This window comes from Diabrotica virgifera, chromosome 1 (assembly GCF_917563875.1).
Source record: "Diabrotica virgifera virgifera chromosome 1, PGI_DIABVI_V3a".
NCBI lineage: Eukaryota > Metazoa > Arthropoda > Insecta > Coleoptera > Chrysomelidae > Diabrotica > Diabrotica virgifera.
Genome location: NC_065443.1, coordinates 96,215,812 through 96,287,900, shown reverse-complemented (window position 1 = coordinate 96,287,900; position 72,089 = coordinate 96,215,812). Strand labels below are relative to the sequence as shown.

General features: G+C 34.1%; 1 protein-coding gene across 1 annotated transcript; it reads left to right on the top strand.

Moving 5' to 3' along the window:
- Positions 1-33,734: 33,734 nt before the first annotated feature.
- On the top strand, positions 33,735-35,848 carry LOC114333932 (protein distal antenna). Its single transcript, XM_028283931.2, has one exon. The coding sequence runs from the start codon at positions 34,058-34,060 to the stop codon at positions 35,444-35,446; it is 1,389 nt and encodes a 462-aa protein (XP_028139732.2). The 5' UTR covers positions 33,735-34,057; the 3' UTR covers positions 35,447-35,848.
- The last annotated feature ends 36,241 nt before the right edge of the window (positions 35,849-72,089 follow it).

The window sequence follows — 72,089 nt, the reverse complement described above, 5'->3', positions numbered from 1 at the left end:
ACTTTTTTTGTGTGCACTATTGTATATAGGTAAGTGAGGTTCAATCAACCTATTTTTGACCCCAGAATCTGTGGTATAATTTATGACCAATCTTTTCGGGACACCCTGTATATTATATGCGGATATAGTTGGAATAAAGGTAAATGGAGTTCCTATTAACATTAGATATGCGGATGACACTGTCATCTTAGCCGAAAATATTGGGGATCTTCAGAGGATAATGACCAGAATAGCGGAGTTTGGACAATAATACGGTCTAACAATGAACGCCAAGAAGACAAAATTTATGAGAATATCGAAAACTCAAAGAAATAACGAGAATCTCTTCATAAACGGAATCAACGTCGAACGAGTAGACAATATGCTTATCTTGGAACATTAACTCCACAGGTGATTACTTTCAGGAAATCAGAATAGAAAAGGCATTTTTAACAAAATGAGAAAAGTGCTCCGCACAAGAGATTTGAAGTTGAAACTAAGAGTTAGGTTGGCTAGGTGCTACGTTTTCTTGACTTTGTTTTATGGAATGGAAGCTTGGACCTTGAATGCGGCATCAATGAAAATATTAGAATCATTCGAGCTGTGGATGTACAGAAGAATTCTGACAATATCGTGGACAGAACACGTCACAAACAAAGAGGTTCCGAGAAAGATGAATAAAGAAATGGAAATCTTAAATGCCATCAAAACAAGAAAATTATCTCGGGCACATTACATGTGGAGAGAGATACAACTTGCTCCAATTGATTATGCGGTGAAATATTCAAGGAAAAAGAAGCATAGGGAGACACAGAATATCGTGGCTGCGCAACCTAAGAGAATGGTACGGATGTACATTAAATGAACTTTTCAGAGCAGCCGTCTTTAAAGTCCGAATAGCTATGATGATTGCCGACCTCCGTCGAGGAGATGGCACTTAACCCTTTAACGGGCAGAACTATTGTTTTTGTAAAACTATACTTTTGAATAGTAAAAGTAGTTGATTATGCATCGTTAATAAGACCAAAAATGTTTAAAAATTTTTTTTCTGTGGCAGAAGGGCTGGAAAGGGTGGTAGATATATCTACCAGTGTGCATTTTGACAAACAACTAATACTTAGTGGGCAATGGTATATATAACGACCAGTAAAAACAATTACAAAAATTTATAAAAAAAATACTTTATTTTGAAAATGTAAAAAAACTAAATACGGTAATATTTTAAATTTATTATCTAAAAACTTCCTATCTACTATGGTAGGGTGCAAAACAGTATTTGCATAGAGCAACGTTACAAACTTGACAAATCAAATTGCTGCGCGTTTGTTTCTTTTTAGGTGAAGCACAAAGGGCACAGCGCCTATAAGTTCCTTTGGTGGGTAAGTGTGAACCAGCATTCAAATTTGAGTTTGATGGTGGTCCAGACTTTTTTCTGAAAGTAAAAGTGCTAATTAAATTATCAGCTAGTTCACTGCGGAACTGTAATGCAGTCATAGGTTTAGCACTTGAGTTATTTTTTTTTCAAAGTCTCCTTATATAAAATATAGCTGTTTACTATTGCTGCGTCTAAAAGGTAGTAAAATATTTTTACCGACGACGTCTTGATTTTCATACGATGGAGTAGTTAGCATGATATTGATCGAATAGATCTACTCCACCCATGTATTTGTTATAATTGGCTATTGCCTGAGGACATGGTACATACATTATCTCTATTTCCGGTTTTATTTGTTCTCAAAACCTGAGTTTTTTCTTGAAAATTATGTAGATTGCTGACAACACTACCACATTTTACGACTCTAACTTTCCACTTATAAACAGATATTTCCCCAGAACCATCGGATGGAGTTGTTCATCCTCGTCGACTCGTCGTCTTCATCAAAAAAAAAAAATGTTTTTAGGAAATAACCTAGCCAGCTTGTTGGGCTTGAAACCAAATCCATCATCTGGATCAAAGTCAGGATCTTGATCCGAATCATCAAAATCTTTGTTTCCGCTAGAATTATTTGTCTTTCTTGTAAGAGTACATTGGCGCACCCTTTTCAAGTGCTGTACTGAAGTACTGGAACATGTCGGCTGGCTGTCGATACTAGTAGTCGAGGATTGTGACGAAGTTCTGGAAATTGAGTTTGTCTCATGGAAATTGTCATCCGCATCTTCATCGCCATCAAATTCGGAAAGACAATACTCTTCATAACTTAGATGGTCTACTATATACTGGAGTTCAGCTTCTTTAAGCGGTCTGTTTCTAGACATCTAAAAAAACGTAGGAGTAATGTACTGGAAAAATCTAACCAAACCTAAATACCTAATGTACTGGAAAAAGTGTAATGACAAATAGGTCTAATAAATAATTTAAAGTCTTATAGAACCTTGTCTAGCAAATAAATACAACTTTGCTTTAATGTATCCGTAAAAATTTTAGTATTGTGCGTAAACTACGATCTCGAGTTTTTTTTGGTTTAGTATGTGAAAAAATAACCTCTTATTTGGTACAATCCTCAAAATGATTAAAAATATTTTCCTATCGCTAATGTCAAACAACAAAATTTTTATAGAAATTGGTTGCCACAATATTGTTTAATCACTGGCATAAGTTTCAAAACGAAAAAATAAAAATTGTTTGTATGCCGGGATAAATAAAAACAATGAATTTTTGGGTTAGAATTCTCATAAAATATATTATTTATTCTTACAATAACTATGCCAGTGCTTTTAAAGAATTATCTGCTAGTTAAAAATAATGAAAAAAGTATACTTGACACTTACCTTCAATTTTTGTCCAAGTAGTTTATTCCAAATGACACTTGTGCAAAAAACAAAAATAAAATTGAACGATTTTTTTACATAGACTTTTGCAGAAAGGCGCATTGGTAGCTTATCATACCAGTTTTGTGAAAAGCACGTGGTTGCCAGGCCGCATACAGGTTTTCGGTATTCACACGTACCATCAAGCATTCAGTGTATCGACTTCGCCTATAAAAATTGTCTTGACCGCAACTCTGATGACAAATTAAGCCGTAATAGCTTATGGTATTGTTGTGGAATTGTTTTTTTTTAAGGAAATTCAAAAAAATTAAATTTATATCAACGACCATGAAATGATAGTTTTTCATCACCCTGTATATGGCCAAATTTGTTTAGAATTTAATTTTGCTTTTAAACAAGTGTTTCGGAAAAATTAAAACGATTAGCGATAATTATTCGACGAAATGGACGGGACATTAACAAAACATTTCGGTGATTAGAAAGTGGAGAGAGCGTTGACGGGACAATAACGTTTTTAAGATCCTTCCGGAAAGGTATTTTAATGTGGTATACAAACTGTATTATTTTAGTTGTATGAGTAGAAAGTAGAAAATGACTAATTATGATTTTCCTTGAATTTGACAAATTGGAAAAGTTATGTGGAAGAATATTGGGTTTCTTAAGAAATAAATGGTTTGAGAGAGGTTGTTGTTGAGTGGACGAAAAATATCGGGAGAAGGGGTAATGGATGTGAGAGTATGGATTTGAGAGAAAAATAAGGTCAGTGTGTAATGAACATCGAGAAAAGGCAGCCGAGTTTTTTAAAGTGTAGAATCAGTGTGGAGTTGGTGTGATCAGCCTTTGCGAGCAGAATCAAGTTGAAACCAAATCGTCGACCGGTTGAAGAGCTAATTTTCTTGGTCCGAGGGAGATTCCTTTGTTTTGTCTAGAACGAGTAGCTGATTATTATCCGTTTGTGCACAAGATATTCGAGCAAGTCCTGTGTGTTTTTCTTGGAAGCAGTTTTGACGAGGGGGACTTTTTCGCAACAACCAGAGAGTACGTGTTGAGAGAATCAAGGACAGCGCAATCCAGAAAACGAGGGAGTGAAGAATAAAAGGTTAGTCAAATCATTTGTCTGAATGGAGAAAAGTTATTTATATCAAGACCATATTTGTTTACTTGTTTATTGAACAATATTTTTGTAACACAGTTGGTCATTTCAAATTTGAGAAATCAATTCAAAAGAAGAAAAGTAAAATTCATTCAATTTAGTATGAGTAAATAAGAAATTAATTAAATAAATAATTTTGTTAAAACAAGGAGATATCAGAGTTAGAGTTTTAATTTATTAAGTTAGAGATTGTTGCAACAAAGTTAAATTTTAATATTTTTGAATCATATGTACACGACATTTAATAAAAACAATAGATTACATTTATATGAATTTGAGTGTTGTCAATTTCCCTGTTTCTACCATGGAAGAAGTAAGCAACTAGAAATACTAGAAGCCACAGATTACAGGTATTGTATCAAATACAAAATTAGCCCTGATAATAAAATTGATTGGAAAATTTAATTGGAATTTAGTTATGTCTTTACATAGGCAATAAATAATTGGATAATCAATCAAATTAAGAATTTGCTAATTAATCTAAATAAATAGAAAAGGTAGAGCATAACAGTATATCTACCAGAGAGCGTTAAAGGGTTAAAGAAGATAAGCGATTCACTTTGCGTCGATGTGGTTTTTCTTTTACTATCTGTTCACCACTTTACTGGAAGTCGAAATATTGGAGAATACTGTCCTTTTTTTTATTAGATTTGTTGAGTTGTTTACTCAGAAAAGATTACAGATCGAAAACGCTACAAGCTACAAGTATTTAGTTAAATAGCTTTCGAATAATATAATATTATCATAGACAAACAAGAAATAATACACAATTATAAATGCTAAATAAACCTCTTCAACGATCTCAACTCAAAACAATGTTTAACATGAATACAGGTACAAATTTACTGGAAGTAAAAAATCTTCATAACATAGTTAACTTTTGATTAGGATTTCGTATACAAATACTCTGCGACCTTCGAACACTACCCACTAATGAGACTCTTACGAGGAACTCAACTTATATTCTTTTTAATCCCCGTACTCGGAAAGAGAGATCGTTCATGGTAATTGTCTGCGAAAGGCCCACGGTTGCACGGTTGGAGACGCTATACCGGAATTTATGTGATGGTCTACCTGTATTGTTTTATAATTTATTTCAATTTTTCCGACCCCGCCGGCGTAGCAAATGACATAATTCATTTTAAATGTAAATAATGTTTTGAGGGAGATTGAATGATTTTTAATCCATGCAATGTATGTTCCGATTAATAGGTCTGGATTAATAACAAGCTGAAAATTTGTTAATAGCTTATGGGTCTGTGTCTAGACGGACAAACTTTGATATATGGGAACACTGGAGCAGGGGAAGTTTTAATTGTGGAACAGGTTAAAAATTTGGAACGGTCAGACCACGAAAACGTCACATGTATTGATGTGATCTTGATTATTGATATGAGATAATATTTTTGATGTCATTTAATTTAATCAATGCATTAATAATAATCTAATTAATTTACCAGATCACATATCAATATGTTTTCAATCTCAGGGCTTTTTATAAAATTAATTACTTACATACGTGGCTTCTAAGTATTTCTCAATGGTTCCTAATCGGGATAGGAAAGAAAAGAGTAAAATAATAACACATATGGGTTACAATTGTAATCAAAATATTGTTTATTTTATTTAAATGGCAATCACTGCTTAATATTTGCTATATCTTATTATTCTTAAACATAACATTTACACATGGGAATCTTATTTCCTTTTGGTTTCCAATTGAAAGTTTTTATTAACATTTAACTATTATGATTTATTAGCAACAATTCTATTTAAGTTTGATGAAGCTTTTCTGATATTATTGATTATGTTTCTTCAATTTTAAATGTGGTATTTAATACGAAAAACCCATACATTCATGTCCAAACAAATGAGACTGACCTTTTTCTGGTGAACTGAGAATGTCTTCACACAAAACCCGTTTCCTGCTATCCTTGGCTGCAATCAAAACCTCGTCCTGGCTTCCAGTAATGTTCTCCTCTGAAACTAGCTCGTATAGCTCTCGTTTCCTGCTTCTGTCGTGATGCTGTGTTCTACCTTTTTCGAAACTGCAATCAGCTACCGGGAACTCTTGGCTCAAGGAGGTTCTTTTACTCTCAACCTGGCCTACCTCTCGTTCTACGATAGATGCTCCACACTCACGGAACTACACCGGCTTTCTCACTCTCCGTACACTACCGTCTACTACTGGACTTCACTTCTCGACAGCTCAAAACATTCTGCTCTCTATTTGTCTGAATTTGTCATTCATTCCCCTACTTTCTAAATATCCCTTCCAGATTCACAAATCAAACTTCCACCACCAACTCTCATTCGCAGTATTCCTCAAAACCAATTTTTAATCTTTCTAAATATGCTTAATGGATTTCAAAAGAAAAATAGTTAATTCCCATTCTAAAATTACTTTCTACTAATTACAAAATTTAATGATCTATTATCTACTTCAACTGAGTCTTATTTAGCATAAGCTAATGATCGAACCTTCCGCGAACTACGATAATGACCTATTATCGATTTCACTTGAGTTTTATTTAGCATAGACTAATGATCGAACCTTCCGCGAACAACGATAATGGTACGCCATTCACTTTGTTTATTCTAAGCGCATTTTCCCGAGTTTCGTTTAATCACTTCTTAAAATTAAATATAACAATTTGTTGTATACAGGTTGTTCTAAATTTATATGCCCGTGGTTGAGAAAATTGAAAATATTTTATATTAAATTGAATTTTGTTTATAATTATTAAAATTTAATTTTCATATCAAATAGAAATATAACAAATCCCCGCCTTGTATTCGATAAAATTTATCTGCATTTTTAAATAAATTTTCTCGAGGCAAAACCAACTCCCTGTATATTTCCTTACTTTAATCTACGTCTTATATCCTAACTTACTATCTACTTCATGTAATTCTGTCTTTTATTCGTGGTATTTGTATACATCGTGAATATTATAAATTCCTCGGATCTTTTCCGAGTTCCTGTGCCTCAACTCATAACTATTTATCCCATTTTCATTATTTACGATGTACGGGCCTTCGAAAACAGGCATCAACTTTGCGCAAATGCCCCCAGGAAGATTTGATACTCGTAATGCCCTCACGAGTACTTTTTCACCCTTTTGGAAAGTCACTGGTCTTCTTTTTCTATTTTGTTCCTGTCTTTGGATATATTTTTCGTTGCTTCGCCGTAACCTTCTCTGTACGGTTTCAATCACCTGTTGATATTCTTTTGGCTCTTGGTCTTCCCATGGCCTTATCGGCAGTACACCCTTCATGATGTATTCTGGGGTCTCTTTTGTTACTGTGCTCGGAATTGTATTTAGATACCTTTCTATTTCCGCCATTTTCCTGTCCCAGTGGCGATGTTGACCATCTGTTGCAATGCGAAGAAATTTCGTCACTTCCTGTATGAATCGTTCCGATGGATTACTCTGTGGATGCCTGATGCTGACAAAATTTGTCTCTATTCCTCGTTCTCGAAGTTGTCCCTTGAAACGATCATTTCGGAAATACGTTGCATTGTCTAGTAGAATCTTTTTTGGTGTTCCTACTATGGCTATAAAATTGTCGATTTTTCTTAATATTTCTTCCCCCTTTGTGGTGCGGCAACTATATAATTTTACGTATTTTGAAAACACATCCACCATTACCAGAATATGTTTGTTCCTTTTAGTGGTCATAATTAGATCGCTTAACATATCTATTGCTACAATGTCTAGTTTGTTTCGGGCTTCAATATTTTTGGCAACATTTTCGTTTTTGAAATTCCGACTCTTATATTTTTGACATACATCGCACTTCTGGGTAATTTCCTTTGCAATGCGGTAATCCTGTCGGCTGATGTAATTTTCCCTAAAAACGAGCCAAACTTTTCTGCTACCGATATGCCCATTGTCCTCATGTAATTTCTTTATTATCTTTTCGGCCAATGTCTGTGTCACTAAATATAGTTCCTTTCCGTCTATTCTCTTAAAATATATGTTATTTTCTACTTCCGCTCTTCTTTTCTCTCTTTCCTCTAGGTCTTCCTGGTTTGTCCTTATCTCATTTAATGAATATATCCCTTCTTGTATTAATCTATTTAGTCCCACCTGTAGAGTAATTGTTTCCTTTTTTCCGGTGTCCTCATCCCGTGTTAGAGCGTCGGCTATTATGTTGTCTTTTCCTTTTATATATCGGAACTCAAAATCATACTCCTGTAATAATAGAATGCCTCTATGTATTCTATTATTTACTAATCTATTCTTCATGATATGTACTAAAGCTGCATGGTCTGTTTCGATTGTGAATTTTGCTCCCAATAAGTAAAACCTCAATTTGTTTACGCAATATAGTACACTGGCAAACTCCAATTCTGTAACACTATATTTTCTCTCATGTGTTTTAGTCACTCGAGATATAAAACATATCGGCACTTCTTGGTCGTTTTGTATTTGAGACAGAACTCCTGCAAATTTTTGTATGGACGCATCAGTTCGGAGTATAAAAGGTAAATTGTAAATAGGGTGGTATATTTTCGTTCCTTTTGCGAATTCTCGTTTTAATGTTTCGAAAGCTTCCTCCTGTTCTTCTTTCCAATTCCATTTTATTCCTTTTTTAAGCAATTTTATCAGAGGGATTTCCTTTTGGCTCAAATCGGGAATCAGCTTTTTAAAATAATTTATCGTGCCAAGAAAACCTCTCAATGTTTTCAAATTCGTTGGTCTTGGGTATTCATCTATGAGCTTGACTCTGTCTTCGGCTAATCTTACTGTTTTGGTGTCCAATTGAAAACCCAAATACATGACTTCTTTTTGAAAAAATTGACATTTTTCAATGTTTAATTTCAATCCCGCTGTGTCCAATTCTTTCAGAATTATTTCTATGTGTTCCAGATGAATCTGAGTATCTTGTGAAAAAATTAATAAATCATCGATATAATGAACTATGAAATCTTCATGGCGATTCAAAATGGTATGTAGAGCTCGGACGAGTGCAGCACAAGCACTCTGCAATCCAAATGGCACTACCTTAAACCGGTAGACAATACCATCAATAGAAAAAGCGGTGTAGTTTCTACACTTTTCAGCTAACGGTATCAACCAAAAACTGTGTTTTAAGTCAATTTTCGAAAATATGTGTGACCCGGTGATTCTTCCAAAAATGGCCTCGATCTTTAGAGGTGATTCATATTGTGATACAGTGTGCTGGTTGATATTCCTGGCATCTAAACATAATCTCAATTCTCCATTGCTTTTCTTTACTATCACAATCGGGTTAACATACGGTGAATCACATCTTTCGATGATTTGATCTTCCAACATTTTATTTATTTCTTCTTTCACCTCTTGTCGATACTTGTATGGAATCGGGTAAGTCTTTGATCGAAAATTTCCCAAGTTTTTCACCTCAAATGAATGTTCGTACTTTTTAGCCACTCTGTTTTCCTCATTGATCAAATTTTCGTAGTTTCTTAACATCAACCGCAATTCTTTTTCTTTCCCTTCTCCACATATCAATTTTCTGTCTTTTTTTTCAGATTCTTCACACATGTTTACCATGCATTCTGCATCCTCGTTTGCATATACCTCCTCTTCAAATACCACTGTTTCAATCATATTCTTTTCACTTTCATTTTTTAGCTTTATTTCTTCTTCTCCTGAGCTCGTCTCTTCTTTTGAGGAATCCCAGGTTTCCTTTGTTTCTGATACTCTCAAATTTTCTTCTTCTGGGCTCAACTCTTCTTTTGAGGAGCCACAGGTTTCATTTTCTTTTATCCTTTTCTGACTTTTTCTCCCTTTTCTTCTTTGTCCTTGCTTCGTTGCCAAATTCATTTCCACTGTTTGTTCTTTACCTGATTCGTCCGTATTTTGTTTCTCCTGTTCCTTGTCCTGTTCCTTTTCTTTTTCTTCTGTTAGTTTCATCGTATTATTTTTAAAATCTATCACTACATGTTTTTCTGCCAATTCGTCAACTCCTACTATCATGTCATGTGACATATTTGGCATTATTACACATTGTAGTGCATACATATTCTTACCCAGTCGTACCATTACTCGTATGCCTTCATTTATAGTTGCCAATGTCCGTTTGTTTGCGCCCACTAAATTTACCCTAGGTATTTTGTAAATTAAATTTGTTAAGTTAACTTCTTCTATTAGTTTTCTGTTGACCAATGTTATTTCCGATCCAGTATCTATCATAATTTTAATTGGTGTCTCGTTGATAAATCCATCCACAAATTTTAAATTAATTCCATTTTTCTTTTCGTTGTTTCCTGCCAATTTAATAAACTCCTTGGGGTGACAAAAGATTCCTGTTTGTTTTTTTGTTTTTAGTGAGCGCCGTCGTGAAAAGACGCCGGTTGCTCATTGTTGTTTATATTTTCGTCATAATTTCTCTCTCCGTCATATTCTTCTGTCTGGGTATTATTTACCTCTCTTCTATTTTCTCTTGGTCTGTCGGATCTGTTTCGGTTTTCTCGATATCCCTGTTCATTTTGTCTACCATTATTTCTGTTTTCTTGATTTGAGCGTGTGGTGTTTCTATTCTGGTATTCTCGATTTCTGTCCTCATTCCATTGCCTATTTCTTTGTTCATAATTTCCTCTTCCGTTGTCTCTATTTTCGTTTTCCCTTCTGGGATTAAAATCTCGTCTTGTATAGTCCCTCCTATTTTGATTTCTATCTCTGTAATCTTGTGTTTCTCGGGGCCTGTAATCTTCTCGCGACCTTCTTGATTTTCTTTCTCTTAGACGTGATTCTCTTATTTGTAGGAATTGGCATAAACTATCTATGTCTTTGTAATTTTGCAATGTGATATGGTCTTCCAGCGTTTCCTCGAAATGTCTTGCAATCAGTTCGACTAATTGTTCCGATGAGTAATTATATTGTAAATGTTTTGCATTATTGTAAATTTGCAAAGCATATGTCCTTTCTGATACACCCATCCTATCATTGTATTTCCCATTTTGCAATTCCTTGTTAATTTCCAATTGTTGGACCTTTCCCCAGAAATAATTCAAAAATTTTTGTTCAAATTGTTGCCAATTGCCGAATTCTTCTTCTTTGCTATCGAACCATAGGCTTGCTTCATATTTGAGATGGTTTCTGATAGTTTCTTTTGCTGTTTCGAAATTTCCGATGTGCTGTATTTTCTTTTTCAGGCTATTTATGAACGGCACTGGGTGTAATCTTCTTACATCCCCGCCAAACCTTATCTTCACGTCATCTGTGCTATGTATAACCATTTCTCTTCTTTCTCCGACATTCTGTTGCGTATTGATTTCCGCAATCTTTCTTTCCACTTCTTCTATGTCTGCTTGAATAGCGTTTTGCAACTTGTTTTCCAAACTTTCCATTTCTTTTTTCTGGCAATTCGTTATCTCCTTTATTTTATTTTGAATTTTCATTTCTTGTTCTTTCATCTCGTTTTTCATTGTTGTTAAACATCCTTTTACTTCCTTTTCTATGCGTTCCTCCATTTTCTTGTTGTTCTCTTCTATTGCTTGTTTCATTTTTTGTTGTGTTTCATCCATTTTTTTATCCAATTTTTGTTGTGTTTCATCCATTTTTTGTTGTGTTTCATCCATTTTCTGTTGTGTTTCATCCATTTTTTGATCCAATTTTTGTTGTGTTTCATCCATTTTTCGTTGTGTTTCCTCCATTTTTTGATCCATTTTTTGTTGTGATTCATCCATTTTCTTTGATGTTTCTTCCTGATTTTTATCCATTGTCCTTTTTGCTTCATCCATTGCTTGTTTTGTTTCTCTTTGATTGTCATCCAGTTTTTGTGACTGGAGTTGCATCAGTTGTAATAGTTTATCTATTCCTGATAATTCTTGCTGTTCTGATGCCATGATTGTCGTGTCTAAAATATCTTCTTGGTCTGAATGTTCTTTTTGTTTTTTGTTGTCTTTGCTTTGGCTTCTTGTCACAGACATTTGTTTTCAAGAAGTACTGTCCCCGCCAAATATGAAATTTTACTAGTATGTTACCAAGACGACTTTTTCTCACCCAAATATTTTAAATTGTCAATAAATATATCAAATGTAAATATCGTAAAAATAAAATATTAAATCAGTTATGTAAAATTTGTACCTAAAGAGATCTAAAATTTTATGTTATCAAATGTAAGTATCTCACTTTTTACCACAGGCATATAAATTTTCAAATACCGGCTTTACTCTTTCTATCCTTCAAATTTGCTACTAGAAATACTTTACAATGCTTTCCACGTTGGACGACAGTTGATGTGATCTTGATTATTGATATGAGATAATATTTTTGATGTCATTTAATTTAATCAATGCATTAATAATAATCTAATTAATTTACCAGATCACATATCAATATGTTTTCAATCTCAGGGCTTTTTATAAAATTAATTACTTACATACGTGGCTTCTAAGTATTTCTCAATGGTTCCTAATCGGGATAGGAAAGAAAAGAGTAAAATAATAACACATATGGGTTACAATTGTAATCAAAATATTGTTTATTTTATTTAAATGGCAATCACTGCTTAATATTTGCTATATCTTATTATTCTTAAACATAACATTTACACATGGGAATCTTATTTCCTTTTGGTTTCCAATTGAAAGTTTTTATTAACATTTAACTATTATGATTTATTAGCAACAATTCTATTTAAGTTTGATGAAGCTTTTCTGATATTATTGATTATGTTTCTTCAATTTTAAATGTGGTATTTAATACGAAAAACCCATACATTCATGTCCAAACAAATGAGACTGACCTTTTTCTGGTGAACTGAGAATGTCTTCACACAAAACCCGTTTCCTGCTATCCTTGGCTGCAATCAAAACCTCGTCCTGGCTTCCAGTAATGTTCTCCTCTGAAACTAGCTCGTATAGCTCTCGTTTCCTGCTTCTGTCGTGATGCTGTGTTCTACCTTTTTCGAAACTGCAATCAGCTACCGGGAACTCTTGGCTCAAGGAGGTTCTTTTACTCTCAACCTGGCCTACCTCTCGTTCCACGATAGATGCTCCACACTCACGGAACTACACCGGCTTTCTCACTCTCCGTACACTACCGTCTACTACTGGACTTCACTTCTCGACAGCTCAAAACATTCTGCTCTCTATTTGTCATTCATTCCCCTACTTTCTAAATATCCCTTCCAGATTCACAAATCAAACTTCCACCACCAACTCTCATTCGCAGTATTCCTCAAAACCAATTTTTAATCTTTCTAAATATGCTTAATGGATTTCAAAAGAAAAATAGTTAATTCCCATTCTAAAATTACTTTCTACTAATTACAAAATTTAATGATCTATTATCTACTTCAACTGAGTCTTATTTAGCATAAGCTAATGATCGAACCTTCCGCGAACTACGATAATGACCTATTATCGATTTCACTTGAGTTTTATTTAGCATAGGCTAATGATCGAACCTTCCGCGAACAACGATAATGGTACGCCATTCACTTTGTTTATTCTAAGCGCATTTTCCCGAGTTTCGTTTAATCACTTCTTAAAATTAAATATAACAATTTGTTGTATACAGGTTGTTCTAAATTTATATGCCCGTGGTTGAGAAAATTGAAAATATTTTATATTAAATTGAATTTTGTTTATAATTATTAAAATTTAATTTTCATATCAAATAGAAATATAACAGTATTTTGTCCGACAGAACTTCCAATTGATTTCTACCCTTTCATTAAATTCTCATGCAAAAATCAGACTGCTATTTATCACCTGTCATAATTCCTGTCATTTGACATATTCTACGTGTTCCACTCATTATAATTCCCATTTGGTGATAAATAGCAGCCTGATTTTTGCATGAGAGTTTAATGAAAGGGTAACAAATCAATTGGAAGTTCTGTCGGACAAAATACATGTGACGTTTTCGTGGTCTGACCGTTCCAAATTTTTAACCTGTTCCACAATAAAAACTTCCCGTGTTCCAGTGTTCCTATATATCAAAGTTTGTCCGACTAGACACCCTCAAGCTATCAACAAAATTTTCAGCTTGCCATTAATCAACTTTTTTTTCATACGCGAGATCCAGACCTATTTTTTAATGTTATGTTTTTAATCAGGAACAAAAAATGTGAACAGACTATGAATTCGCCTATTCACTGCTCTTAATTTTTGAAGTGAAAACTTCTTTAGGGACGTTGTGCGATTTTTGGATAGGGGAAAAAGCATTGAATTCGCGAAAAGCATATATTATTTGTATGAATATATAAACTGTATAGAAGTATTTAAATTTAAAATAAATGTAAAACCTATTGATGGGGAAAAAGGATGTATTTCGCGACCGCCATCTATTCGGCGAAATAAATTTTGCACATATCTTTATTATGTGTATGTATACATAAATTGTATAGAAGTATTTAAATTTAAAATAAATGTAATACCTATTTTTGGATGGGAAAAAAGAATTTATTTCGCGACCGTCCTCTCTTCGACTAAATAAATTTTGTACGTATATTTAATTAAGTGAAAACTTCTTTAGGGACGTTGTGCACTTTTTGGATGGGGAAAAAATATTAAATTAGCGACTGTCATCGCGACCGTCATCGCTTCGACGAAATAAATTTTTAAAGTGAAAACTTTTGTGGACGTTGAGCACTTTTTAGATGGGGAAAAAGTATTGGATTAGCGACCGTCATCGCATCGGCGAAATAAACTTTTGAAGTGAAAACTTCTTTAGGGACGTTGTGCACTTTTTAGATGGGGAACAATTATTAAATTAGCGATCGTCATCACTTCGACGAAATAAATTTTTGAAGTGAAAACTTCTTTAGGGACGTTGTGCACTTTTTGGATGGGAAAAAGTAATAAATTAGCGATCATCATCTCTTCGACGAAATAAATATTTGAAGTGAAAACTTCTTTAGGGATGTTGTGAACTTTTTGTATGGAAAAAAGTATTAAATTAGCGACCGTCATCGTGACCGTCATCGCTTCGATGAAATTGATTTTTGAAGTGAAAACTTCTTGAGAGACGTTGTGCACTTTTTGGATGGGGAAAAATTATTAAATTAGCAACCGTCATCGCTTCGACGAAATAAATTTTTGAAGTGAAAATTTCTTTAGGGACGTTGTACACTTTTTGGATGGGGGAAAAGTATTGAATTAGGGACCGTCATCGCTTCAACGAAATTAATTTTTGAAGTGAAAACTTCTTTATGGACGTTGTGCACCTTCTGGATGGGAAACAGTTCTAAATTAGCGACCGTCATCGCTTGACGAAATAAATGTTTGAAGTGAAAATTTCTTTAGGGACGTTGTGCATTTTTTGGATGGGAAAAAGTATTAAATTAACGACTGTCATCGCGACCATATTCGCTTCGACGAAATAAATATTTTTAAAGTGAAAACTTCTTGAAGGACGTTGTGCACTTTTTGGATGGGGAAAAAGTATTAAATTAGAGACAGTCATCGCTTCGACGAAATAAATTTTTGAAGTGAAAACTTCTTGAGGGACGTTCTGCACTTTTTGGATGGGGAAAAAGTATTAAATTAGGTAACGTCATCGCTTCGACGAAATAAATTTTTTAACTGAAAATTTTTCTAGGGACGTTGTGCACTTCTTGGATCGGGAAAATTATTGAATTTGCTACCGGTATCACTTCGCTGAAATAAATTTTGTACATGTATAAATTATGTATACATAAATAGCATAGGGCATACGCATCGCGTATATGATATAGGTATAGCACTTCTTTTTGGATGGGGAAAAAGCATTGAGCTAATAATTTATTTACTATAAGAAGTTTTCACTTCTGTCGGCAGTCGGCACTCCCGCGAATGCCTTCAATTTTTTTTTACTTTTTTCGTTGTCTTTTCTGCCATTTGTAATTCTTGTTTTGTGACATTAGTTCTTTGTAGTAGGAAGGCAAGTATGCTAAATTTGCAGTTACTCGAGCGTTATGAGGACTTATTGGGTTGTGAAGATTAGTTCCTAAAACCAAAAAAAGTTCAGTAGTTCCCCTTGATTTGTATTCCATCTGCTGTCTCTCAAGTGCATTTTTAAATAACTGGTCAGAGTAAACATTCAATAATGTTGGCGACAAAATGCACCTTGTCTGACTCCGTGACACCTCGTTGTATGGAGATTTCATCGGTGTATTTATCTCCAATTTTTACGATATCAATTTGATTCCAGTAAAAATATTTAATGACACGAATATCTTTGTCATCTATTTCTATATTTTTCAGCATGTGCATTAATTTTGCATGCTGTTCTTTATCGAATGGCTTTTCGAAGTCTACATTGTTAATATGTAGGTATTGTATTTATTTTCTATCCATTTACATTATAGTACATTATCTTCAATGAATGGTTTCCTGTGAATGTTTTAGGATTTTGTTTAATGTTGTCCTGCAGCAATTGAAAAAATGTTCTGATTAAATTAACATAACGAATAAGTGTTTTTTTGAAACATTTTAGAATTAGTCTAGACGCCAGGCGACCATGTATTATTCTTGAAAATAATACATGGTCGCATAAATAAAAAACTGGAAGAAGGAATTGATGATAGTCAGTTTGGGTTCAGAAACGGACTAGGAACCAGAGAGGCGTTATTTGCTTTTAATGTGTTATCTCAAAGATGCATGGACGTGAATGTGCATGTTTGTTACGTTCATTTTGAGAAAGCATTTGACAAAGTAAAACATGAAAAATTAGTCCAAATTCTAAAGACAAAAAACGTAGACAAAAGATAATAACAAACCTTTACTGGAATCAAAGGGCACAAATTGTAATAGATAACTAACATTTTGAGCTTAGAAAAATGTTCATAGGTTTTACTACTAGAAGCAACAGAGATGAAAATACTTAGCGGATAGCAGGGAAAAGTCTGTTGGATAGGGAGAGAAGCGAAAACATAAGAAGAGCATGCAATGTAGAAGACATAAATGGATGGGTGACAAAACGGAAACAGGAGTGGAACGAACACATTAGTAGAATGGCAGAGGATAGGATAGTACGAATAGCACGAGATAAGTCACCAAATGGACGAAGAAGTATTGGCAGACCAAGAAAAAGATAATGCGTTAATTTAAACAATTTAGGAGGCTAATATTGAAGAAGAAACTGGCTTTAAAGCCTACATACAAGAAGGAAAAAAATATGATAAAATTGTATTAGGATCTTCAAAAATGAAAAATGAAGATTACGTATACCTACTTACGACTGATTTCATAATAAAGTTAAAGTGGACTTTAAATTACAGTCCACTTTAACTTTATTATGAAATCGGGAGTTACACATATAAATTATAATTTGTATCGAAAGGTTAGCGCGTGAACCTTGTGGGCCGATCTTGAGAGAGTCTTAGAGAGCGCTATTAAAATATCGATATCTTGACCAAAAATAAACCTTTTTTTTTTTATTAACTCCATTGAGTACAACAATCTGCCCATTGGACATTAAGCATTTGTTATGGTAAAAAATACAGACATGTAGAGAGTTACTCCAGTAAGTAACCTCTTTACAATTCTAAAACTAAAATTTTATGTCTGAATACACTTTTGATTACATTCAGTTGGTCAAGTCAGACGGCAGTTGCCGTTTTAGTCTACGCACTTCAAAGACGTCCCGCACATTTAATTGTCTGGCAAACACATTAGGATGCACTAACACTTGTTCACAGTATTTAACACTAAAACGTTGTATGGCTTCTTTCACGGATTCTAGGGGGATGTCGTGTTGAATCAGCTCGTTGGATACATAGTATGGCGCAATGGCGCATTGACTATGGCACGCAGCACCTTGTTTTGAAATCTCTGTAAAGGTAGAATTCCGCACCAAGCGACCGAGACAGGAGACCGCGACAGGCGACAGATAGGTCGGGAAAGGCGATAGTTGGTCGCTGGTCTCGGTCGCGGGCTGCAGCACTACCCCGATATAATTGCATTGAGAGCAGTAGTGGGGAGACCTCGCCAATCTGTCGCCTGTCGCGGTCTCCTGTCTCGGTCGCGTAGTGCGGAAGTCTACCTTAAGATGTTTGTATTGGAGACGCCAGCAGTGCCCCATAACTGAATCCCATAAGTACATAATATGGGCTTGAGGATGGACTTGTAGAGTAAAATTTTGTTATCCAAAGATAGTTTGGAATTGCGTCCAATGAGCCAATACATATTTCTCAATTTAAGTCCAAGCTGTTTTCGTTTGGTAAAAATATGTTTTTTCCAAGTTAGACGGCGGTCCAAGTACATGCCAAGATATTTAGCGTCCTCGGATTGAGGAATTAGACAATTATCAATATATACAGGGGGGGCATGTTTCTCTACGTAGCGTGAATGTTACATGCAATGATTTAGTTGCATTAGATTTGATGCGCCATACTTTCATCCATTGCTGAATTCTATTTAGGTTTGATTGAAGATTCCTTGATGCTGTTGTTGGATCTGTGTGGGATGCCAGGATAGCAGTGTCATCTGCATACGTTGCAACTGTAGTTGTACCAGATGTTGGAATGACCGCTGTGTATAAAAGATATAGAATTGGGCCGAGAACGCTGCCTTGTGGGATGTCTGAGTGAATAGGATATATCTTAGTGTGCTCGTTACCGTGCTTCACAAGGAAGTGTCTATTTTCTATATAGGATTTTAAGAGCTGGAAGTGAGGATAGGGGACCCTAAAAATAAACCTATGAACATTTTTCTAAGCTCAAAATGTTTCTTTTGAGTTCTTCTATCATTAATGTTAATTAAAGTATAAATGTTTACTGCTCAAATTTGCTTAAAATCCTTATAAACAAATTAATGTACATATACTTTTTTTAAGAAAATTATAACCTCAAATGGGCATAATTTTAACACTAATAAAGATAAAGTCATTTAACAAACTTTGTTTGGAGGTTTATGAATTACGGTTTAAAATGAGACATTGTAAAACTCATTTTCATGTGTAGAAGCCGAGTTAGGATCGGAAAAGTTTCGAAAAATACTTATTTTGCAAGTTGCACTATGCACTAATTTTACAATATCTTGAGCTCATTAGTGGAATTAAGTTTAGTAAACTTCATTTTCTTTGTTTTTTATAAAGGAACAAAGGACATCGCACACATCTTATGGAAAATATAATGTCACTCAAATTCAATAAAATTTATACGAATAGATTCGTTTTAAATTAACGGTCAAATCTTATCATTGCGCCAACTCTTAATTATGATTAATTACGGCGCAAATTGCAATTAAAGTTTATCGAAATCACATTTTTGGAGTCAGTAAAACTGTCAGTTACAATTACTATTGCTCTGGGTGCTATTCAAAAGAGCCTTAAACCCCGCTGGGCCTAAGCGGATTAGTGAAACTAATCCGCTGATTTATGGAGTACCGACAATTTGGGTATTATAAAATATTTTTTCTCTCTCTAACTTATGTACGTATCCATTTGATTTCAGATTTATTTATATCAATTTCTGCTCTTATTATTGAAAATATGGGGTTGGCGCAATGATAAGATTTGACCGTTAATTTAAAACGAATCTATTCGTATAAATTTTATTGAATTTGAGTGACATTATATTTTCCATAAGATGTGTGCGATGTCCTTTTATTTAAAAAAATTATCTCTTTAATTTATGGGCTAGAGCTCAATTAGAAATTAATTGTTATAAACAATTAAATTGTTTATAATTTTTTGACCACTCGGATCGAAATCCACAATTAGCAGCCAAAAATTCATAAGAAACCGTTGAGTTTGCCCATCAGAATTGAAAAGGCCCGGGTGGTGACCTCTATTTGACGCCTACACTAGATAGCCGGTTTTTATTTTATGAAAACTTACTGGTCTCTAACAGAATTGTCTTCTGAAAAAGTTTAAATAACTAATAAATCCATTTGAAATTACCCATGTAATACAATAAAAATATATACAGAAGCACTTCGAAATATGGTATTAATGATAACAGCTCGTCCACATGAGGGCGGTTTTCCAACGTCGACGTCGCGGTTTACCTGTTTTCCTTGATAACTTCAAAGGCGGCATTAGGGTGTGATCAGGTAAAACAAGTAAAACGCGACGCACGTAACCGCTGGCAAACCCCGCTCATATATTATGTACGTTCGCTTACATACGAACCAGAAGTAGTATCAATTAAAATGTAGGAAACGATAGCATTTCATAGCATCCTATATTTCAGATATGTATTCCCTCGTTTATCTGTATTATAAAAATGTAGCTGCCGTCGCCGTCACTGAACCGCAAATAGAAATTTCCTATACACCGTGCCATTTCTTTTCAATGTCAGTCGTCAATATCTTCCCGCGGTTTTACCTGTCTTTGTACCCACTTCAAAACAGTTTTTGCTTTTTGCTTATCTGCCAAAAAGGGTCGCGCACGGGGAAACATTACATTTACAGGTAGAAATTTTAGCAAAAGAAAAGGGTATGTGACTAATACCACCGCCGTGCTGTGCTGGATCTACGGTTCGGATATTGCATGCTTCCTTTTTTCTACCTCTTTTTGATTAGAAAATTCAAGGTTACGTGTAGTTAGGCGCAATGTCATGCTTTTGTTCGATCATGAATGTAACCGTTGTGACATTCCTAAACTTTTCATGGAAAAACACGGCTTTCTCTTTTTGACATAATACAACGAGTAATTTAGACGAAGTCTATTAGGTATAGTGATAATGGTTATGATGAATTTTTTAAATACATCATACAAACATATCGTCGACGAATCAGACCAGTCTATCCCCCAATATTCAGAATCCATTAGCTTAACTCTTAACTTAAGCCACCATTGAATCCACATTTTTAAATATCTTGAGAGTTCTATAGAACTGCATTTAAACCAGTCCCTTAAATTCTTCAACCAGGACACTCTCCTTTTTCTTATACTCCTCCCTTCTCTTATCTTTCCCTGTATTATCAGGCTTAGCAGTTCATATCGCTGTCCCCTCATTACGTGTCCAAGATAGTTAGTCCAGAAAGCCACTGCGCATCCGCTAGGAAAAATATTCCGATTCGGATTTTTTGCACAATCTTACTCAAAAAGGACCCCTTTTAACAAATTTGCATGTTGCCAGGACCAAAAGTGGGTCAAAAATTTTTTAAACGTTTTTGAAGTTATACTGCTTTAGGCGCGATTGAAATTGAGGGTGAATTTATATTGATCTGCGCGCATGCGCACACCGACAGTATGGTATTAGTCGTTATACCGGCTCTGATTGGGTGTTGAAATGATCTGTCAATAATAAATAATTGTTCAATATGAAGGTAAACAAATGTATAATATATTAGTTTTATTGTTGTGAGGACAGAAACAAAAAAGTTTATAATTGTAGTGACATTTAAATAGTTTTTAAAAGCAACAGGTACGTAATAATTGTAAATGTATCATAGGTACCTACCTATTTGAACCTACCAAAATACATAATATGTAATACTTTTATTTACATAATTTGATTACCATAAAAATTTCTATCAATGTTCACCTAATATATTGTTTTCTTACTCTATGTTTTGTTGTATTTTTTTTCAATTCTAAATCATTTCAATTCAAAATCAAAATAATTTAATTTAATTCAAAAATGTCAAAAGCTTAATCCGTTTAGTTTTAGGGCCGCAATATTTATTACCTTAACATGTTCGAATTTTTAACTTTTTACTAATTTTGTTTAAGGGGGGGGGGCATGGTTTGAAATCAACATTTCAAGCACCTTTTCTTGAATTTTGTTTGAAATTATGGTAGAATTATTTTATTTTTAAATTAAATAAACATATTCAGTACAATTTAAAGATTATTAAAAAAAATTCAAGACCAAATATTGAAAAATAAGCCAACGGTGGCAAGTTTTTACAGGCAGCTTAAAAAAATGGATTTTGCAGTAGAACTCGTCAATGGATCATATTATAAAACACAAAATTCAAAAATATTTTATTAATTTATAGTTTCTCGAGGTAACGCTGTTGAGTTTTTTTAGTTTTTGACATCACTCAAACTCAAAATACGAGTCAAAATAACGAATTTTTTAAAAAAGGGTGAAAATCAACATATTTATTATTGTTAACCAAAACATATCTCGACAGAGTTACCTCACAAAATGTCTAAAGAAAATCTATGAAAAATTTCAGGTGGATCTGTCAAGTAGGTAGTTTTTGAGTTACAATGTCCACCGCCTTTGAAAAAAGCAGTTTTGAGAAAAACGCGTTTGGTTTGACAACTTTTATTTCAATTTATTTTTTGTTTGTCAAATCGTAAAGTGATGCACGCCGGAATATGTTTTTGAATCGCAGAGTAATTTACAAAAGAGACGGGAACAGCTGTTCTGTACGGGAACGTATCTCACTACGCTCAAGCTACTGCAAAGCGAGTCGAAGGTAGGGATATTAAATATTCTTTTCTTCCGGTAATTTTACTCCGGTCAAGCTGAAAATTTTAGAGAGTATTCTTGAAGTTTATTTATTTATTTATGTACTTTCAGTTAAAATAAAGTTTAAAAAATATATAGTTATGTACTTTCATTATTTAAAATATTAAAAAAATCAAAAATATCAAATTTTTCAAACCGTACCCCTCCCCCCTAAACAGCATTCGCACTTAATTAATCATGGTAATTCCTATTTCTTTTTCCCTAATATTGTTCTGAAGCAATTTCCTTGTAACATCTTATGCAATTTACTATTTTATTTAGGAATAAGCCACAATTTAAGTTTGAAATTAAATTTATTTGACGTTTCGATTTCCACTTCGGAAATCGTTATTAAAATACAAAACATTAATAAATTAAGCATTTACTTAATTAGTTTAATTTATTAATGTTTTGTATTTTGATAACGATTTCCGAAGTGGCAATGGAAACCTAAGATTAATTTAATTTCAAACTTAAATTGTGGCTTATTCCCAAATAAAATAGTAAATTCTATCTTCACATTGCTATTAGTTACTTAAATATTTGAAGGGAAATTCCGTGCTTAAGTAGATGTAAACACGCATCATACGTAATATGCAACACGCGTCATTTAAATCAAAATAAACAAAGTTATAAATTTGAAAAATCCTATGCCTGGTTGCACCAACAAATCTTAAGCTGAGCCCAGCTCAGCTTCTAAATAGGGCCGCTTTAAAGTCTCACTTACATTACACCGTAATTTTTGATTCTTATCTAAGCATTCTAAATCCATTGTGGCAAGCTGAAAAATGATCTAAGACTCAATGGTACAAGGCGTATGTTTCGTAAGCTGAGCTTAAAACACGTCTTAAGCTTAAGATCTGTTGGTGCAACCAGGCAGTTTAAGCCGATGCCACATTATGCGTTTTGAACGGATGCGTTTCCGCCGCATCCGGTGAAAACGCATAGTGTGACAGATCGGTCCGGTTACGTTGGAAACGGATGCGTTTTGAGTCATCGGTACGCGCTTACAAACTGCACCAGACTAAACGCATAGTGTGACAGGTCGGTCCGGTTGCGTTGGAAACGGATGCGTTTTCACCGCATCCGGTCAAAACGCATAAGGTCGATGCCACATTATGCGTTTTGACCGGATGCGTTTCCGCCGCATCCGGTGAAAACGCATAGTGTGACAGATCGATCCGGTTGCGTTGGAAACGGATGCGTTTTGAGTCATCGGTACGCGCTTACAAACTGCACCAGACTAAACGCATAGTGTGACAGGTCGGTCCGGTTGCGTTGGAAACGGATGCGTTTTCACCGCATCCGGTCAAAACGCATAATGTGGCATCGGCCTAATGTGGCATCGGCCTTAGATTCCCTTCATTGTTTTTGTTTTCTTTGAACGAATTAAATAATATAAAAATATGCACGATGATTTAATCCTATTGAACGAATGATTAATAACAATATTAGTTACACTTGAAATGACGTTGGCGTTGACTACTTGCAAAACATTTTTGCACAATATCTCCTCATGGATTAAGCAGTAAAATAATAACTGATGTTCTGAAAATTGTTCATGGACGTAATCTTTAGGTTTTATCAACATTACAATATTTGCTCCTCTTAAATTTGGTGCTCCGTTAGTTGTTACACTTACTAGCTGGTTACAGCGTTAATTTAAAATTTTCCAGTTCTACAGTTTCAACAGTTCCAGTCTACTTCAAAAATATCGTTTCCATTTGTTGAAATTTCGTGGATTTCATTCAGGGAGCCGACAAAACTCTGCCGGAAACCCAAATAATTGTCCGCGTTATGTTGAAAATTTGCTTCAATCAATCAATAGCTTCATTATATATATTTATTTATTAATATTAGCAATAATTAAAAAAAATATTTAAATGAAATGATTCACTTCTTTTCCGCGGGCCGTAAAAAATGTATAAAGGGCCGCATGCGGCCCGAGGGCCGCACTTTGCCCACCCCTGCTCTAGATGTTGGTGACACGTTTGGACCAGGATATACGAAGAATACGTCGGTACACCCACATTACGACTGCTTCTAGTTTTTTCGTGAGTGTTTTTCATGTTTTTTTCTCTGTCAGCTTCCAGACCTCCACACCATATAGTAAGATCGGAAAAAAGTAGCATTTAACTAGACGTAGTTTTAGCGGAAGAGATAAATCTTTGCTTATGAGGAGCTTTTTCATAGGAGCACTTGAGCCTTTAGAAATTAAAATATTAATTACGTCCAATGAGGATAAGGTACTAAAATGAGAAGAATTATTCACGTAAACATCACCATTCCCGTAGACACCGGAAATTGTCCAATTTCTAATTTAACTGAGCCGCCACCGGCCTTTGGAGGGCACGGAAAGCCGTGCGAAATAAAAAGTACAGGATAATTGGTCTTCCATAGGATTATAGAGATGACTTACCAGTTTCAATTGAAGCATTTTGTCACACAGGGCCGGCGATAAAGGGCCTGCAAGGGATGCACTGCAGGCGGGCGCCTCTGCATGGGGAACGCCAAAATGAGCTATTTTCTGCACGTGTTATAGAAAATAATAAAATCGAAAAATTAATTTTTTAAAAATGTTGTTTAAATTCCAGCCCTAATACCCTAATCTGGGTACAGCTTGGGGGTCAGATAGGTACCACTTCATTATGGAGTGTGACTGGTTTGATCTTCGGACATGTGGGTCCCACTGTTCCATTAGAACACACATATGGCTCCTGAGGCTAGCGTTATACATGTGTGTGTGTGGGGGGGGGGGGCTGTGCTAGTTTTGCAGGCGGGCACCTCATACCCTAGCGCCGGTACTGTTGTCACACAACACACATCATTTGAAATTTTAAACCCTCTCGTATAGAATACCCGAACGTACAAATAAATTACTTCTACAACCCTGTAATTTTCACATTTTAACGTTTTAATGAAGAATTAATGCATAATTATCCAATTACTTAAAAACTAATTATCATACACCCCCTTTTATTCATAATTCCGATTAAAACAAAGCAAATAATTACATTTAATTTCAACCGCAATAAAATTCATCGACCTAATAAAGCAACAGTTGTCCATTAATAGGGCGGATAATTTTATTTGCCCTTCTAATAAGATTTGAATCAAATTGGATTTTCACTTTTTGAGTTATTACGTTACACAATCTTTTGGCACACAAAACTTATGAATGAAAATGAGAAATTGAAGATGATATACAATGAAAATGTAACATTTATAAACAGGGTCGTACCCTGTCTTGAATATTTTATACTTACACCAAATAAATAAAAAAAACCTTCTTCCTCTTTATAAGCAATTCTGCTTGGTCATTGGCGGATTGATACCTATTAGCCCGATCAAAGAACAATCTGACCCAAAAAAAAATAAAGGAAGGATGAAAATTTGGAAATAGGTAGTTGAAATTGTCTATTATTATATAATAAAAAGTTTACAATTCTACATCCCCTCCATTTTACAAAAATGGAGGGGAATACCCCCCTCTCGAAGATGAAAAAAATACATTCAAAATAAGACCGGAATTGGATAAAATGACTAATTCTAAACAACTTTTCTTTTATAGAGTTTTTTCACAAGTCAATACTTTTCGAGTTATTGGCGAGTGAATATGTTCATGTCTAACAAAATAAAACATGTTTTTGGACGGTTTTTCGGAGATAACTCAAAAAGTAAGTATTTTAGCGAAAAAAAAAATATTCTTAGCAAAAATATAGCCCATAAAAAATTTAAAAAAACGGTGTATACATGAGGTCTGTGGACCCAGTAGAAGCAGAGTTGCAGCTAATGAAAAGTAAGTTCTTCTTCGTCAAATTCCAAATCGAATATTTCAATGTGAAATAACCCAAAAACAGAGTACTTTTAGGGGAACATTCATTTTAACTTTTTTAAAATGTTTAAAAAAAGGTTCATTTTTGTTTTTTAAAAAAACTTGTGATATTAAAAGTAAGTGAATTACGCTCAAAATATTGTTGTTGTTTATTTGGGTTTATATGACTGCGGACACTAAATCCATTCGCCAATATATTGTTGGTCCTTTTTATTTTTTGGTAAAAAAATCGCGAAAATCACCCCCTAATTAGCATCACATATAAATTTTAACATTAACACTTCACAAGTTACTTTGTCTATGTATTATTTATATTGATCTGTAAGTTTCATCGGTTCAAAGTGCTTCGTTTTGAAAAAGCTGTAGTTAAAATGGCTTGATCGAGGAACTAATCACGAGTTTAGGCAAATTTTGAACAGCCATAGCATAACCAATTTTTGTCTAACAAGAAAACAAAAATCAAAAATATTCAGAAAAGCAAAAAATACATTTTATTACTCTTTGAGATTTTTGGTATTCCTTATTGTTTTTAAGTTAATTCCATAAACAATTACGATTTTTTTTTTCAAAATTAAAAAAATGTGTTATTTTAAACCCAATTTTTTTAAAACTGGGCACTTTGAACCAATGAAACTTATAGATAATATAAACAATACATAAGTAAAGTAACTTGTAAAGCGGTAACGATTAATTTTATTTGAGAAGTTAATTAAAGGGTGATTTTCGCCATTTTTTTACCAAAAAATAAAAGGGACCAACAATATTTTGAGCGCAACTCGCTTACTTTTAATGTTAGAAGTTTTTTTTTAAAACAAAAATAAACCTTTTTTAAACACTTTAAAAAAGTTGTAATGAATTTTTCCCGAAAACTGCTCCGTTTTTTGGTTATTTCACATTGAAATATTCGATTTGGAATTTGACGAAGAAGAACCTACATTTCATTAGCTGCAACTCTGCTTCTACTGGGTCTGCAGACCTCAGGCATACACCATTTTTTTCAATTTTTTATAAGCTATATTTTTACTAAGAATATTTTTTTCGCTAAAATATTTACTTTTTGAGTTATCTACAAAAAACCGTCCAAAAACATTTTTTTTTTGTTAAAAATGAACACATTCATTCGCAAATAACTCGAAAAGTATTGACTTAGTAAAAAAACTCTATAGAACAAAAGTTACTTAGAATTAGTCATTTCATCCAATTCCGGACTTATTTTGAACGTATATATTTTTTCACCCCCGAGAAAAAATTTTTCACCCCGTATTTTCCAATTTTTGTAAAATGGAGGGGATGTAGAATTGTAAACTTTTTCTTATATAATAATAGACAATTTCAACTATCTATTCCCAAATTTTCATCCTTCCTTTATTATTTTGGAGGTTTTCGTAAGATTTTGCGTTCCCTGATCGGGCTATATATGGAAAGTTGTCATTCCATTTTCTCCGCGGTTGTCCGATACTTCTTCTGCCGATTGGTGATTTAGCTCTTGCTATTTTGTCGATGGAGAAAGGCTGAACCACCTACGATTTGCAGATCGATATAACCGACGACTTAAAGGAAGCCCACAAAATGCTGCAAGAACTACAACGAGTTTCCCAAAAATTAGGGTTGGAAATAAACTTTGGGAAAACTAAAATGATGACCAATTTAGTACCTAGCGGACCATTGAAACTAGAGAACTGGCATATCAAAACAGTTGACAAATAGATATATCTGGGCCACGAAATAAAAATTGGTAGAGACCAAATATGCGAATTATCTAGAAGAATAGCTTTGGGATGGGCAGCGTATGGCAAACTAAGAGACGTGTTCAAGGAAAACATCCTAATAAAGCTAAAAAGAAAAGCATTTAACCAGTGCGTACTTCCGGTGCTCACTTATGGAGCTGAAACACTGGCATTGGCTAAAGCATCAATAAGAAAATTACAAGTAGCACAACGAAAAATTAAAAGATCAATGCTTGGCCTAACTTTGAGAGACAATGTACGAAATGATGAGATACGGCGAAGAACTGGAGTGGAAGACATCATAAAATGCATTACGAAGTTGAAGTGGAATTGGTCTGGAGACGTCGCAAGACAGAGAGATAACAGATGGACAAAGCGAAGTCGTGGAAGACCACCTACCAGATGGACGGACGATATTAAAAGAATAGCAACAAAATGGATTGCAGCTGCGAAGGACAGAGAGGAGTGGATACATATTGAGGAGGCCTATGTGTGACAGTGGACAAATTTGACTGTGTGATGATGATGTTGATTTTCCTCACACGGGTCTCCCTCATTCTACTTATGGGGTTATTCCATCATTTTTTCTGTTTAGTGTTCATTTCTGTGTTTTGGTTCTATTAGTTCTTTGGCCTACGTTCTTTGATCTCTAATAAAGCGTCATATTTTATTTTGCAGACCATAAAAATCATGTTCCATTTATTTTGAAGAACGTTCCCAATGACCATTTTTTTTTCTTCTTACAAGTTCATGTGTTTCGTTTCTTACTATCTTGTAATTGTCCGTTGTCGTATGCCTCTTGTCTCTTGGTTGAAATGTATTTTAGGTACCTAAGCTTTTTTCGTTTCTTTCTGTACATTTTTACTTCTGTACTTTTTTACCAAGAAGTATCTTGGCTAAGGCTAAGATATTAGAGTTAATTTTTGCCCAGCTGTCTTCGACTCCATATTTTCTGTAATATATTTCTGCTTCTTTTGTGTGAATAATTTTGTAGAAATAGACAGTAAGTTTAAAAGAATACGATGCTATTAGATTCGTCCCTATCCAGATGAATAGATGAGATGAGAAGGATGAGAGCGATATGGTTCTCACTCCCGGTAAGAGGGAAGTTTATTCATTCCAGAGCCCAGTATTACAATTTTTTTACGAATCTGGACATCACTAGCAAAGCCACTTTTGCTCGGTCTTTAGATTTTCACTAAGACCAAGGTGTTTGATCTTCCCTAAGAGATTCTTCGGAGTGACACCAGTAGTAGAGAAAATAATAGATATCGCCTTTCTATCTAACTTTTCATTATCCATTGTCTCCTTATGTGTATCTGTATATCTCTACTTTGCGATCTTTTTGTTGTATTTAACACGCAGATGCTCGTTGCGATGTTTGTCTGTAAGCACAGTACGGTCTCAGTATAGCTTGGTAGTATGTAAGTTTGTGTATCCCCTCTGCTCTATATTTTCTCCTTTGTAAGGATGTAGTGGCGTCATGTTATTTGTTTGATTATTTTTGTCCAATTATCTCTCTACCGTGGGTGTGGTTTTGCTTCGGAGAATGAGTAACCAGTCATGTCCTTTATTTGGTCCAACGATCGTAATGGAGATCTTCCTTTGGAAATTTTATCCCCTACATTGCTTTCAACTATCATTCGTTCCATGTCCCCTCTTCTTCTAGTTATATGTCCAAAATCATCATCATTCTCTTTGCCTTGGGGCCGGCTTCCTTAATTGCATTTCTCCCTACGATTATATCTTGGGTCATATCAATATTAATCCCCTTTACCAACATGTCCTGCCTAATCGTCTCCCCCCACGTCTTCTTTGGTCTTTCTCTCCTATTCCTTTCAGGAATCTGCACTTCAGAAATTCTTCGTATTGGGTGATTAGCGTCTCGACGTTGAACATGACCAAACCATCTCAACCTATGCTCTCTCATTTTGGCATTAATTGGTGCCACACATAGACTTCCCCTAATATACTCATTTTTAATTTTATCCTTTTTTGTCACTTCACTTATCCATCTAAGCATTCTCATTTCCGTACATCATAGCCGATGGCTGTTTTATAGAATTTTCCCTTCAACTTCATTGGAATTTTCCTGTCACACAGCACACCACTCGCTTCCTTCCACTTCATCCATCCAGCCCTAATTCTACGGCATGCATCTCCATCTATTTCTCCATTACTCTGTAATACCGATCCCAGGTACTTAAAACTATTGCTTTTTACAATCAGTTCACCATCCAAATATACCATTTTATTTGTAGTAACTCCATCTTTAAATGAACATCGCAAATACTCTGTCTTTGTCCTACTAAGTTTTAAACCTTTTTCCTCCAGAGCTTGTCTCCACTGTTCCAGTTTTTGTTCTCTTTCACTATTTCCTGCTAACTCATCATCAGCATACATTAAGCACCATGGAATGTTACCCTATAGTTTCGCTGTTATCTGGTCCAAAACTAATGAGAATAAATACGGACTAAGCACCTACAAAATATCTTTTATATTTTTCTAGTCATATCTCCAAAAAAGTATATTTGGGTTGATAGTAGTTGTAATGTCTAGGTTCTATGTTAAGTTCTTCTACTATTGAATTATTAAGGCGAAGCGTGGTCCATGGGTGTGCAACATTCTACGGTAGACCTACATTTCAAATGCCATTATACGTTTCGAATCGGCTTTTTTGATAGTGCATGTTTTTGAAGCGTAGGTCTTCGGAGCATCATCATAAGTGGCTCGACAATCCGTTGTGGACCTTGGTCTGCTCGTAAAGAAGTCGCCACTCCTGTCGATTTAGACACTTCTTATAATCTTTAGGTCTTCTTCCACATCATCAATCCATCTTCTTCCTGGTCGTCGTCTACTTCTTGTACCCTCTGGTTTTGAAAATGTTAATCTCTTCGTGTATTTGTGATCTGACATCCTAGCAATGTGTCCAGCCCATCTAAGTCTCTGCACTTTAACGAATTTCACAGTATCTGAATCGGTGTGTAACTGATATAGTTCAAAGTTATATCTTAATTCGACGCCATAGCCCATTTTCATTTACGACCCAAAAATCTTTCTAAGAATTTTTCTCTTAAAAATACCAAGAAGTCTTTCATTATTTTGAAATAAGGTTCACGTTTCAGTCCCATATATGAAAACCGTCTTTAAAGCATAGGTTGTGAGAGCGTGAGAGGAAATATTAAGGCTCGAACAAGCCGTAATTTTGTATTTTTTGTTATGTCAGTTTGTGTAACTGTCAGTTTATTGATAACAAAAAGTGGTTTTCCATTTTGTCATCAACACTATTAAACATCAAATACCGCATCAAATACCGTATTTATCTCGTGTATCATGTTGCATTTTTGATGTTTCATTGGTAAATGACCTCACGAACAGTCTAAGATAAAATACAAATAAAAAAGATAAATAAAGGACATCCCAATAGAAGACTGCAAAGACTTTTACAATAATTTGTTGGAAATGGAAAGCAAAATAATCTTCAATTTAATATTAAATGATCCCTTGTTTATGTAATTTCATACCTTCAACAATAGCATCCCGCTGAATTGAATATTAATGAGTCTCTTAGATACCTCGTATGAGTATACACTTTGATTGTAGGTTCAAATTTATTATGGTAGGGGAGCAAAATATGCTAAATGTGCGGTCACTCGAGCGCTTTGGGGACCTGTTGGATTGTGAAGAGTAGGTCCTAAAACCAAAAAAAGTTAAGTAAAGTTTTCCATTTTAGTGGGGACTTACGTAATAGTTAAACGCTCATTACAGTGCGTTACGTAGGGGGGGAGGGGGTCAAAAATCGCGTTACGTAATACTTGAACGCTCCCTTTTCATTTTTTAATTTAATTTTCCATTTCCAACAATCGTTTCTTTAGATTATAGCGCCATCTATCCATAATGCGAAAAAATGTTTCGAATAAAAGTTACTTATTTTTACGTAAGGAATCCAAATCTGTAATAAAAAATGGGGGCTCCCATTTAAGATTTTAAAGTAACCCCCACCCCACCTCCGTGGGGGGGGGGGGGAGTCGTGTTTGGTGCCATTCGATAGATTTTTCAAAAATATTGAATACGTGTATTATTCAGTTTTTCGATCTGATGTTCATTTCGCGAAATATCGCGGGATTCGTATTTAAAATATTAAATTTACCCCCCACCCGTCTCCGTGGGAAGTCGTGTTTGGTATCATTCGATAGCATTTTGAAAAATGTCATAGGTATTTTTTAGTTTTTCGATTTGTCATTCATTTCGCGAAATATTCGCTTTTTTCTTGTGAAACTTTGGGACCCACCCATTTCCTTAAGCCCCACTCAAATCGTCAGATTTTTAAAATATACACTGTTTTGAATGTTCTTAACTTACCTTATCTTAATCTGACGATTTCGAGTTTTTCTAAGAATAGATTTTTTTTTCGGCCCTCCCTTAACGAACTCCCCTGCATTAAGAGCCAATATATGGTAGAGGTACATTTTCAGGGTTTCTCTCCATGTAATAATCTGACGTGCTCGAGTAACTGCAAAAATCCCCGCTTTGACTCCCCTACCATTTGATATTGATAAGTATTTATTTATATATCTACAAGTATTGTAATAACAGGCATTAGTGCCTAATATACGTAAAGGGAAACAGAAAACCAATAACAATATATCCGGTATATACGATTTTTGAAAAACTTTCCTCTCTTCACTAATGATTGACTTGTGCACTAACGATTATTTGAAAATGCATTAGGTAAGTAAGCGGCTACAGAAATTAATAGTTAATTAATAAGAGTTAAAATAATGTTAAAGACAAAGTTGTAACAAAAATTTGATTAGAGAAAATTGAAAGACAGATTTTTATGATATCTTTTGGGAAAACACTGTTGATGTGACTAAAATAATCTAACGATTCGTAATGACTTTATGCAATTTACTATGTTATTGACCGAAGTGGAAGTTGAAATGTCAATAAACATTGTACTTATTTCGATAACGATTTCCGAAGTGGAAGTCGAAACGTCAATAATACAATTTTTACACAATGTTTAATTTAAAGTGTGGCTTATTTCCCAATAAAACAATAAATTGCATAAGGTGCAACAAAGAAACAGCTTCAGAACAGTATTGACTTTATGGAACACCCTGTATGAGAATACTTAATACTGCAACCTCATATTACACCCAGTTTTAGCAATTTCTAATGTTTAAATATTCTTATTTTTAAAACTAGGTTAAAAATATTATAATTATTCAATATAAAATATAGTCTGCCATTCTTTTTATTTATAAAAATAATTTTATAAAATTTATTTTTTTTAAACCCTTTTTATCTGCGACACTGCATCTCTTGATAGAAGAGAATTTAAATCCTTCAATTAATTCTCAATTCCGAGATAAATCGCATATTAATTAGATATGCACCCTTTTTATTCGTAATTATCCGTCTATTGAGAGGACAAGTAGGATTTGAATCGAAACAAAAGCATCTAGATGTAAAAAAGCAACAGTTGTCCATCACGACGCGAATATTATTTACGCTGTACATGTGAGAGCGACAACGGTTGCTGGAAAAAAATGTTAGGTAAAAGCTGAGAGAAAGAAACGAGGGTTTCATTTTAAAAAGTTGGGTGACGTACACGTACACCCATCTGTACCACCAATCGTTATCAGCTGTTCGGCCACGTGAAGTAAAAACGGCAACAACAGCAATACGGTGAAGAGTGGATGAAGTGAAATGTTCGGGTCTAGGACGCGAAACTTAGGCTGCGTGAAGGCGTCTCTTTGGGCTTCGTTGCGAGAAATTCTTCCCGAGAGGCTCGCTGTCCCTACGAGGGGGTGGGAGGGTGTCACGTCAAGCTATCACGCGGGGACCCGCGAACCTACCTCCCTATTGCCTGCCCTGCGCTCAGTTCGCGCTAGTCCGTCGTTGGTATTGATCGGCTGGACAAAGGAAACTGACCACCGGTTTAGACTCACAAGAAACTATTCCTCACTAACTGTTCGGTCTGTACGGTGTGTGCCCCGCTGCTAATTAATCAACTAACGGTGATATCGCGCGAAAAAATTCGTATATTTCCGTTGCAGCGCCTGCGTTTAAAGTTTCGTGCCGCTGCCGGTCGCTTTCTGTGTGCATTCGTCAAAACTTTGCCGCAACTTTATATTTGTTTCAGAAAACTTTTCACTTTATGACTTTTTTGAACTGCGCACTCAATCGCCCACTTTTCATTGGCGTGAAACCACGTGCTTCATTGTTGTGATATTCGGATAAAACGTGACAATGTCTACAAAAGCTAATAAACGTCCATTACGTGCTCTAACTGCTCACGAAAAATTGGATGCCATTCGAAGAGTACACGATGGAGAAAGTAAGGCATCAGTTGCGAGAGATATTGGAGTCCCAGAATCGACATTAAGAGGATGGTGCAAAAACGAAGATAAAATTTCTTATCTCTCCAGACAATCCAGTCCCGAAACAGACGAATCTCTCGACCTCAAAACCCAATCAAAAAAGCCAAAATTAGAAGAATCATTTACACAACCCTTTAACTTGAGTTTAAAAAGTCATAACTCATATTCTGCTCTACAATCAGTGAATCTGGACTCCAGCACAGACGTCAAGACACCTTTAAATCTCAACACCAACTCAACAGAGTCGACTCCAAAGTCAACGAACCATTTATCCGAGAGGGAGAGAAATAGAGCTGAGCTTGCTCGACTTAGCGTTGAGTTGGGCCTGAATAGACCTGAGATGTTCTTACCGAACATAAACAATTCGTCGATATTGAACGACTTCAGTACAAATATATCGCTTATTGCTCAATGGAACGCACTTTTGACACAGCAACAACAGTTAAAAGTTCTTCAAGCAAATAAATCACCTAAAATCGTCACAACTTCAGCTGATACTAGTAATGCGGTAAGTTCCTCAAATAATTTATTAACTACGGTAGATCAAGACAAGAATATGTCGTTACCAAAGGATGTACAATCCGTACATGATTCCGTCTGGTACTGGCTCAAATCTCAACAGATGCTGAATATGAATTCTGTCTCTAATGCAAATAATTTGTCGACTTCTTCGCCTGCAAATGGTCATGGGATGTCTCCTCCAATAACTACTACGGCTGTGCCATCCAGCAGTACACCAGTTTCAAATGGTTTAAACAGCGTAAGTCCCGATCAAAGCTCCTGGTTTTGGAAATGGTATAAACAGTTTGCTTATAAGGAACAAGAAAGCAATAAACCGATATTATACCAGCAGCTCACCAAAGAACTTCCGCAAAAAGAATTTTTACCTGCACCAGTTCCATTGATTGATCATCAACAAAATGCAGAAAATTTGTCGATGAAAGATGAAAAACAGAGACCAATAATTGACAAAGCTCCTGGATATAAAGTGCGATCTGTGTTGGATAACCTTTTGTTTAATAATAACATAAATCTAACAGACAATAGAAGGCAAGAAAAAGAAGATGATTATTCTCCTACTCAGAATGAAGCATTGGAACATGGTGAGATGTTTTTGAAATGGTTAGAGTCTTGCAGTGATCCTTCAGTAACGGCTGTCCAGATTATGCAGTTCAAAACTCTTTTAAATAATGTAAAGAGTGGAGTAGACAGGAAAAATTGCGATCTACAGAACAAGGCCAAAGTAAAGAGAAAGTAAGATTTTTTTAAATATAATTTTGTAAATTGAACTAAGGCTGTTCTAGCTGTAAACCAAATATGTTAAAGTCATATTATGTAGTTTATGTACAGTTTTTACAGGCAAATTTCATAGTTGAATTTTAGTACAATCAAAAATTTACCTATGCCTGTAGTTCCTTTTAAATGTTACCTATGACGCCACTTATAAATACAGTTATGTAAATATTTGTTAGCTTTAGTGATATATGTATTTTTGCACCCCGAAATTCTGATGCGTTGGTGGTTTCCTTTGACATAATTTATTCAAATCTGGACGTTCTCGACTGAGATTTTTTCAGCAGAAGGGAACTAGGTATAATGACTTTTAATAAATGATAAACATATTCGGACATTTTCTGGCAAACAAAATTTTATTTTATATAATTTGGTAACGGTTTATTGTTTTTTGATTTTGTTTTAGACGTTTTGAATATTGATTTCAATTAAAAAAATAGGTTTTAAAAGGAGGATAATTTAATTTTTTGGAAATACAATTTTTTGTTTTTATTTTGTTATTCTTTTTGGGTAACTATTGCGTACACAATTATTAGTTACATATCATCTTTTTTCATAAATATTTAATAATGGTTTCTGGTTTCTTTTAAATGTCTAATATGAAAAATAGAAACATAACATACATTTATATAATTTACATTACTATTATGTATTTTTTATCTCATAAAGTTTTACTAGTGTTTGTATCTGTATTTTGTATAGATCAGAGATCAGAATACTTTAACTTCTTCTTTCAGCAACTAGCCATGTTAATTACAATTTTATTTGTTACTGCTGTGATTAGTCATGTGATGGATGTTACAAACCAGATTCTCCAAATTTTCAGTGAGGTTATTGATCTTCCATCAACACTAATCTTAATTTTCCTTAGTGCAGTTTCTTCCTTGGTTAATTAACTAACTATGCATTTGGAGTAGATACAAATTAGCTACTTTTGTAAGTACCAATTTGCAGGTAGCTTTTTATTCATCATACACTTATCGTTTCAGTCCTTCTAGTGTTGTGATGGAAAATTAACTCTTTTTTTCTTATGTGCACCCATCTCATCTTTGGTTTTCCCTTTCCAATTTTTAATGATCTTATTCTATATCTCATCTCTTTGTCTTATAGTGTGGCCGGAGAATTTACACTTATTTTGCCATTTAAGTACTTTGTTTTGTGATACTTCGTATCAATATATCATTCTTTTATCGGTCAGTCTTGCTGATTATTTGCGTTTTCATCACTCTCTGCATTTTTGTATTCTGTTCATATAGAAGGCTAATAAAGATAATAATTGATATTGAAGATATTTTTTACTTTTCAATAGGTGCTTGAGTTTATGCTGTGTGTTTTTGAGTGAGACTTACTCCATTAGTCAAACTGAAATTACACCAAGACATATCTTTTACTTACTGTATTTTAGAATACTAATGTTTAATAATATAAGAGAGGTTCAAAATTATGGAATAAATTCATTTTTTTCGAGAATAGGCCTTTTTTGAGAAAAATCACTATTTTAGACAGGTCGATTTTTATTTTTAAATTATGATTTTGTGACATATATGTATGTCATAATAGTGACGTCATCCATTTGGGCGTGATGATATAATCAATGATTTTTTTAAATGGGAATAGAGGTGGCGTGGTGGCTCATTTGAAAGGTTATTCAATTGTCTATTCAGTAATATAAACATTAACATCATTTTCTCATACAGGGAGGCCAAAAGATAATTTTGAATTAAATTATTTGACACAAAAAGCAGAGTCTATGTAATTTATTTAACTCAAAATTCAATTTTACTGCTGTCAGAAAATATGAAAAAAATGTAAAAATGTTTATTTAATAAATAAACAATGCTTTTCGCTTAAATTAAATGTCAAACAGCCACTCACCTGCCTCTTAGCAGATTGAACATTTAATTTAAGAGATAAGCAATGTTTATTTGTCCAATAAACATTTTTTAAGTCTATTTTCTGATAGCAATAAAATGTATATTGAGTTAAATAAATTACATAAATTTTTCTTTTTGCGTCAATTAATTTAATTCAAAAAATATTTTTTTCGCCACCCTGTATAAATAATGATGTTAATGTTTATATTACTGAATAGAGAATTGAATAACCTTTCAAATGAGATACCACCACTATTCCCGTTTAAAAAATCATCGATTACGTCATCACGGCCAAATGCATGACGTCACTATTATGGCATATATATATGTGAAAAATCATAATTTAAAAATAAAAATCGACCTGTCTCGTAATTTTTATCCAAAGTGGCCTGTTCTCGAAAAAAATGAATTTATTCCATAATTTTGAACCTCTCTGTATAAAAATTACTTGTTAAGTACACATGTTTTATTCACACACTATAATAATAACATATTTTCTAATATGTAACTGAGTTTACTAAACAAAGCTCATTCAAATTTCGTTTGTTTTTACTTATTATGCTGTTTGGTTGTCTTTATTTTTCTTCTCTGGTGTACTTACAGTACGTTGTCAATCGTTTATCTTCTTCATTGCTCCGAATAATCTGAGGGTGTTATTTTCTGTCTGGCAAAATATATGGAAATTCCGCAGCCATTTTGGATATCTTATGAATTTTCTTCTAGCTCTGCTCTTACTCTCAGTTAAGTGTGACCGTTGATGCCAAATATCTTAAACCTGTCATTTAGTCCAAATACGACATTTTCATTGTTTTACGGTATGAAAGCTGTTCCTACTTTCTCATTACTTCTTCGTTAATAACATGCTTAGTCCACGGCATTTTTAGTATCCTAGAGGGTCCACAGTTGTCTTTATTCAGTTTTAGTAATTTCCTCCAATATAGAACTTTATTTTTCTTCTATTTGTCATTACTTTTGCTTTGTCTTAATTTCTGATTCATTCTATTTTTCTAGCTTCTTGGTGTAGTTCCTGAACCGTTTTCTCTTGTTCTTTTCCTTGGTTAAAATGACTGTATCTTCTGCGTATCTTAAGCCGGCCACTCATGGTACTGCGGTGTCGCCGATGATATCAATTCTGCAGTACTGCAGCAGACAGGCCAGTCTCTCTGTGGTAAAATTATAACGATTTTGTTGGATGCACGGTCACACACGATCAACATTTTTGTCAATTAGTCGAATTCGACAAACTTCAACTACGCCGCAGTATCGTGAGTGGCCGGCTATAAGTTTCTCGGTTGAGTCTGTTTCCCAATCTGTCGTATTTATTGCTTATCATATAATATGTTGTGTATTGTGTAATTGTCCACTGTTTTTAATCATTTTTACTATAATACCATCTATTCCTGGTGATTTATTGCTCTTTATTCCTCAAATTATTTCTTTATTTACTGATTTATCTGGTTTTCTTGATAGTCCATGTGGTGAGACCGCTCTCGTCTGGAAAAATTTCTGATTCGGTTTCTTTGTGGATTTCTATTTAAAAATGTCCCCTTTAAACAAATATGAAGGGTGCCGGGCGGAATTTTTAGGCAGAAATTGTTTAAACAATTTTTTTAAGCAAATAAAAAAGATCACGTCTTTTGCTCCATAACATATATTTTTAAGTTTCGTGGGTCATTCTAAACAAGAAATCTTGTAAATTTTCTCAAAAATTGATAGTTTTCGAGTTATAAGCGATTTAAAATCTGAAAAATGCGAAAATACGCATTTTCGAGGCTTCTTAAAAACCCATATTTAAATTAGTATTTTTGAGGTTGCCATATACTTAAATTGAAGTTTAAACATTCAGCTTCAAGATTCTGAAGAGTGATCGCGTATAACCTTAATTTAAATCGTTGTTTTTTAATTGCTAAATATGCATGTCCATCCGATTTTTTTGCCGGTGCGGCGGGCTCTATTTCAAAAATCTCCTATTTTCCTCCGAAACATATTTTTTATAGATTCTTTGCGACATTCTAAATAAAAATAAGTTTGTTGACATTTTTCTCAAAAGTTAATATGTAGTTTTAAAGTTATAAATTATAAGCGATTTAAAAACCGAAAATACGTTTTTTTTTGTAATTTTTCGGATTTTAAATCGCTTATAACTTTAAAACTATTAACTTTTGAGAAAAATGTTAAGAAACATATTTTATTTAGAATATCCCAAAGAATCTAGAAAAAAAATATTTTTCGGCGGAAAATATGAGATTTTTGAAATAGAGTGCGCCGCACCGGCAAAAAAATCGGATAAACATGCATATTTAACAATTAAAAAACAACGTTATAAATTAAAGTTAGACGCGATCACTCTTCACAATCTTGAAGCTGAATGTTTAACCTTCAAATTAAGTATCTGGCAACCTCAAAAATACTAACTTAATTATGAGTTTTTAAGCCTCGAAAATGCGTATTTTCGCATTTTTCAGATTTTAAATCGCTTATAACTGCTAAGAATGACCCAAAAAACCTAAAAATATATTTTAAAAAGGGGGTAAACCCTGTAGTTGTATGTAGGCATATGAATTTATTAAAAAATCCTTGGAAGGACTAAAGGGTCGTTTAAACACAGCGATAAATCAAACAACTTATCAAGGTCAATCGAGTTGTTGCAACTTGTCATTGTGTGTAAACGGTGCATCGCACAACTTATCAAAGTTGGAGTTGGGTTGAAGGTGGTATCGCATTGAATCGCAGCGTCTAAACAGTGTTTCAACTTGTCATCACAACTAGTTGCTGTGACTTATCGTTGTGTTTAAACGACGCTTAAGGAGTGGAAGTACAAAACGTGGTCAGCAACCAATTAGGTTCGTAACCTCTCACCTGAACACAAGTACATACCTTGTGCAATTTTCGAGCAAGGATGAAATACATTCACATGTGATCTTTAAATCTTAAGACCATAGGCGTAAGCAGGATGATCCTAAGGGGGGGTTACAACTACTGGAAGGTCTCTGAGGGCTATGGTGTTAAGCGTATAGAGCTCAAAGTACATCCCAATGGGGGGGGGGTTACAACCCCCAAAACCCCCCCGGTTACGCCTATGCTTAAGACATCGACTTAATGTCGACCACTTTTTAAAATAGAATGTAACAATAATGTATTTTAGAGGTTTTTATACCTATTATTGAAGTGGCTAGTTACAATTACTTGTACACTGGACGTTTACACTGATGATGGTCAGTCTGACCGAAAACGTTTTGTACTTCCACTCCTTAGTGGATAAATTTTAATGATTTTTTAATAAATTCATATGCCTATATACAACACAAGTGTTTACTTCATTCCACGTTGTAAAAATATATATTTCAGAGCAAAAAAGGTGATCTTTTCTATTTGTTTAAAAAAAATTGTTTAAACAATTTCTGGCCAAAAATTCCGCCCGGCACCCTTCAGATTTGTTTGAAGGCGACATTTTTGAATGGGAATCCACAAAGAAACCGAATCAGAAATGTTTTTCAGACGGGAGCGGTCTCACCACATGGACTATGATAGTATTTCATCTATGTCGTTTATTTTTTATCTGTGGATATTATTAATGATATTTATGTCTTAAGTCATGATCTTATATTGCAAAATTACAAATTTAAATAAAAAGCCTGCACTTCATTTGCCATACCTACTTATCTTTATTTTTATTGCTGGTTATAGAGAAATCCAGAATGACATGTTTTACTGTGGATAATAAATTTCATTTTACATATTTTCAATGCAATCTCTCAAACTCTCAACAAATTAGATCTTACGAAGATAATCAATCCTTTTGTTCGATTTTACTGTTTAAATAAAAATTGTGCTGATGTGGGTTTAGAAGAGGCCAAAGAAGCCCGCTGACCTATATGTCCTTTAAAACGGTTTTATGCTTATCTTTTTAAAGTCTTTTTATCGGTGTAGGTAGTTAAAGAAATATCGCGAAACAAAAACATGGCCATAACTTCTTTTATATCTGTCTCAATAAAAACAACATACAGGTTACCTTAGATTACTGTTTTAAGGTAGTTTCGTTTGTTTATTTGTTTTCTCAACTATTAAAGTGGAATATTATTGCTATATACCGGGTGTGTTGAAAATATAAATTATTGTTTATTGAAATTGTTTAAAAATAGCAAATTTTATTTATACGCACAACAGGCCGTTAAGACCTAGGGGATTTTTTTAAAAACAATCATAAGATTAACTATTTACAATAATTATTATTTTAAATAAAACTCGAACTGAAGTACAGTAGACTCCCTCTATAACAAGAACTGAAATGGCGGACTAATTACCTCGTAATCCTTTTGTTCGATTTTACTGTTTAAATAAAAATAATTGTGCTGATGTGAGTTTAGAAGAGGCCAAAGAAGCCCGCTGACCTATATGTCCTTTAAAACGGTTTTATGCTTATCTTTTTAAAGTCTTTTTATCGGTGTAGGTAGTTAAAGAAATATCGCGAAACAAAAACATGGCCATAACTTCTTTTATATCTGTCTCAATAAAAACAACATACAGGTTACCTTAGATTACTGTTTTAAGGTAGTTTCCTTTGTTTATTTGTTTTCTCAACTATTAAAGTGAAATATTATTGCTATATACCGGGTGTGTTGAAAATATAAATTATTGTTTATTGAAATTATTTAAAAATAGCAAATTTTATTTATACGCACAACAGGCCGTTAAGACCTAAGGGATTTTTTTAAAAACAATCATAAGATTAACTAATTACAATAATTATTATTTTAAATAAAACTCGAACTGAAGTACAGTAGACTCCCTCTATCACAAGAACTGAAATGGCGGACTAATTACCTCGTTATAAGCGGATCTCGTTATATCACACAACAATAACATTGTGCATACCACCAGTACTGAAATGTTTTAGTTTATTAGGTGTCGATGGTCGACTTCAACAATGAAACTTGGCCATCGTAAATTGTAAAATTCAATATCGGTCGATGTCGATAGATAAATAGACAGGAAGAATTTTATTACAGGCGGTGGAATTTATTAGAGCACTAGAGCACTTATGTTATAGTTCAATGGGAATTCCATTGGACATTTTTAGTGTACCTCGTTATAAGCGAAACCTCGTAATATCCGTGTTCGTTATAGAGAGAGTCTACTGTATATACAAAATTCGAACGACTCTGAAGGACTTGCTATCTCTCCATTCACTTCTGTTTTGTGATTGTCTTTTTCAGTCCCTCACCTTTTGGTGTTTAAGGTCTTCTTCCTCTACTTTATTAATCTGTCTCGTTTTGGGTCTACCTCTTCTTTTGGGACCGATTATTTTTCTGGTCATAACTAGTTTAGGCATTCTGCTTGCTGCCATTCTTTCTACATGTCCCAACCATCTGATCCTTTGCGACTTAACGAACCTGGCGATGGGAGGTTTTTTGTACAAAGCCATTAATTACTTGTTGGTTCTTCTCTCCCACCTGTCTTATGTCTTCCTTCCTCCGAATACGCTTCTCAATATTTTCCTTTCCCATCTTTCCAGAGTATCCTCTTCCTTCTTACGTAATGCCTATGCCTCGTAGGCATATGTGTTACTGTAAGTGTAATTACTGTTTAATATATTCTGAGTTTGCCTATTTCCTTTTGCTATTCTGACATCGAGCTCCCATTTCTCTTTTCCATTTTCATCGAATACTACACCCCGGTATTCAAAATGGTTCACCCTTTTAAAACTATAGCTTTTACCACATAGGTACAGACTTCATACTAAAGTTTTCTTCTGTCCCTCTCATGATCATAATATATTTGATTTTGTCTTCATTTAGCTCCAATCCAAATTTCTGTGCTTCTTAAGTTTCTTCATTACCCTTTTTAATTCTTTCGCAGTTCTTGTTACGATCGATAGATCATCCGCAAATACCATGGTACTGAAAAATAGCAAATACTGGACGAAAACTATAAATTAGCGAAGGGAAGCTATAAAAATATAGATAAGAATATGGCGAAAGATTAAGAAAACCGCAAAGTAAAAGTGAAAAATAAGAATATTTTCTTGTGGAATATTTAACACTGATATTTGTTCAATAGGAAACGAACATAAATAAAAATGACCCGATCTCTATGAGTTGAAACTTTGCTGCAACAGGTAAATACTTAAACCTTTTTCTCGTCGTGCAATTCATGCTTGTCCGCTGAACCTTTTTCGTTTTTGCTGAGCGTTCCCCTCATCTTCCCCTAGTTGCCCATTATTCACGCAACTATAGCTTGCAACGGAATTAACTGTCATACTATCCGGATGATTGAGACTGGTTTGTTCGTTTGTTCATTCTTGTCCTAAGAGATGTTAGGAACTGATGGCCATTTTCGGTAGAGCCCTGTATATCGGAAGAAAGCTAATAAAACATGGGTTTCACATACCAGATATCCGGAGTTGATCCGTCATTAGTTTTCACTCACCGCACATGATTAACTCAAACCATCGTGAGAGTTACTAAGAAGATTGTGTCTTTTATGATTGTTCAGAAGAGAAATGGAAAATCATCGAAGACTAATGATCTAATGAAGCACCGAAAAGTATTTACAGAGAAGACGTAGCAGCACAGCATTCTTACTTTTATACCAAGAGAACAGTAGTGGTTCTTGAAGAAGGCCCTCATCCTGTTGAAGGTTAATCTAGCTATTCTAGGTTTTCCGATGCGCTCTCTTTTCTTCTAGTTGTTGGTATTGGTCCATTCTTAATTTATTATGGTGCCGAGATAGTTGTACTGCGTCACTCTTTCTACTGGGGTTTCGTTGTCGTTGAGTTGACTTTCCGTTATATTTTTCTTGCTAATTATCATGCGCTTAGTAGTAGTTTGTCCTTAGTGTAGGTTGTCCTCAAATACTGTAGTGTCATCTGCATATCTGATGTTGTTTAACCGGTACCTGTTTAGTGACATGCCTTTTTCAATATCGTGTAAAGCTTCGCTAAATATTATTTCAAAGTAGAGATTGAAGATAAAAGGAGACAAAATACAGCGTTGCCTCACGCCACTCATGATTTTCACGTATTCGGTGTGTTCAGCTTAAATTCTGAGATTTGCGAACTTATTCCAATAAAGGTTTTTATTAGTTTAATAGCTTGTTGTTAATTTTAATTCCTACTTCTTTCAGTGATTGAGATTTGACTGCAACAAAATTTTGTCACAAAGAGACAAAATTTTGACTGCGCGACGATAACGACCAATCACGACAAATGTATTGTGTCGTTAACTGTCATTCATCTGCGCAAGCAAATGACTAAAATTTTTGACTTTGGTGACATGGTCACCAAAATGGAACATAGAGAACAAAGGATTTTTCGAGGGGTGACCATATTGATTCTTTAGCATTATACTCTGGTTCAGTAAACTGAATGTTTAACAGTCTTTAGCAGTTCTCTATCTTTGTTGACTTTCCTTAGTACTTCTTCATTAGTTTTTCTTGCTGTCCAGGGTATCTTCAGCATCCGTCTATGAATCCACATTTCCAATGCTTCAATTCTGTTCATGATCGATACTTTTAGCGTCCACACTCCTGCACTATACAAAAGTACGGACCAAACATAGCACTTGACCATTCTTTGTCTTAGTTCTAAACTAAGATGATTATTGCAAAGAAATAACTTCATTTTCATAAAAGTAGTTTTAGTCATTGCTATTCTACGTTTTATTTCTATGTCTGGATCTAGTTGGTCCGTTAGCACAGTTCCCAAATATGTCATTTTGTGAACTTTCTCAACTTGGACTCCGTTTAATTGAAGCTTTGCATCGGAATGTGGGTCACGACTAAACACTAAAAATTTGCTTTTGTTTTGAGTTTATTTTAATGCCCATTTCCTCCTACCTCGTGAATACGATCAAGCAGAATTTGGAGACCTTCAATATTATCTGACAGAATTACTGTATCGTCTCCATATCTTATCACAATAAGTAGTTATCCGTTGATTTTTATTCCATATGGCTGTCTCTCAAGTGCCTTTTTAAATAACTGGTCCGAGTAAACATTAAACAATGTTGGTGACAAAATGCAACCTTGTCTGACTCCTCGTTGTATGGAGATTTCATCGGTGTAGATATCTCCAATTTTGACCGTAGCAGTTTGATTCCAGTACAAATTTTTAATGACACGAATATCTTTGTCATCTATTCCGATATTTTTCAGTATTTGCTTTAGTTTTACACTTTATCGAATGCCTTTTCGAAGTCCACGAAACATGCAAATACATATTTTCTTTGATCACGGCATTTATCAAATACACATATATATTATATTTGCAACAATTTTTTTATTTGATATAAAAAGTTTTCCATACACGCGATAAATAGTCGTAGATTAAGTCAGAAAGGACCATATCTGGTAAATAGCTTGGAGGTTCCATGCATTCATAGTTTGATTCGACCAATTTCACCCCTACAACGTTAGTGGTGCATTCTCATGGATGTACATGATTTTTTTATCTGTCTGCCAGAATTCTCTTTACTATCACTCTGTTCTCAAAATATTTTTCTCCAGCTAGTACAAATGATTCTAATACATAATATTCTTTGGTTACTGGTGTACCCCTTTGCAAGAAATTAGTAAGGATTATTTCATTCATAGGAGATTCTGACCAATAGAAAGCTACAGAAATAAAAATTAAAGTGATAATGTTTGATAATATCCCGTCGTCAAGTATATTACGTCAGATGCCCTTCGTTGCTACGAACAAATACATTCAGTGACATTAATGACAATTATTACTGTTTTAAAAGTTATAAAAGAGATTACTTTCAACCGTCAAATATTTATAACAACTGTGTGTTTAACTGTAGTAATTTGTACTTACATAAATAAATTACAATAAAATTTTGGTTTTGAACAGTTTTATTCATGAAATAATCGCAGCAAATTGTACTCGATCTCTAAAATTATTATCGAATTGTTTCCCTCGTGCCACTTTGACATAATTTAAAACTGTCAAAGTGCCACTCGGGAAAAATTCGATAATTTTAGAGCTCTTGTTCCAAGATTCCATGTATCTCCCTAAAAAATGAGAAAAAATAACATTTTTTCGTAGAAATTAATTTAACTACTTAAACACTTAATTTATAATACTCAAATTAAAATTCCAGTTATTGTAGTTAACAGCTGCTAAAGCACACATATAAATAAAAATGGCAGTAACCACATTAATTCCACGAAAAAAACCTAAATGAAAAACGAAACGAAACTTTGAACTCCTTTGAAGTTGTTTTGAAAATGACCCTATGAAGCATACCGAACTCTGTAAAGGTAATTCTATTAGCTTTTATGAATTCAGAGTCGATATCGATGCCACAAATGGTTCAAATAACGTAAAGAACAGCCCCGGAAGACGGATACTTAATTTGGTCAAGTAGCTTATAGGGGTGTTTCAGTAAGATGTGACCTATTTTGCAGTTACATATACAGTGATGAGCGCGCTAATAACCGGCTTCTTCTTCTTCAGGTTCCTTCCCCTATCGGAGGTTGGAAATCATCATCGTTATTTTAATTTTATTGGCCGCACTTCTGAATAATTCTAATGAGCTGCAACCGAACCACTCTCTCAAATTTCTTAGCCAGGATATTTTGCGTCGTCCTGGGTTTCTCTTCCCTTGTATCTTCCCTTGCATAATTAACCTAAGTAATACGTACTTCTAGCCCCTCATTATATGACCCAGATATTGAATCTTTCTAATTTTAACAGTTTTTATGACTTCACATTCTTTCTTCATTCTTTGTAACACCTCTATATTAGTTACTTTTTCAGTCCACGATATTCTGTGGTTTCTCCTGTAGCACCACATCTCAAAGGAGTTTAATTTTTTGATTTCAGACTGTTTTATTGTCCACGCTTCCATGCCGTATAGTAAAGTAGAAAAAACGTAACAACGTAGCATTCTTGTGCGAATCTCTAGATTAACGTTACGGTTGCAAAGTAAATTCTTCAATTTTATGAACGTGTTTCTTGCCATTTCTATTCTAGATCTGATTTTTTCTGTTTGATTTCCATCTTCTGTTAGCCACGTTCCTAAATATTTATATGTTGTTACTCTTTCGATCGTTGTATTATTGATGATCAGGTTATCGACATTTTGTGGTTTTTTTTGAGAATATCATCGATTTCGTTTTCTTAAGATTCATTTGCAGTCCGTACCTTTCACATGCATTGTATACATATTGTATTATGTACTGTAAATCTTCCATGTCACTTGCAAATATGACCGTATCGTCCGCATATCTAATATTATTAATGCTATTTCCGTTGACCAAAATACCTTCCACAATATCCAATAAAGCTTCTTGAAATATCACTTCACTGTAGACGTTGAACAATAGTGGTGAAAGTATGCACCCTTGTCGAACTCCTCTAAGTATACTTACTTCCTCTGTCAGTTCTCCTTCGACTCTTACTCTTGCTTTCTGATTTTGATACAGATTCGATATAATTTGTAGATCTCTACTATCTATGTTTTTGGTCTTAAAAATACTTAAAAGCTTTTCATGTCGAACTCTGTCAAAAGCTTTTTTAAAATCTATGAAGCAAGCATATATGTCCTGATTCATATCCAGACATCGTTGTGTCAGATTGCCTCCGAATAATGCTTCTCTAGTTCCTAGACCCTTTCTGAAACCTATCTGTGAATCACTTATTTCTTGTTCTAATTTCACGTGGATTCTGTTATGTATGATTTTAAGGAAGGTTTTCAATGTGTGGCTCATTAATGCTCATTAATAACCGGCAAAATAACGCAAAAGATGGAAAACATATTAAGTTGTGAGATAAAAAGAAATGAAACTAGTGGAGGTGGGAGATTTAGGGATAAAAACGTATAAACTTACATTATATCGATTGTTTCCCACCTTTACACGTATCAGAGGAGTATGTCAACTTAAACTGTCACTGTCACAGAGGCAGTTGACAAACTCGTCCGATATGTCTAAAGATGGGAAACAATAAGTAGAATGTAGATTTATAGGTTTATATCGCTAAATCTCCCACCTCCACTAGTTTTATTTCTTTTTATCTCACAATTTAATGTGTTTTCCATTTTTTGCGTTATTTTGCCGGTTATTAGGAGCTCATCACTGTATAAGTAAATCGAAAGGACACTCATTGACAAAAATATTGCATATTTCAAATTATGTGAAGTGAAATTTTTTCATGCTGCAATCCTTAGCCTCGCAGTGTTATAGGAATCTTCTTTTCTTCTTTTAGTGCCTATTTATTTCGAATATTGGCGATCATTCTGGCTATAATCATTTTATTAACTGATGCTTTAAAATTTAATCAATCAAACAACGAATCTATTTTAAAGTTTAAATAGATTAGTTGTTGTGAAGAACCATTTCCTGAGGTTTTTTAATTTTTAACCATGATATTCTCTCCCAGTTCCTTGCTTTCCGAATACTTTGCCTTGAAGGATTATTTTCAGTACCTAATCTGTATTTAGTGCCGTTTCTAATTATGTGTCCGAATTATTCTAACTTTCTCCTTTAATCGTATACATAATTTCTCTTTCGTTCCCCATTCTTCATAGTACTGTCTCGTTACTCGTTAGTTATCTTATCCGTCCATGATATCCTTAGGATTTGCCTGTATAGCCACATCTCGAAGGCCTCAAGTTTTTTCTCCATCGCTTCAGTGAGTATCCAGAATTCAACCCCATAGTATAATATTGAGAAGATATAACATCGTGGCAACCTTATTTTTATCTCCAGATTAAGGTTGTGGCTTTTAAAGAGTTTGGCCATGTTGTTGAATGCACTCCTAGCTTTATCTGTTCTACATTTTACTTCTTGTGAGTGATCCCATTGTTCGTTTAATATTGTTCCAAGATAGGTAAACTGTTTTACTCGGTCCACTGGTGCATTATTGATAAGTAGTTGAACGTCTCTAATTTTATTTTTGCTGATGACCGACCATATATTTAGATTTTGATATGTTTACTTGTATTCCAAATCTTTCACTTACTTCATTTACTTTGTTTCTAGCGACATTAGGACGTGCGTTATCATGCATTAGCACTAATCTGTCATATTCAATATTATTGGCAAATGGCAAAACATGATCTTCTAAAATGTTTTCAATGTACATGCCAGCTGTCATTCTCCCAATCACCTCCACAAATTCGGTATATCCTTTCCAAGCAATAGGTACCGCTTCACAACACTATGCCGCCACCGCCAAAATAAACGCTCTGTATGAGGTTCTAAGTGGCATAACGTTCTCAATAGGGAAGTGATATTGACGAAATTTCGTCTACAGAAGAGTTAGCGAACGGTATGCCAGTTGCAACCTCATACAGAGTGTTAGTTTTGGTGGTGGCAGCATAGGACATACCGAACTTGTGGAGGAGATTGGACGAATGACAGCTGGCATGTACATTGAAAACATTTTAGAAGATCATGTTTTGCCATTTGCCAGCCATATTGGATATGACAGATTCGTGCTAATGCATGATAACGTACGTCCTCATGTCGCTAGAATAGTGCATACTTCCCTTGATGGTATTCAGTTTAAAAGATTATATTAACCACGACATAACTCATATCAGATTTAAATTCGATCAAGCATTTATATGACACTTTAGAACAGTGGTTCCCAACCTTTTTCCCATGGTCGCCCTTTTAGACAGGTTTCACCAGAATACTAAAATCCCCCCCCCCTCAATTAAATTGAAACAAATAAAATTAATCAGTACAACATTTATTTATTTTTACATTTTATAAAATGATAAATGGTTAGTAATAATTGATAATGACTTCCTTGGGCCTGGTGTCTTTCACATAATTTCTCTAGGTCTGGCTCAATGTTGTTTAATAGCATAGATTTAAGTTTAATAGCAACCTCAAATCCCCTCTTTCTATCATGTCGAGCCTATTAATTTCTTTGTTTGTTTTTCAATATACATACAGAACTAAAACCTTTCTCCATTATATACAGGGTGTTTCATTGGTAAAGTAACATACGATAACTGTAGAAAGAGGATACTTAGGCCGTCTCAAAAATACCATACTTAATGGGTCTTACTCCATTAATAACAAAGATACTGGGTGTTTTATCTATTTTGCCATTTTTTAAATTGGTTCATAACTTTTTGACCACACTGTAATTTATTTTATATTTGGCACGCAAATATCATTTAAGGCGTAAAATAAATTAATTTATTTACGATTGTAAAAAATCCAGGTCCGGCTTAAAAAATATTGGAACAATTTTCCGACCCCAAAACAACACCCTGTACATTAATTTTTTTTAAAATGGGTTTTTCAGTTGAAAAGAGGATAAAACACTAAATTCAGTGGTATACTTTGAATTTTCGGCAAAATGATTTTTCTGGTGAAATTTGGAATTTGAATTCTGAAATTAAGTGAACTGCGAGAGCTCTAAGTAGAAAAAAATTGAAATACAGCTTACAACTTGTCAACCACACTGTATATTGCTTTTATATTTAACATGCGAATATTATTTTAGGTGTCCAGTCAATTAATTTAATTACAATTATAAAAAATCCAGGTCCGGATTAAAAAATATTGTATAAATTTTCCAACCCCAAAAAAACACCTTGTATATTAAATTTTTTTAAAAAGGATTTTGCATTTGAAAAGAGGATGAAAAACTTTGAATTTTCGTCAAAATGATTTTTCTGGTAAAAATTTGAATTTGAATTCTGAAATTATGTGAATTGCGAAGCTCAAAGTAAAATAAATTAAAATATGACTTAATTTTAATTAATACCATTATTTAATCTAAATTGGTAAAATATTAACATTTGCACACATAACAATAATTTTTGATGACCCCCGCTGTGGCTCAGTGGTAAGAGCGCCTACCTTTGGATCGAAAGTTCCGAATGGTCGTGAGTTCGAATCTCACCAGGGTCAGAAATTTTTCGTTTATTATAAATTAATAAATGAAAATAGTTTCTGTTCTTGTGGGATCGGTACTCATCGGAGGGACCGCAGACGTTCGAATACAATTAGCGTCTCTTTGCAAAGACAATAACGTCGACTTTGCAATGTAACAATACATTTACTCAACACACACAGTACACAGTACACATGACGCTAGGTATCAAATTTACCGTACCTACGTATAAAAAAAATAATTTTTGATGGTGGTAATTTTGAATAAGTACTTTAGTTTTGAATAGTGATTATGCTGCAAATTTTCGCTGTTTTGTTATAATTTTTAGCTATTTTGTTGATTAAAGTGATGTATTCTTTATTGACCCTTTTTTATTTATTCATTATTTAAAAATGAATATTCGCCAAAAACTATCTTTCACACATAATAAAAAAACACTAAAATATTAACATTTTACCAATTTAGATTAAATAATGGTATTAATTAAAATTAAGTCGCATTTTAATTTTTTCGACAAGAGCTCTCGCAATTGACATAATTTCAGAATTCAAATTCAAAATTTTACCAGAAAAATCATTTTGTCTAAAATTCAAAGTATACCACTAATTTTGTTTTCATCCTCTTTTCAAATGCGAAATCCATTTTAAAGAAAATTATTATACTACAAGGTGTTTTTTTGGGTCGGAATATTTACACAATATTTTTTAAACCGGACCTGGATTTTTTATAATTGTAAAAAAATTAATTGATTGGACACCTAAAAGAATATTCGCGTGTTAAATATAAAATCAATATACAGTGAGGTTGACAAGTTGTAAGCTGTATTTCAATTTTTTTCTACTTAGAGCTCTCGCAATTCACGTCATTTCTGAATTCAAATTCAAAATTTCACCAGAAAAATCATTTTGCCGAAAATTCAAATTATACCACTGAATTTAGTTTTTCATCCTCTTTTCAACTGAAAAATCGATTTTAAAAAAATTTAATGTACAGGGTGTTTTTTTGGGGTCGGAATATTTTTCCAATATTTTTTAATCCGGATCTGGATTTTTTACAATTGTAAATAAATTAATTTATTGTACACCTTAAATGATATTTGCGTGCCAAATATAAAGTAAATATACAGTGTGGTTAAAAAGTTATGAACCAATTAAAAAAATGGCAAAATAGATAAAACACCCAGTATCTTTGTTATTAATGGATTAAGATCCATTAAGTATGGTCTTTTTGAGATCGCCTAAGTGTTCTCTTTCTACAGTTAACGTATGTTACTTTTCCAATGAAACACCCTGTATGTTGTGGGGAATGCTAATAATAGTAATTTGATTTCTTTCCACAAGATTGGATACACTTCTTTTATCGGCGGCCAAAATCTTTCACACCCCACACTCCTGAAACAAACTTTTAGAAGGACATGGCGTTGAAACTTACTAGTTGATAACAGACTAGTCAAATCTTGGAACCGGGACTGTAGATTTTCTTTCAATGTTTGAAGACGGAGGCAATATGTTTGAAGATCTCCAGAATCACCACAAGAAGATTTCATGTTGGGGAATTTGGTCAGATTTGTTCTCTGTATATTTTCTTCAAAAATAGATAGCTTGTCAATGAGTGCTCCGACTACTCCATTCGCTTTGGGCCATATTCATGTTCTCTTGTAGTTGCAGGTTCGTTTCATTTAATTTTTCAAAAAATCTGATAAGTAAGCGATGTCACTTTGCTTCTCTAAATTCAATAACAGTATCCATGGGACTGAAGAACCGCCGTAAGCAAGTACCTTGAGAAGGCCAGCGGACTTCCGTATGTATGTAGTAGCAATGTATTAAATATCTCATCATTTTCTTCACAGAGTGTACGAAATATTCGATCATTCTTTGGTTTCGCTTTAATTTTATTTACCGCATCTATGACAAGACGACCACAATTTCGGCCGTTCACTTTTTGTTCGAGCCAAATCGGCAGGGTTGGTAATACCGGTACCTACTCTCATCATTCTTATCCCAGTTCTATCTTTCTCTTATGTGCGCATGTTCGCACATTACGAAAGCTCGGTCATTATAGTAGTATCGTTCGCGGTAACGATTCCGTACTTGTCCAGGACAACTTCGCATGCGCACTTTAAAAAAGAGCGTTCTATTTTTTAAAGTGCGCATGCGATTTTTAAAGTGCGCATGCGAAGTTGTCCTGGACAAGTACGGAATCGTTACCGCGAACGATACTAATACCTATAGAATTAAATTGTATCATGATTCATAGCCCTCTGTTACTAGTCGAGATGTTTGTGTTATTATTACCTGCATAGATACATATTTACTTTTTATTATCCTATGGATATTATTCCATCGAAAGTATTGTATTTTTTTTCTCAATTACCCATTTCTCGTTTCCCGGATGCTAATCGCCCCCTTTTCTATAACACCCCCCCCCCCTTTTCTATAACACCCCCATATCGCCGCCTTCGCTCTATCGCCCCCCTGAAAATCTTAAATCGCCCCCCGGTTGGGAATCACTTTAGAATTAGAACATCGCATTTGGAAAAGGAATTCTATTCCTGACAGTGGGAGGACCAAAAATTTCAACACAAAAAAATTTCACTTCACATGATAATTTCAAAATATTCGATATTTTTGTCCATGAGATATTCTCCTCTACATTATTAAGTTGTATGTATTTATATCTTAAAAAAATGATTTTACGAATTTCACCATTTCATTTCGGTATGGTGTGACTTCAAAAGCTCTAAAGACCTGTCGGAAATATTTGAAGTCCGATAAATCCAAGCAGATAGTGTTGTTCGGAACAGCCGACTTTAGAAAGGACAGAAACTCTTATCAGGGTAATTAGTAATCATGGTATACCAATACCTAACTCTTATCTACCTTCTGCCATGCTCGCACTTTTTAACAGTGGAACACCAATAATTATCCATCCTTTGGATTTTGCCATGGTGGCATCTACATAAGACTTTTAGTCTGTTTTTGAAAGGCTTTGACCTTTGTGTTTTTTGATTGGCTCACCATGTTCTTGTAACACTGATGATGCTCTTGTTACAGAACGAAAACGTTTTGTTTCTATGTTTGTAGCCCTATAGGGGCTTTTAAACTAATATTTAATATACCTTTTACCAAGACAAAAAATTTTTTATTAAATTTTACTACCAATAGTTGTTATAATATTATTCACTTATTTTTTGAAGTATGCCTCTACCCTTTTTACTTTTGACCTTTTTCTAAGCTTCTTCAAAAACATGCTCGAAACAGTATTTTATTTATTCTGTTTCTGCATTCTTGTGATAACAAATAATGTATTGGAATTTTTATTTGGCTGATAGAGTCAAGATCCCCACTAGAGTCCCACTATTTTAAAGGCTAGTTGTTTATAATATATCTAATTATTCCAAAATCTAATGATGAATCTCACCATCATGTTTCAATTGAACTATACTAAGAATAAGATTTGTTTTTGCTCATTTTTCGGCAATTGCACAATAAAAATCTTATTATCTGATGAGATCCATTGTGTTTGATATTTTTCTGACAAATTATCTGTTACTATGTTTAGTTTACGTAACACCAAATGTGATATTCCAAACAATTGCAATGGAGTACAGAAAAATTCTTGGTGTAGGTATCTTTACTGATAGTAGTTTACGTATCACCTCTGAGTAACTAGTGACTTAATGTATCTTCGCCTTCAATATAGGCTTCAGTTTTAGAGATTTTAGTAGAACCTGTCACATCCGGATCAATGTGGCGACAGACCGATCCGGATATGAAAAAATCCGGATATCAACCGCTGTCAACCGGATACATGAAAATATCCGGATATGTCCACTTTTTTTAGAGTCTCTGTAACGTTTTCTCCTTCATCCATTTCAGCAATCAACGCCGTCAATAACACTTTCGTCGATAGACACGTTTTATAGATTCTATAACAGCTTGGTCCATATGCTGACAGAGAGATGTAACATTTGGAGGCAAAAAAGACACTTTATTTCGCTATCTGTTAGTTCTTTTCTTCTGGGTCAGGATGAGAGGGTGCGTTGTCCAACAGCAGATCCTTTCTGCCTTTCTCGGCAGATCCGGACGGTAGAACCGTCCGGATATGGGGAGGTCCGGGTGTGACAGGTTATACCGTTGATTGATGTATTGAGGTACCTCAATACATCAATCAACTGAACTTCCTCATTGGAGTGATATCTCTTGGCACAAACCTTTTTTATTTAGATCGAAAAAAGTTGGTAATCGCGAAGGGGGGCAGATCTGGAGTATAGGTGGGTGCGGAAGCAATTCAAAGTCAAATTCATGAATTTTTGTCATTATTTTCATTTGTGACACATTGTCTTAGCGAAACAACATTTTTTTTTTTTCAAAAAATGATGCCTTGGGCAATTTTAGTCTTCAAACGCTCCAATAAACAAAGTTTCAAATATAGTCTGTGAAAATAATTCCTTGCAGGTCCAAAAATACAGAGCCCATAACCTTTCCGATGGTTACTGTGCTGTCCATTTAGGTGACTGCCGATTTGATTGCGGAGTGAAATAATAGATCCATGTTTCATCCATTGTTACATACTGACGCAAAAACTCACGGCTTATTTCGATTAAACATGTCCAAATAACGCCGAGATTCATCAATTCGTTGTTGTTTTTGCTCTGGTTTGAGAAAACCCGGCACCCTTTTGGAAAACAGGTTTCTCATATCCAAATGTATACTAGTCAAAACGCTACCCTTTGATAACTTTACGAGTGTCAGCTATCTCTTGCCACTTCACTTTGTATCTTTCCATAATAATTTTCAGCGTTTTTCGAAGATTTCGGGAATAACTGCAACATTTGGACTTCCAGAGCGCTCGGCATCATTGGTGTAGTTACGACCGTGTTTGAATTCAGAAATCCATCGTTGTAATCGATGGAGAAGAGTCTGGGTAACACTTTTTGAGCCATTGCTCAGTTTGGACTGTTTTTTCCATCAAAGAGTACTAAGAGTAGTGACAAATCAACACACGAAGTTGCTTTGAATCCATTGTTTATAAAAATCACAAAAGTAGAGTCACTTGAAGCACTGTAACTCGGTAAATAATAATTCAAATAACATGAAATTTTGACAGTGCTTTCAAAGGTATAGGCCACCGAAGTGTCATATCGTGGGCGTACTGCAAAAATCCACAAACTCCATTTTTTTTTAATTTGACATTTTAATACCATTAAATCCACAAACATAAATATGTTAACAGGAAAAACCGTATATCTCCAAATTCGTTATACACCGTGCTTAAATCGGTGCATTCAATGACAAAGAAAATCAACTAACTCCATCTTTTTCTAAGTTTTCATGTTTTTCATGTTCATTTTTTCAGATATTTTTATGTACATGTATGCGCACACTACCTGTCGTTAACATCCTTCAAAATCATATCCCGGTATCAAAACTTAAACAGCCAGTGTATCCGATTTTTAAGAGGTAAACCATAAGGTATAATAATGTTTAAATGCGTTTTTCTCAAAACTTTACTTTTATGTGTTAGTGGATTTTCCCAGTACGCCCACGACATGGAAAATTAATTACGAGACGCTAATAGGCGATAGTAATTACCGTAAGTACATCTTTGAAAGAAAACTTGCATCTATGAAAAATAAGCCATTATGATTTTGGTAACAACCTTGCCACTAATCGACAAAACAAGAATGTCAAAACACCAAACAGGTTTTTGTAATTTTTTTCTAAATAGGAAACTTTCTGAACTTGAATAAACCACCAGTTTATTTCAGAATTTCGGGGTCGATTTTATAGATAAGTATAAATTAGGAATTTGCAATTTGCGTAAAATTCCTTGAATAGTGCCAATGTTTTCAAATTTTGCTCAAAAATGTATTAATACCAATAACATCGATCCTAACAGCAAGAAGAAATGAATATGTTGAGAATGTATATAATGTTTTTACATTTTAGTATTAGCTCTAATAAATTATTATAAAAAAATATAAAAATATATGAGTGGAAAAGCCCATCTTTATTTAAAAATAAACAGGGTTTTAAAAGTATGTATTTAAGTACAGGAATTTTGTATACTTATTATTTATATTTGTTTTGGTGCTTTCTCCATACTTTTCGATCGCTTCCTTCATTTTGTACCGCCAAGAAATGATCAAACCTTTCCACTCGTTCCTTTGGTCTTCAGGTTATGCTCTTTTTTTTTCTTATATTACCTATTTTATTTTCTTATCCTTAATATATTTATCTTTAATATATAATATTTGATATTTAGATTGGGAACAATTTTTTTTAAATGTATTGGAACTATTTTATTTCGTTCTGCCATATTGTTTGTCTTGTCAATACTTATGGTTTAATCTTGTTGAACCTATTGGCCCACTGATCTACCACGTGGTCTCTCAAAAAGATACTGTTTTGTCCTCTGATCTTAGCTGTCTGATTATATTTTCTCTGCCATACAGTCGCCAATTCAGCATTGCGGCATCTTCTCAAATCACCTATTATTTCTTCTCTTTGAGGCATAAATATAAATACTGGACGAAAAACAAACAAAGCAACTGCAAGCAAGTGAAATGAAATACTTAAGGAAAGTGCTGGCTGTTTGAAATGAAATACTTAAGGAAAGTGCTGGCTGTTAGGAGAACAGACAGAAGAAGAAACGAAGACATTAGACAAAAACTAGGAACGAAAATCACTAAAGGCTAAAGCAGAAGAAAAGAAACTGAAATGGTGGGGACACATGATCAGAATGAACGAAACTAGACAGGTGAAGAAGATATGGGAAACCGTAGAGGACGACCAAGAAAACCATAAGCGTAAGCGAGATTCTCGAAGAAAAAGGGAAGACATGGATTGAGGCGAAGGAACTAGCTAGAGACAGAATAGACTGGCGTAAATTTGTAGAAAAAATTTAAGAGAGCTTGTACACCTTGACACCTTCGGATATAAGAGGTTTTCTATTATGGATGTATGTATGATTGAGGCTCTAGATTTTACTGTCATACATAAGTAATACCTAGGCTAATAATTGACTTGTACAGTGTTAGTTTAGATTACCTTTTTAACAGCGTAGACCTGAATATTGTTGAAGAGAGTATAATGCTCTATTTTTTGAGCATTTTTAGGTTAATGTATCAATAAAAGCAGCAACCTTATATCTTCGGATTAACAGGGGTCTACACAAGCTACCTCCATATTTGGCTGAATGCCAAACAGTAGCCTAACCTCAAAACTTAATTTTTGGGGTTAGGCTACTGTTGCTCCTTTAGCCTCATTTGATCTCTAATTGTCCTTCCAGCACGAAAACTGCATGGGTAGTCGTCTATAATATTTTTCGCATAAGAAGTGAGATTATTCAGCAATAAAAACTGCTAGAACTTTGCTGCGTTTATAAGCGATATACCTCTTCAGTTTCGAAATTATTCTTTACTTCTTCTCTTATGTACTATTCCATTCCGTTCCCTAGGCATTTTCGATATTCTCAAATTGTCGCAATATTCTCGTGTTCTATAAGAATTAAGAGACGTTATCGCATTTTTCTCAAACCCAGAGGACCAGCTAAAAGATCAATTGATGATGTGGAAGAAGACCTGGAGATCCTGAAGGTCACAAGATGGAGGAAAGTTGCTGATGGCATTGATTACATTGATGATGATCGTGTTTTTTTACTTATTGAAGTGTTGATCTGTGATGCTATTTCCACACCTGGAGAATGGAGTATAATATCTACCTTATCCGTCTCACTTTCAACATTTACTGAATTCTGTGTAAAACGTTCCTTCCATCGTTCGATTGTGATTGTGAACAGCCGTAGCGCAACGGCATGACAACTGGTCTCATAAGCCAGAGCGCTTGGGTTCGAGCCCCAGCACAGACAATCCATTTTTCATTTCTAAAAATGATACGAGCTGTTCACCGTGCCTCGGTGAACACGGAGGCACGGAGTACGTTAAGCCGTCGGTCCCCCTGGGCTAGTGTTAACATCGACACTAGTTACTTGAAACAGGGTTAAAGATGTAAATGGCGCCGGAACCTGTCCGAAAGGACCTCCCCGGCAAAAATGCCATACGATATTATTATTATTGTTATTCCATCGTTCGATTTCTGTTTCCGTCATTATTAGTTCTCCCGTAGCTTTTATTTTTTCTCCAACAATTTCACCTGGTTCATCTCTATAATTCTGTACATTTGAAGTATTTGATAATTTGATGGTCTCCGGTAGCTTCTCTTTTTACCCGTGTTAAGCTGGCCCTCCCCACTTGCAAAAATTAAAAAACAAATAGCCCTGATGTATGAGCTATTTATGAGCTCTCATATTCCGCAAATTAAAAATTTTGAGCTCGTTCCACTGAGCAGGAATTTAATATTTTAGTGGCGGGCTGACTCAGCCCCCCCACTACTTAAAAATAGGAATATTGAATCGATTTTTGCGGCAGAATTACGAGCTATTTATGAGCTCTTGAAATGATATAGCTTCGATTTTTGAGCTCATCCCCTTCACCCCCAAACAACCCTTTAATTGATTTAACTTAAGAGAAAAATGCCGAGAAAACTTAAAATATATCTTATTGCGGATATAATTCCTATAGCTTATATATTCTAAGAATAAACTATTAAATCACGTGCATTTCGATTATTGAGCTACAACCCCTTCGCAAGAAAACTACCCCATCTTCCCGGCTTAAGAGAGAGTTGTACTCAAAATGCATCAAATTAATTATTTGGCGACTACATATCATTTAATAATTTATAAGCTCCCAAATTACGCGCATTTAGATCAATAAATTGCAATTTATTTTATATAGTGCAGTCACTGAAGGTAAAAATCAACGATTACCTTCAATTTCGGTGAACCTTCATCGATTTTCACGAAAATTGGTCAGTGGTTAGAGGATACCTCAAGAAACAAAGGTGACATGGTTCCACCTTGCGCCTTTACCCTGAAGGTGGATACCGCCCCTTCTCGAGGGTGAAAATTATTTTATAAAAAATAACTGCACAAATCAATAAAAGGACAAATTATAAGCAACATTTGTTATATAAAGTTATTAAAATAAGTCAATACTTTTTAAGTTATTAAAAATCAAATATTTTAATTATTCGTGAAAAAATGCATGTTTTGAAGCGGTTTTTCGTAAATCACTGAAAAACTGTAAATTTTTACAAAAAAGTTAATAGTAGTTTAATTCGTATAGCTTATATTCTAAGAATAAACTCTTAAATCACGCGCATTTCGACTATTCAGCTACAACCCCTACGCAAGAAAACCATCCCATATTCCCGGCTTAAGAGAGAGTTGTACTTAATAGTTATTTATGATATAAGTGTTAAAAGTACAATTTTAAGGCACGCATGTGAAAGTTTGCAGAATGAGCGAAGCGAATTCTGCAATTCACATGAGTGCCTTAAAAATGTACTTTTTAACACGTATATCATACAATATTTTTTCTACAAACGTTGTCCTTTTATTGATTTATGCAGTTATTTTTTATAAAATAATTTTCACCCCCGAGAAGCGGCGGTATCCACCCTCAGGGTAAAGGCGCAAGGTGCCACCATGTCACCTTTGTTTCTTGAGGTATCCTCTAACCACTGACCAATTTTCGTGAAAATCGATGAAGGTTCACCGAAATTGAAGGTAATCGTTGATTTTTACCTTCAGTGACTGCACTATACAAAATAAATTGCAATTTACTGATCTAAATGCGCGTAACTTGGGAGCTCATAAATTATTAAATGATATGTAGTCGCCAAATAATTAATTTAATGCATTTTAAGTACAACTCTCTCTTAAGCCGTTAAGATGGGGTAGTTTTCTTGCGAAGAGGTTGTAGCTCAATAATCAAAATCCACGTGATTTAATAGTTTATTCTTAGAATATATAAGCTATAGGAATTATATCCGCAATAAGATATATTTTAAGTTTTCTCAGCATTTTTCTCTTAAGTTAAATCAATTAAAGGGTTGTTTGGGGGTGAAGGGGATGAGCTCAAAAATCAAAACTATATCATTTCAAACGCTCATAAATAGCTCGTAATTCTGTCGCAAAAATCGATTCAATATTCCTATTTTTAAGTAGTGGGGGGCGCTGACTCAGCCCCCCCTCCACTAAAATATTAAATTCCTGCTCAGTGGAACGAGCTCAAAATTTTTAATTTGCGGAATATGAGAGCTCATAAATCAGGGCTATTTGTTTTTTAATTTTTGCAAGTGGGGGGGGGGGGGGGGCAGCTCAACACGGGTTCTCTTTTTAGTTTTTAGTTGAGTAATCGTCTTGTATGTGCTCTTGTTCTGTTTATTTTGTGTAGATATTAAATCTATTATAATTACAGTGTTCCAAAAAAAAATTATTGATTGTCTTATTCCTGGTTGTTAGGATTTAAATAGTTTATTTCTTTTTATTATTTTGCTTTTATTGATCTCATAGGTTGTCTCAGACACCATCGGTGACGTTGCCATATTTGTTTTCAGCATATAGGCAATAACTTAATATTTTCACAATGGCACAATTATTACGCGTGGTACAATTATTTTAAGAAAACAAAGATCTAAAAACTTTTGTGATTTCTCTTTTTAGATATTTGTTTGGGTTTTGGTTGTGGCAACTTTAGGGCATTTTAAAAGTTCCTAATTTCTTTGACTGATTTTTTACTAGATGTTTAAGTTAATTTTCTTGCTGTTCGGATCATTTCGAATTTGAGTGTATAGTTATAAATAAGCACATGATTTTTGTTTGTTGTTATTTGACAATGGAGGTGATTTAATTTTAGGTTAAGGACTTGTTGTTACCTTATTGCCAAAAGCCATTTTGTATTATTTTTGATCTCAAATGTTCGGTGTTGCACAATTAGTTTTATTCCAGGAAATGCAGGTTTACTTAAATCCCAAAGGTGTATAATTAACAGTAATTTTTTATGCCAAAAAGTTCTAAAATGAGATTTTAGGTTTTATTTTACCCATTCGCGGACACGACTGCATATGCAGACAGTAATTTCCCTTTGTAAGTGTCTGCATATGCAGTCGGACAGAAAATATTAAATACTGTATTACTAACGCACACAAAATACCAATGGTTTAATAAGAAATATCCTAATGGAAGCAGTGTTGCCATTTATGGTGCGTATATCTAATTGAAAACTAAACATTCTGTATACAGTATATTAGCATTTTACTGATCGTTTATTAGAAAACGATAACAAAATAAGTTGTTAATTTTTCTTTTCATATAAGTCCATAAAAAGTTAATTCAGTTTCAAAATGATCATTCATCAATTCAAGACTGCTTCAACAAGGATTTATGTGTGATTTTTTAACTTTTACAGGAGAGTAGCAAATATAAATAATTCCCTTAATATAAAACAAAACCGTTAATTTTTTTGGGAACCTAGTACAAATGTAGGTACATACTTAATTTCTTACGTGTTTCATTTTTCTAAATATTTATTTCGATTTAGTCAATATAGTTATTAAAAATTGCAGATACACTTTTTTGCTCCCAACACATACAAAAAAAAATAAAGTATGCTATTAAAAGAAGTATATTTTTACTAAGGGGCATTACAAAATTATTAGATAAACTCGGTGAAAACTAAAAACATAATCAGTTTTGTGAGGAAGATTCATCAGTGACATCAATTTTTTGTATCGATTTCGGTCTTCAAACATCTTCTTCTTAGGGTGCCTTTCCGTTCCGAACGTTGGCGATCATTCTGGCTCTGATGATTTTGTTGGTTGCTATACGGAATAGTTGTATTGAGGTCTTTCTATACCATGCTCTCAGCTTAGCAAGCCAGGATATTCTTCTACGTCCTGGTGCCCTTTTCCTTCAATTTTACCTTGCAAAATGCATTGGAGTAGCTCGTATCTGCTTTGATTTCTCATTATATGTTCCAAGTACTGCAGCTTATGGCCCTTCACGATGTTGACAAATCTGCGGTTGTGTTCATCCTCCGTAGTACTTCTTCATTGGTGACTTTGTCTGTCCATGGTATTCCATGGTATCTTGAGGATCCTTCTGTACAACCATATCTCAAAAGCCTGAAGTTTCGATAGAGTTTTCGTCTTCAATGTCCACGTTTCTACTCCGTATAGAAGCCCTAAGTACACGTAACATCTAAGCAGCCTTATTTCAAGGTCTTCAAATGCTCCAATAAACCAATATAATAGTCGCTGCGGATTGTTTTTGCATTGTTTCAAATAGTCAATAAAAATAGTTCCTTGCGGATCCCAAAATACATAGAGAACCTTTCCAGCGGTTTTTTGCGTCTTTGGTCGCTTTGGACGGCGTTCTCCGGGTGCTGTCCACTCAGATGACTGCCGATTTGATTCCGGAGTGAAGTAATGAATCCATGTTTCATCTACTGTGACATAGCGATGCAAAAACTCCGACTTATTCCGATTAAACATGTTCAAACAGCGCCAAGATTCATCAATTTCTTATTGTTTTTGCTCTGGTGTGAGAAAACGCAGCACCCATTTGGAAAACAGCTTTCTCTTGTAACTTCACCTTGCGTTTTTCAGCATCGTTTCGGGAATAACTGCATCATTTGGCCCGCCGGAGCGCTCAGCATCATTGGTGTCAGCACGACCGCGTTTGAATTCAGCAAACCATTGTTGTAATGTGTTAATCAAGGAAAAGAAATTTGGAAGCCATGACCCGTGTTTGCTAGTAAGCAGAAATTTGACGCTTCAGAAAAACTTCAACAGAACCTTCAACCAAAGATCCAGAAAATTACAAAGACTGTTTACGGATGCCTGGGAAACAGCTTAAAATTCTTTTTGTTCTGCGAGTATCAAAATATATTGAAAAATATCTGCGAAATTATAGTTACAAGTAACTTTGAAATATTTAGCATCTGAACAGGGCCGTAACTACGATGTTGGGGGCCCCGGGGTAAACGTGATCTGGGGGCCCCCTATCGGGGGTATCGGGGGTTTACCTCCCAGGGGAAGGGGGTGGGGGTAAACCCTCAATCTCTCATCTGGAATCATCTGAAAAACGTTTTACAAAGTTGATTGCTTTGTTTTGAAGGTCTTGTTCGTTGGCATTTAAAACAAAATCAGGTTGAACAGTTCGGTACGTATCTTACACTGCTTTCATTTCTTGAACGCGAGTGTCTAGCTGATGGCATCATAATGTGTCGATCATTGAGTAAAACACGGTTACTCTAAAACATGACTTGGGATCTTGAAGTCTTTTATCATCGCACAGTTCATCGAAATATTTTTTCGTCTTCTGCATTCTTTTTGGAGGGAACCCTAATGGTATTTCCCAACGTTGACACATATTTGAAGCCACTTCAAAGAAGGTTTCAAATTGTCCTCTCATTTCAGTTAGTTTTAAGAGGCTCTCTTCAAGTAAACTGTAAGCTGTTAAAAGGTCCAAAGATTTTGATTGCAATGTTTTCGAGACTATGTTGAGGATTTCAAGGATTTTATTTTGCACAACTAGTAACAAAACAAATTTGAATGATTCTATTTTCTATTTGTCAGTTGTGCTGCTTCGTCTCTTTCATTTCTTTTGTTACTTGTCAGAACTAGACTTGAAAGGCACTTCAAAACATCGCAAAATCTGTATTTCAATGTATTGACTGCATCAAATCTTCAGCCTAGCGTGTTGAATTGAGAGGTATTATTAGAGTCACTTTCGAGGAACATCTTTCAGATTGGTATGAGGACTTCAGTGCCTCCCAACGAACGATACTGTTCGTTGAGAGTTGGAAAAATATGAAGATATGAAGGTTTATTTAGAGAAAATGCAGTAAGAGGTAAACCAGATTGCTGAGAAGATACAGGAAATTGAAAAGGTGGAAGAAAATTCTAGAATGCGTTAAAACTCGATATGGAAAAAGTGGAAGAAAAATTGAAGGAGATAGGATAATGTCAAAAAGGAGGAGACCGTCAGAAAGTTTGTAATTGTATACAGCTCTAATGAGAGCAGAATTCAATTTGGCGGAGATTTAATTTAGAAAACGATATCCGATACCTTTTATTAAAATCTTAAAAAACAAATTCCAAAAAAAACAACGAGATTTTGAGACAAAATTTTTTATAATGGTGCAGGTGAAACAGGTTAAAATCGATCTTTGAAGTTGTTAGAATTAATATGCCGTGTATTTATTACAATCGGGACAGCTCGAAGTAGAACTTGACTGAAAGTACTTAAAAAAAAGTTTATTTTTGACCTCGTTACAATCTATGCACGGCCAACCAAACGGGGGCCCTCTTGGCCGGGGGCCCCGGGGCACTGCCCCGGTTGCCCCAATGGTAGTTACGGCCCTGCATCTGAAGACTCGTCAACCATGAATATCTCACAAACATGTATGTTGTTCATTTCTTTCGAGAAATTTTATAATTTCCTAAGAACTCAATTTCTCGTGGTAAACTGCCATTTTAATAAATATTCTTCAAAATTATTGCTCAACCACAAAAACACGAAGAAGGTTTACGCGATCAAGTTCAATTTAATATGACGACAAGATGCTGATTGCCGCATGAAAAGTTAGAAGATTCTAACTTAACTGACACAATTTATGCACTGTTCGGACATGTTCCTTGCTACTCGCCAGTAACAAAATAAAATGTCATTTTATTCTTTTTCTTTGTCATTTTATATCTTTCTAAATAAGAAATTACAGGCAAGTCATTTTAGCAAAAAATTCAGACAACTCCTTGTTGTAGCAAAGACATCCATTGTTCATTGATTAGTTTGAAGGTATCACATAAAAACATAAAAAACTGTAATATAAAAAACTTCAAAAGAAAATGTTAATACCAATAATAAGCTGCTGTAATTTATTACCCAATATTTTATATATTTATTACCTGTGTCTCGCTTTTTGACTCAAAGGAAAAGAAAGCTAATAGAATCAAATTGTATTGTTGAACAAGAAAGATTACTAATAAATAACAGTAGTTTTCCTAATAATTTGTATATTTATGGTAACCCAAACATATTTTGTTAATTAAAAATTAAAAGCAAAGAAAGTCAGTTCAGTTGTATAATATAGTAAAAAATTGTAAAAATACGTGATTCCTTAAATGGTGAAAAACAATGAAAACTGTTAATTTTCTTGAGTTGTTGGAGAACTTAATTGACTAATTAACTATTCTAACTTACCTTATAATATGCTTAGACAGGCAATACAAATAAGTGGTTTGAATTTAACCATCAAATTATAAGTACAATAAATTTAGTAAACACGTTCAAAACACCATATTTCATATTATAAATTTATAATATTCCTCTCATCTGTTACAGTCCTGTCGCCAGGGGGGGTACAACGGCCTCCTTAATTCAGATGGACTTACCCAAGTTTTTTTTATGTATTTTGACCCGTAGAACACGAATTTTTTGGGTAACAGTTGATCCGGATGTCGATAAGTTTGTTATAAACAAAGAACTTGAGGAATTACATAACAGCGATTTTTCGCAAAACAAAACATTTTTTTGTATTTTTTGAGTGATTCTCAGCAAAAAATGGTTTTACAAGTTTTTTCGTAGGATGCATAGTTTTAGAGATAAACGCGGTTGAACTTTCAAAAAATCGAAAAAGTGCAATTTTTTTACCCGAATAACTTTTGATTAAAAAATAAAATAGCAATTCTGCTTACTGCATTTGAAAGTTCAAGTCAAATTGTATCGGTTTTGATTATTTGTATTGCTAAAAATTAAGTTTTTATTTGTTACACAAAGCCATAAACACATAGTGTTTCCCGTGCCCAATGCATGCGTTGTAATGTACGTAATCTACGTATAAATTGTCTGTATGCGCGCCTACTCGTTCGATTTCAAATGGGAAATGCATTGAAAACATCATTCAATCACTATGTGTTTCTAGCGTTGTTTAACAATAAAAAAATTAATTTTTAGCAATGAAAGTAATCAAAACCGATAGAATTTGACTTGAACTTTCAAATGCGGTAAGCAGAATTGGTATTTTATTTTTTAAATCAAAAGTTATTCGGGTTCAAAAATTGCAATTTTTCGATTTTTTGAAAGTTCAACCGCGTTTATGTCGAAAACTATGCATCCTACGAAAAAACTTGTAAAAACATTTTTTGCTTAGAATGACCCAAAAAATACAAAACAATGTTTTGTTTTGCGAAAAATCGCTGTTATGTGATTCCTCAAGTTCTTTGTTTTTAACAATCTTATCGACATCCGGATCGACTATTACCCAAAAAATTCGTGTTCTACGGGTCAAAATACATAAAAAAACTTGGGTAAGTCCATCTGAATTAAGGAGGCCGTTGTACCCCCACTGGCGACAGGACTATTATTACTAAAAGACAAATAAGGTAATACCGAGCGTGTTTTTATAACATTTAAATTAAAATTACAGGAAATAATAAAAATCATTATGTGTGTCAGAAAGAGTCTTTGATCTCAACCATTTTAGATGAAAATTTTAACCAACTCCTTTGGAGAACTTAGTTCACAAGGTAACTCTACTATTGACGACTTAATTATGTTAATTATTTAAAGGTAGACTGACTAGAGCATTTTCTTCCGAACGAACCAAACGGAACCAAACGAGCCAAGCGCGCACAAACAAGCAAAAAATGCTCAGGTTATTCTAAAGCCGCTTACAGACGAACCACTTTTTAAAGTCGAGGTCGGCAGCAAAAAGTCGAGCTTTTGTGATTGTCTGTCGCTACTTGAAGTCATCATTGAACAACAATGCAAACCGCATTTCCTTTCCACACGGGCGTTTTCTCGACTGCACTACAACTTCTGTCGTCGGTTGTCACCGACAAAAAGGACTTCTTCTTAAAGTTCCCTCTCCTATCGGAGGTTGGATATCATAATGGCTATGGTCACTTTGTTGGCTGCTGCTCTGAATAGTTGTAATGAACTACAGTTAAACCATTCTCTAAGGTTCCTCAGCCAGGAGATGCGTCTTCTTCCTATGCTTCTTCTTCCTTGGATCCTTCCTTGCATCCTTCCTTGCATAATAATTCTCAGCAACTCATATTTTTCTCCTCTGGTAATGTGACCCAAATATTCTAGTTTTTATACTTTTCATAATTTCTAACTCCTTATTTAAACGTCGTAGCACTTCAACATTGGTAATCCTTTGAACCCACTGAATTTTCAATATTTTTCTGTAACACCACATTTCGAATGTGGTGTTTTGTGAACAAAAAGTACTAGGAGCAACAAAAGCTTCTTCGTTCGAATTCATAATTAATCTGATTGTACACACTACATTTTGTCGCCGCTGTTAACTACCAAAAAAAGTCGATAAGAACCACAACAAACGCCGATACTAGCGACAAGCCAGCGACTTTTTGCGGTTGGCATCGACTTCAAAAAGTGGCTCTGTCTGTAAGCGGCCTAAGTGTTCGTTCTATTCGCGTACCCATACTCTACTCATTTTATTTCAGTGTTCGTCAGACCGTGATAGCAGAGAATCTGGTTATAGCTGCTGAAGCTTTTTTTCTTATTCCACTTATTACAAATAGAAAAACAATTAAAAAACATCAAAAAGACATTGAATACGAAGATTGGTTGTAAGATTAGTTTTAATGTACCAACCTGTTGAATTGGTACTTTTCGTATTTTCTCTTCGGAAGCTGGCAAGCAAACAGTCTTGTTCTTTGCTTCTTTGGAAGTACATCCTACTTCTTCATGCATCATATTTTTATTTTATTATATTGTCCGTATTTTGGATTTCATAATACAGGAGAGAGTTCATATAAATTAATCAGATCTAAACATTTTTCTCTATATCATTCCATTTTTTTTAATTACAAAACTAATCAAAGTTTTTTTAATTAAATATTTGCCACGAACACAACAAATACTTGAACACCCTTACCCACTGAGCATCAACGAAAATGCTCGCTTTTGATCTTTCAAGGGGTACCGACACTCTTCCGAAAATGATCGGCTCGTTTGGCGACAGAATTTTGCTGGCGAACACGTACTGGCTAGAGCAATTTTTTATTGCGCGCTCTGCTAGTTCGGTTCGTTCGGAGAAAATGTTTAAGTCAGCTTGCACCTTTAGGCCAGGACGCATCTGTAAAAATATTAGTACATTTGGACGTTGAGAGGTGACTCATATTTTTTTGCGGAAATTGCTTGAAAATAACTCAAATAATAATATTTGAGTTATCCTCCCACTCAAAAAGGTCCGGAACATTGTTTAAATAATCAAAATATCAAAAAATTAAGGAAAACTCGATTTTTTCTTCGTTTTTTTTGTTATAATTTTAAAAGTAATCATTTCCGTAAAAAGTTGTACTGACATAAAAGTTGCGTAATTAAATTTCCTACAATATAGGATTCGTTAAGAATTTTAAAAATTGTCACCCTTGTTGCAAAATAGCAATACTTGCGAAAAAACCATAAAAAAACAAGTATTTGCATTTTACGTTTTTCAACTATTCATGCTAAACTTAGGACCTTCATATTTTACCCAGAAAAACTTTATGATATAATAAAACAATACTGTAAATTTCATTAAGATTGGTTCAATAGATTTTGCAATCCAGCTTTCGCAAAAAATTCATTTTTTCAAAATGTTGCTGGACTGAAAATAAAGCAGACAGCAAGTTGAGTTTTTTTTACATATAGAATAATATTGTACCTTTCATTTGCAATTTTCAAAATTAAAATCGGTTAACCACTACGGCGTCAGGAATTTTTTTAAACAAACATTATTATTTGGTGCTACGCGCAGGACAGCGGATAGTTTGCTCTGATTGGGCATTCCAATGACCTTTGATAATGATTGATAAATTTTAATTTTTAGTACATTTCGATATAAATAAATAAATTTGTTTATTGCAAAATAAATTTGTTTATTGCAAAATAAAACCACATACTCTGTCCTTTGAAATAACACTTTTTTTGGCAAAAACTTTCTTTGTTCATATATTTTAAGTTAGAGAATAAAAGTTTATTATTTTTAAACATATGCAATTGTTTAAACAATATTTTACAAACAATAATCAAATTAGTTTGATTTTTGTGGAATTAAAATATTAAAATACAAACAAAATATAGACTAACAAAATAATATATTAGATAAAGATTGTAAGAAATTTTGGTGGAAATCAATTTGTGTGAATCGAACACCGCTGTCCTGCGCGTAGCACCAAAAATTAATGTTTATTTAAAAAAAATTCCTGACGCCGTGGTAGTTAATAGATTTTAATTTTAAAAATTGCAAATGAAAGGTACAATATTCTTCTATACTTAAACAAAAATTCAACTTGCTATCTCCTTTATTTTCAGTTCTGTAACATTTTGAAAAAACGATTTTTTTGCAAAAGTTGGATTGCAAAATCTATTGAACCCATCTTAATGAAATTTGCAGCATTGTTTTATTATATCATAATGTTTTTCTGGGTACATTATGAAGGTCCTAAGTTTAGCATAAATGGTTGAAAAACGTAAATTGCAAATAATACTTGTTTTCTTTTGGTTTTTTTTTCACAATTATTGCTATTTTGCAACAAGGGTGACAATTTTTAAAATTTGTAACCAATCCTATATTGTAGGAAATTTAATTACGCAACTTTTATATTAGTACAACTTTTCTCGGAAGTGAATACTTTGAAAGTTATAATCCAAAAACCAAGAAAATAATCGCATTTTTCCTTCATTTTTTAACATTTTGATTATTTAAACAATGTTCCGCACATTTTTGAGTGGGAGGATAACTCAATTAATATTATAGGAGTTAATTCCAAGAAATTTCTGCAAAAAATATGAGTCACCTCTCAACGTCCATCTCAAAACAGATGCGCCCTGGACTACTTAAGAACATTAACAAATCAATACAGTTTGTGTGAATATTTTCTGTGAAATGATGCAAATTTTGAAAATTAAGAATCAAATTTTATGCTGTTTCGAAATGTTTCTAGCCATAATGAAGAATGTCTTGACCTAATTACGTACTAGTTGGGATGATGGTAAACCTGTTATTTTTTGTATTTTACTATTTAGACTCGACACTGTTTAAGAGTTACTGATATTGAGTTAATGCTGTGTAAAATACAACCAAAGTATTATTTGTATATTGTATTGATATGGGGATATTTTTGTACCAATAAATTTCTAAATACTTATTTCAAATCTGTTTTTTCTTAACCCCCTTTCCTTTATATAAAAAATACTATCACACATGATGATTATTATCATAGAACACTCGAGAAAGGGTGATCAGAATAAAGAATTACAATTTAAAGACGAAGGAAAAACTTTTATAGAATTGAAAGAATAATGTTCCTCAACGTTTAGGAATTTCCAATAGAATACTCATGAAGGGGTAAAGATAGAAACAATTTAAATTTAAATAGATGAATGGGTAAAATATTACTCAAAGTTATTGCAAGAAAAAAGATATCTATATACTATCCCAACTTACGAAAAATGAGACAGACAATCAGACAAACACAAGTTGCAGATATAATTGAAAACTGAAAAATACCGAAGAAATTGAAAATGGGCTAGCTTATCGCCATACATAATAAGGGAAACAAAAAATCCTAATGGTTATAGAGGAATATTCGTCACACATTATGTGGGTAAGTTGTACGAAAAATCATTAAAGAAGGCATGGAGGAAAAGTTGCGAACTTCAGAAGTAGTTTTCATCATGAGCACTCTTGTACTGATAATATTTTCTATAAAACAGCTCATGGAAAAAACAATAGCATTCAACGCTGAATTGAACATTGTATTCGTGGACCTTCGAAAGGCCTATGATGGTGTCTCAGTTAACCTGTGGAAAGCAATGGAGAATCACGAAGTAGATAACTTCTACATAAATGCCGTAAAATCATTTTACGAAGACAATGAATGTAGAATTAAAGTCGAACGAACTACTCAGAACCGTTTAAAGTCGACAAAGGATTTCGACAA

Coding starts and splice junctions, on each gene's coding strand:
- LOC114333932 (XM_028283931.2), top strand. CDS start 34,058: ATGTCTACAAAAGCTAATAAACGTCCATTACGTGCTCTAACTGCTCAC.